This window comes from Marmota flaviventris, chromosome 5 (genome assembly GCF_047511675.1).
Source record: "Marmota flaviventris isolate mMarFla1 chromosome 5, mMarFla1.hap1, whole genome shotgun sequence".
Lineage (NCBI taxonomy): Eukaryota > Metazoa > Chordata > Mammalia > Rodentia > Sciuridae > Marmota > Marmota flaviventris.
This window is the reverse complement of record NC_092502.1, coordinates 31,671,010-31,743,098: the sequence shown is the minus strand read 5'-3', so window position 1 is coordinate 31,743,098 and position 72,089 is coordinate 31,671,010. Positions and strand designations below refer to the sequence as shown.

Genomic DNA, 72,089 nt, shown 5'->3' with positions numbered 1-72,089 from the left:
CAGTAAATCCCACTACTGATTAGTGACCTTGAGTAAGCTCCTACACTTCCTGGCCTTCTAACATGTGCCTTGCCATCCCCCTGGAATTCCAAGGAGTCAGTCCTGTCTATCAGACTCCAGTATGGCAGAGCCTCAGGCCTAAAGGACCAAGCTGTTCCTCCCTGTTTCAAAGATCAGCTGGGGCTGGGGAGGGGACAGTGCAGAGTGAGTTGTACTGTGATCAAAAAGCCCCATCTCACTCCCTATCAGGTGACTTGCAGCAGCTGGCATCGCAAGGATCTGAAACTTGTCTCCTGCTTGTCCTCCTGCCTCCTCTGAGTCCCTCCCCAAGTTGCTGGCTTGACAACTCACTGCCTCAGAGTTAGATTCAACCTTTCCACAGCTCAGGGTGCACCTTACACAAGGGGGCTATAGGCAGATAGCCACTTCCATATTTTATATTATTTAAATATAGAGAGTGTTTTATATATGGCATCTATATCATAGGATCCTTGTGAGAATTAAATTGGCTAATCTGTGCAAAGAACTTAGCTGGCATTCAAGTACTCAAGAAACACCAGGTAGTATTTAGTATTAGTATCAACCAGAGTATATGAATAGCCCCAGCTGACACACTGGGTCAGGAATCCAGGAACATTTCCTCCTCAGGTGCATCTCAGGCAAATCTCTCCAACAGACTGGGGAAGGAAAGGGTACCTCCACCTGTGAGGCCCACCAATGACTCCACGCCCATACATGCATGCCAGCATGCACACACAGACACATGGGAACAGCCACACATGCATGCCCCAAGCTCATGTGCACCCAGACAGAGGCAGCTCCCTTGAGCAGCTTCCCTAAGCTGTAGGACTTGGTACAAGGAAGGCTGGATTCAGGAAGACACCTCCTGGGTGGGAACAGGGCACAAGACCTGGACTACAGGCATTGCCTTGGGACATCCAGAAGGTCACAATTCACAAGTTTTCTGATGGACCCCCTCCCACTGTCGAACAGTAGGTGGATGGTTATCTAAGGGTTGCCAGTCTATGATAGGCCAGCATTTCTTCTCACAGGAGCCTAGTGAATTGTGGAAGGATTGTAGAAGCTACAAAGATGACTTGGGCTGCTACGAGCATCTGAACCAGGAGCCCCTCCCTCTGAAACTAAGAGCTGGGCAGCGATTCATCAGAGCTGGAGCTTCAAACATGGGCCATGCTGAGGGCCATGGATCTGCACTGCTCACAGAGGGTGGTCAGCCATCTCCCAGCCCATCTTTGGTGTGGACCATATACCAAAATCCACTCCAAAAGAGAATGAGAGAGAGCAAGAGAATGGGAGGGAGGTAAGAAGGGAAGGAAGGAAGGAAGGAAGGAAGGAAGGGAGGGAGGGAGGGAGGAAGGAAGGGGCGAGCGAGCCCTCAGAATCCTGAACAGGCCCTGGGATTGTCACAGATTTCTGTGGAGTCACTTCTGGGAAGCTTTTGCCTGATCCCCCAAACCAAGAAACCACACCCAGAGAGCTGGGTCTACAGAAATGGCCCAGAACAGGGAGCCAGCCTGAGTCTCACCTTCTCTCCAAGGTCCCCTGTAGGCCAGAGTGGTCAGAGCTTGACACAAGTGTGTCCTAGCAACATCTCACTCACTTCCCCTCCTGGAATTATACACCAGGCACAGCTGGCCCCAGGCTAGAGGATAGTTGGGGCTTTTCACAGGCTTCTGGCTTATATGCTCTAGCCATCCAGGGCATTAGCCTACCAAACCAACTGTCCCAAATGGCCATCTGGCCTCTCACCAAGCAGGGCCCATCACCTGATGCATATAACACGCCTGGAACAATGGACTTCCAATCACTACTTCCTGCCAAGTGACTCCTGGTGTGTGCCAGGTTTCCTGCCACAGTGTGAGCCTCATGGGCCAAGGCCAAGCCAGTCCTCCAGGTTCACACCTGCCCCTGGAGTCAAGGAAGCCCAGGACTGAACACAGAATGACTAGAGGGTGGGACTGATGGACCCCCAGGGCGACTGTCGTGCTTCCTTCTGCACACACAGGCTGGCAGAGCCTTTAGCCCACTGTCAAAGCCTGAAGCAGCTTCCCAGGATCTGGCAGAAATTCCGAAGCTTCCCTTTTCCTGAGTGGCGAGCAGTTTCCCCTATGGTGTAGTCACACTGCCCCCTGCTGGACAGAATGTGGCATGCCAGGAGGGGCTGCGTCTGTGAACACTGCCAAGCCCCTGCTGTGGGGAAGACATTATGCACAGGGTAAGTACTCAGTAAGTATCAGTTATTGTTATTCAGTTACAGTGTTGCTGATGTTGTTACAAGGTGAGGGCAGACACAGAAGAAGCCAATTGGGCAGAGTAGCATCAGGGGTCTAGAGCCAGCCTTAGGAGATCAGTGGGATTTAGAAATTCATATGGGACCTGGCAGGAGAGGCAGAAGGACACCACTGCTTCCTGGCTCTCTCATGCTGTCTGTCCCAGAGTAGCTGAACACAGTGAGGCAGCTGCTTGTCACCCACTGCATCTCAAAGGCACCTCCCACAAAGTAGAAGGGCTCCACCAGTCTGTCCCCTATTGCCTCCGCAAGCACCTGTGTTTGCCAAGTTGTCTCTGTCCCATCATTCACACACTGCAAACATTTGCTGATCTGATTCAGCTTCATTTCCACTGTAGTGGCTCAAAACCTCCAGTGAGCCACCATGACCTTAGTGTTTTCATTTTCATTGAGATAATGGAATGATAAGATATGTAATTGTCAGAGTTAATCATTTAACAATACAGTAGACCTTGTAATTAAAAATAAGCTGAAGGGAGCCAACAAGTAATTATAATATTTCAAGGGCCAATTATACAAAAACTTCCTCTCCTGTGCCAGGAGAGCAAGAAAGAAAGAATGAGATTCATAGCAGCTCAAAGCATACTATACATCATGAAAATCCATTCCTCAAATTCTGGTCTATCAGAAAGATTTGGATACTGGTTTGCATCTTCATATCTCTCTCTCTCTCTCTCTCTCTCTCTCTCTCTCTCTCTCTCTCTCTCTCTTGATTTCAGTTGCCTAGTCTGTCCTTGAACTGGGGATCCTCCTGCCTCAGCTTCCTAAGTCACTGGGATTACAGGTGCTTGTCACTGCACCCGGCCATCATAATTCTGACCACCATGTCGTACACTCCCTCCATGGGGGGGAAAAACTGCTTCTTCAGAAATCTAAGCCCGCCTGTGGAAAGGCACTATACATTCGAACATTATCATCCAGGCAGTGATAAAGGATCAAAAGAAGAAATGGATTGTGCCACTCAGTGGGAGGGGCAGAGAAAGGATGGGGCCACCAGGACAAGGCATGGTCAAGGGCATGCTCCATTCATAGGGTCCAGAGAAGCACCCAAGCCCCAAAACGGAGGCTTTATCCTACAGCATGGCCCAGAGAACCTCCAAATGACACCCAGCAATAAGACAGCCCTACCTGCTTTTCTTTATTTATGGAAAGAGCATGACCAAGGAATGAAGTCCAAGGTATATTTGCAAAACTAACAAAAGGAAGCCCAGAATGCATCTCTGGAAACCTAGGAAGTCTCAGGAGTCTTAGAACCATCAGGCCTTTCAGAGAACTCCCTTCCACAGAAACAGGATTTTCTGAGAATCCTGAAAATCCTATTTGAGGAGTGTGGATTCACTTTCCCAAAGAACACACAGAACCCCCAAAATATTCACCCTGGCAACAATCTCCCTGTTTCGGTGAAAGACTTGGGATAGTAAAAACAGGGCTACCCTGCCGCAGTCTGGCTGGGCACAATCAGGAGCCACTTGTCAAAAGAAACTAACTTTATTTTTAGAACCACACACGCCAAACAAAACAGCCTCTCAGGAAAAAACCCTCAGAGCCCCAACTGCCACCACCGGCTTTCCACAAGCCTCTCTCTCCAACACAAGCCTCTCTCCACCTCCCCAATCCTCCTGCTCTTGAGGCCGATTGGCTGGGTCATATGGGCGGAGCCAAAAAAGTCCCCCAATGAGCAGCTCCGTGGTCTGAAAGGGCAGGGAAACAGCCCAATGAGCATCACGGCAGAGGAGCCAATCAGCTAGATGTTGCTGGGGCCCCTGTGAGCCAATCATCAGCCGGCAGCTGGAAGTTTGCTGGGGCCCCTTCGGCTGTGGCTCTCAACACTACTCCTTTCTAACTACCAGAAACTTCTCCACAGACTGAGGGCATCCATGATGGAGTCCACAGGGCCACACCTAATCCTACCCTGTGGGTAGACCTCCTCAAGTTCAGTCATCTGCTCTGGGATAACTGATGAGGAGAGAGAGAACCAGAAGGTGTCCCAGCTCCCAAAAAGGCCAGAGATCATTCCCATCTTCATCTATGAAAACAATTAGGTATGAGCTCCTAAGGGGACTCTGCTAAGAGTTAGGGGTGGAATAGGCAAAGCCAGGGGTCCCCCTCAAAGTGGTACTTTCAAGTTCCAAAATAAAACCTCTGGGTCCCTTTCCAAAATAAATAAATAGATAAATTTGGTTCATATGTTCTTTTCTTCAAAGGTGGAAAAGATGAACTTTTTGCAATTTTTTAATTCATTTTCTTTGGAACCAAGATTTGACCCCAGTAGCCAATTCACACACCATGTTCTTGAAGAATCTTTCCCTCATCCTGTATCCCCACCTCAGCACAGGGCCTGGCTCAGTATGAAATGTCTGCTACATGAATAAGTCGCCTGTGGGCTCTGGCGCAGGGTGAGATGCCAAGCTCCACATTCCTTTGAACGTGCAGCATGTCTCAGAGTAACTTCTCGGCTCTGGTGTTTGACTTGGCTGGGCCTCCTTCCTAATAGGCTCAAAGACATCCCTTGTGTGCCCTCTCCTCTGGAACACTGTTTACTACATGGCTTTCTGCCTGCCAGCCCAAAGCCAGGAGTCCAGCCCATGAGTTAATGACTTTTAGCAGCAAAGAATCCCAGGAGACCTTTGAGTGAGGTTCCCATCCTCCTCAGCCAGGCAGCTCAGCAGCCTTTACTTCCTTCCTGCACAAGGGCAGGCTGAAACAGGCAGAACTAGAGTTTTTTAATGAGAGCTGAACACTCTTTTTATTTGTTGGCAACAATAAGGTGAAAGAGTTCCAGGATCCAAAATAATCTTGCCACCAGTGCTGTCACATCCAAGTCCCTTCATTTGGAGCATGTTGAGCACAGGAAGCACAAGACATCATACCTGTGCCCTTGCAGAACCTCACAAGTGACTGACCTATTACTTGTGGAGACCCAAAATAGGTAGGAATCAGAGAGTGGCTAGCTCTGCCTGGCATCTGTCCCAACATGTTTGCCAACAAATGCTTCATTTCATTAAGAAATGAAAAGGGGAACACTTGCCCCCAAGTAAGATGGAGTGGTTGGTAAATAGTCTAGTCCTCCCACTGTAAATAATTATAAAAATAGAAGCTATATAACCATATTCATATTCATATACTTCATGTGTACACACGCACAAATATCTAATGCCATACATATATGGCCATGATTCAGGCAGCCGATGCACGCAGTAGAGGACTATGATCCCTGAAAGACAGGAAACTCATGAGAGAGTTGGACAATCACCCAGCCACCCAACTCTCTGCTTGAGGACAATTTCTCAATCATGTTTCAAAGAGCTAGAGGCCAAAAAGCATGATATTTCCATGGAGATGACGATGCAATCAGAGTTTGAAACAGTTAAAGCATCTGGAATCTGGGAGGTAGGCTGTTGGAGAGAAGAAAGCTGTAAAGGTAGGGCCCAACAGGCCAATGAAGGAGATTCTGGGAAATCTGTGGCTGAGGGCAGGGAGAGAGCACCTCAGGCTTGTCACTTGTAGCTACAGGAGTAGATGAAACTGCCCTCAACAGTATGGGCAGGCAACATCCAATCTGTTGGGCCTAAACAGAACAAAAAGGTGAAGGAAAAGCAAATTTTGTGAGTATGCATTTGAGCAGGGACGTCCATCCTTTCCTCTTCTCAGCCATCAGACATCCATGACCCTGATTATCAGGGGCTGGACACACATCATCATACCCCTCCGTACTTTACCCCACCCTCATTTCTCAGAACTTCAGACTCAGACCAGGACTTACACATCAGCTCCTCTTGCTCTCAGATCTCTCGTACGCCTCAGCTTGCAAACCTCAGATGCATCTAATGCATCATATATCTAATAAATGATCAAGCCAATATATCATGCATCTGTAAGTGATCAAGACCTAAAATAAATAACACCTTAAAATCAACAAAAATCAAAGAATTCAGTGTAAAAATAGGCAGAGGACTCAAATAGAGAAATCTCCCAAGATATAGAAATGATCAATAAACACAAACTCAATATCCTTTTTCATTAGGGAAATGCAAATCAAAACTGCAATGTGATATCATGCCACACCTATTCAGATGCTTACAATGAAAACAAATAAATAAAACCCAGAAAACAAGTTTGGGCCCAGACATAGAGAAATTGGAACCCTTATACATTGCCAGTGGTAATGTAAAATGGTGCAGCTGTGGTGGTAAAGAATATGGCAGTTCCTCCAAACACAATATAGCATTACCAGATGACCCAGCAATTTCACTCTTCTGTATATACCCAAAAGAATTGAAAACAGGGCCTCACATGACACTTGTATGCCAATGTTATTGCAGCAATATTTACGTTAGCCAAAAGGTAGAAATACCCAAGTGTTATGACCAAATGAATGGACAGATAAAACATACTATATACATACAATGGAATGCTGTTCATCCACAAAGAGAGGTGAAGTTCTTATATACACTACACATGAATCAACTTCATACATTATGCTAAGCAAAATAAGTCAGACACAAAAGAAAAATATCAAATGATTCCAATTTATATGAAAAATTTAGAATAGGCCAATTCATGGAGACAGAAAGTACAATACAGATTTTCAGGGGCAGGTGGGGGATGGAGTTATTGCTTAATGATTGCAGAGGTTCTGTTGGGGTGATGAAAAAAATTTGAAAATAGTAATAAGGATGGCACAACAGTGTGAATGTAATTAATATCATTGAATTTTACACTTAAAATGGCTATCATGATAAAATTTATGTTACATATATTTTACAACAATATAAGTTTTCAAAAAACCTCAACGGCAAAAAGCAAATCATTAAGTTGGGCATGGTGATGCACACCTGTAATCCCAGTGGCTCGGGAGGCTGAGGCAGGAGGATTGCAAGTTCAAAGCCAGCTTTATCAAAAGTGAGTCACTAGGCAACTCAGTGAGACCTTGTCTCTAAATAAAATACAAAATAGGCCTGGGGATGTGGCTTAGTGGCCAAGTGCCCTCGAGTTCAATCCCCAGTAACCAGTAAACCACCCCCATTAAAAAAAAAAAAAAAAAAAGCAAATCATTGAATTATAGTCAGAGCAAAAGACATGAACAGACATGTCACTGAAGAGGATACACAAATATATGAAAAGATTTTAAAATAATTAGCTATCAAGGAAATACAAACTAAAACCATAATAAGATAGATATCACTACAACCTATCAGAATGTCTAAAATAAAAAATAGTGACAATTCCAAATGTTAGCAAGCTTGCAGAGAAACTGGATCACTCCTACATTGCTGGCACGAGTGTAAAACTGGACAGCCAGTCTGGAAACCAGTTTAATAGTTTTATACAACTAAAAACGCAACTACCATATGACCCAGTAATTGCACTCCAGGAATTACTATACCAAGAAATGAAGACTTCTGTTCACACAAAAACCTGTACACACACATTTACAGCAGCTTTATGCATTAATAGCCAAAAGCTGGAACTAACCCAGACACCTTTCAGCCCGTAAAGGATTAAAGAAAATGCCATACCATGGTGCACCACTCAGTAAGGGAAGAGAGGGAACCACTGAGACTTGCAACCACCTGGATGAATCTCCAGAGAATAATGCTAAGTGAAAAAGACAAACCCCAAAGGTTATATACTGTATGTTTTCATATGTATGTGTATATATATATATATATATATATATATATATATATATATATATATCATTCAAAATGACAAAATTATAGAAATTTTCAAGAGGGCTAGGGTTGTGGCTCAGTGGTAGAGTGCTTACCTAGCATGCTTGAGGCACTGAGTTCGATCCACAGCATAAATGTAAAATAAAGATATTGTGTTTGCTTAAAAAATAAATATTTTTTAAAAAATAAAAGAAAAGAGATTAGTGATTATTAAGGAGGGGCTGGAAGTGGGGAGCTACAAAAAAGCAACAAGTAGGATCTTTGTGGTGATAGAAGTATTCTGCATCTTGACTTTATCAAAGCCAATATCCTGTTTGTGCTATAGTGCTACAGTTTTGCAAAAGTTATCATGGAGGGAAGTAGGGTAAAAGGTACATGGGACATAGTTATTTTTCACAACTGCATGTGAATCTATAATTATTTTGAAATAAGTACATATAATTATATATTTTTATATTTAATATATGTTAAATACTGTCGTGAGCAGTAAATAAGTCATTGCATTGAACTATGGACACCTGGACAGTGAGCCTCGCTTCTGGGAATCTTCCCTTTGGAAAGCACCAAGTGAAATGCCCATTTGCAAGGTGATTTCTGTTGATAGGGAGAATTTGGTGATTGTCATAGTTTGAAAGCCTTGAATTCAAATCTCAGCTACCTGAGGTAGAAGAGATGGGCATAAACTGATAAGCCCTAGCCAAACTGTTCTACTCAACTGTGTCCTGTTTACCTCAAGAAGCCCTTCTACTGTGAATTTCTTTGATGTTTAAAACCTATAAAATAAACACACAACCTCTCATTGAGATCAGACCCATCAGACCTGATCAGCCCACCAAGTCTTGCTTCCACTCATAATTGAGTCTTTGTCTTTATTTCTATAATTTCTAATTTCCCTAATCCGACCCACCTCCTGCCTTCAGAAGAACTGTTCAATCACCATGCAGGTATTCAGAGAGAAAATATTATCAAATTATTAAGATACGTAATTAATACATCAATATATGTATAATGTAAAATCCAAATATAAATGTATTTGTATACATCTACACATATACAATGAAACAACACATTTTTGTGTATCAGTAGAAGAGTGAATAAACAAATTGTGGTCTATTTGTTCAATGAATACAACTCAGTAATAAAAAGGCACGAGCTACTAACAATGAACAATATTAACAAATCTAAAAATAAAAAAATAAAAACATGACAATTGAAAGAATGTATACTTTTTACGTATATGTATATGAAATTTGATTAGGCAGAACTACTCTCTAGGACAGAAACTAGAAAGTAGTTACCTCTGGAAGGTGGTAGACAAATTTTCTGAAAAGAGGCATTTGGGAGTTTTCAGGGGGCAATAGAAATATGTTAGTTGGAATTGTGGTTACACATATATACATACATATATATACATATATACACACACATATATACACACACATTTTATTTTATACATATGTATATATTTTTCATATATATTTGTCAAAACTGAACTGAACACTTAAAAAAATCTGTAAATTTGGGGCTGGGGTTGTAGCTCAGTAGCAGAGCATTGCCTAGCACACATGAGGCACAGGATTCGATCCTCAGCACCACATAAAAATAAATAAATAATAAAGACATGCTGTCCATCTACAACTACCAAAAAAATTTTTTTTTAATCTGTGAATTTATGTATGTAAGGTATGCTTCAATAAAACAGAGCTATAATTTCCTTTTTAAAAAACAACTTTGTCCCAGTGTCTCGGCAGGCTGAGGCAGGAAGATAGTGAGTTCAAAGCCAGCCTCAGCAACTTAACAAGGCCCTAAGCAACTTAGTGAGACCTTGCCTCTAAACAAAATATAAAAAGGGCTAGGGATGTGGCTCAGTGTTCAAGTGCCCCTGAGTTTAATCCCTGGGGGAAAGTGACATCAACAACATGGCAGAATGGGAAGCTCTGAACTCTGCCTCCTCCCATGAATGCACCAAATAAACAACCTATTGATCTATTCATGCCTCAGTTCCGGAGAGTGAGAGACAGGTTGAGAGATTCCTGTCTACTTGGCAACTAGGAAAGCAAAAGCTGAGACATATTCCCACCCTCGGTATGGGCCACAAAACTAGGAAAGTACTCCCTGACTCCCAGATGCTCCCTGTAGAGAGGAGGGTTCAGCCTTCACACACCACCATAACTCTAAGGGTCCCTCGCTTGGCTCTTAATTCCCAGCTCTGGTTGCACAGGGGAGTAAACACATGCCAGTCTCTAGACCATGGACAAGGTGGGAGGGGCACAGGGTGGGGGAGAAGATCAGTAGTTTAATAAGGGCACCCAATCACCTACAGGGCTGTATCCCCCAAAGAAGTGCCAGAGAAGGAACTTAAAAATTTCAGCCCCATATTTCTTCCAGGAGTGGTTTGTGACACTCCTCCAGTAGCTACTTGGTGACCTGGTTTCAGTTCACTAAGTTGTTAGGGAATTAAAGGGACAAATATTAGCCTGGCAGACAGCCTGTGGAGCAGACTAGCATTTCTCAAGCCTGCTCCTACAGCTGATCCAGCCCTAACTCCAATTCTATCAATCCCTCCTGGAAGGAGTTTGTCTACACATAGAGTGCCCCAATATTCATAGCTCCTACATGAGAACCCACATCTGAAAACCCCTACCTCTGGAAGCTGGGGGAACCAAGTATATACCTAGACTACAGAAAATAGTAGCTGTTTTAGCCATGCCCAGTGGCGCATGCCTATAATCCCCAGCTCAGGAGGCTGTGGCAGGAGTATCACAAGTTCAAAGCCAGCCTTAGCAACTTAGTAAGGCTCTAAGCAATTTAGCAAGACCCATCTCAAAATACAAAATTAAAAAGGGCTGGGGATGTGGCCAAGTGGTTAAGTACCCCTGGGTTCAATCCCTGGTAACAAAAACAAATAAATAAATATATAAATAATCTGTATTATATGAGCATGTAAGTACTTCCAGGGGCTCCATTCTAATGAACCCAGCCTAATTCCATTTTAAGATTGGGAGCCATCTCATCACAAAGTCATGAAAAGTTAATTTCTGTTTTACTATAAATTACTGCGATTTCTAAACTTGCTTGAAATGCCTGCCTGTGCCTTGAACTCACCCATGCCTGGCTTTCCCTGACCAGATAACAACTCTCTCTGAAACCTCAGTGGCGCCTCATAAATTCTGGCGTTGGGATCTAAATTTACTCCCTAACTTGAAATGTTGAGCCATTTAGATCATTAACCTACTATCTACCTTTGTATTATGCTTGTCAAAATCCAGATATCTATAAGTTCTCAAGACACCCCCCTTTGCAACTTTTTGTGCTATAAAACTATGCTCCTAGAGAGCTAGGGTACTGTTCTCTAGCCCAAGGTTTTTGGGAGAGACAGTCCTGGCCAGAATTACAAGCTTGCTTTAATTTGATTTAAAATTGGAGTCAGTGGTCTTTTCTTTGTGTCGTGGTTTAACACATTCCTCAGGAGCTATGCAGAAAAGAGGCTTTAAAAACACAGCACCCTGACGTATGGCATTTATGAAATTCCCCAACTCTTACAGCTATCTCCCAAAGACTCCATCCTAAACCTTTTACCTCTGAGAGCAGAAGGAAGTAGGCATAAGAGCCTCCCTAGATCCCAGAACAAAGTTTTGGTTTTAAATGGATATGCAAGCACTTCAAGGGCTACAGATACTGTCCTCGGAGCAGTACCAAGAAGAAACAGGAAGGTGCGGCTCTCATTTTCTCTCTGAAAGGAGCTTATGGTACACAATCCCAGTGACTACTCAATATCCTGGCTTCTAACAAATTTTCGTCAAAGAGCTAATGGGACAAAGAAACAATATGCCCTCTGGTAGCCAAAGCCCGAGCTCAGGGCTTTATGAAGTCTCCCTCTAGCTCACCCCAATGACAAATCCAGGCCCATCATTCTTCATGCAAGGGGTATGGCCATGCACTAAATGTCACAACTTCTTCAGCTCCCATCCAAAGGATGGGTTCCTTAGCAAACTAGTTTGCACTGCATTCCTGAGTGGCCTTAGACCACAGGAAACAGAGAGATGCATGTAAAATAGGCCCACTTCCATCAGCTATCTCCCCAGAATCAGAAGGCACAGCCTGAACATGAGTACAGGCATTTCCCACAGAGCCTTTACTCAGCTGAGCAGAGAGAGTGAAAGATAAATGCTCACACTCATCTTTACCATGAAGATCAAAGGAACTGGAATGCAGAGCCACCACTCTGACCTTTCCAGATACACAGAGATTCTGCCTCCTACCCTTGAGGTCTTACGATACTGCAAGACATGGCATAGAAAACCACCAAAAAAAAGTCAGAAATCTGGTCAAACACAGAGATTTAAGAGGCACCTTGTCTTTATAGATTGATGAGATCCTCTCTACCAGCATGACAAGACTAGAAGAGTAATTATCTTATCTGATTTATAGATACCAACACAGGGAAACAAGGAAAATGAAGAAACAGGAGACATATTTCCAACAAAAGAAAACTCTCCAAAAATCAACCCAAATGAAGTGGAGATAAATGATTTACCTGACAGGGAATTTAAAATAATGGTCATAAAAAATGATCACCAATACCAAAAGAGCAATGTGAGGAAAAACTGAGAATTTCAGCAAAAAAGATATAAAATGTTCCAAAGAGAAATCATAGATCTGAAGAATAACTGATCTGGAAAATTCAATAGAGGATTTTAATAGCTAATCAGATCAAGCAAACAATAGGTCACTAGATATCATCCAATATGAGGAACAGAAATAAAAAAGAGTAAAGACAGTTAATAGACACGGGATGACCTATCTATTATTGGCAGGCCCAAAAAAGAAAGGAACAAAATACATTTTTAAAGAAATAATGGCAGAAATAGAAAATAAGAATAAACCTAAAGGATATTATTTTGAGTGAAATAAGCCAGACAGAGAGAGACAAATACTGTATAAACTCATTTATATATGAAATCAAAGTCAAACTCATAGATGTAAAGGCAGAAATGTGGTTACCAGAGCCTGGGGGGTCAGGAGTGGTATAGCTGACAAAAGGGAAGATATTGGTCAATGGGTATAAAGCTATAGTTAGTAGGGACAAGTTCAGGTGCTCTATGGCACAGCGAGGTGACTATAGCTAATAATAATGTATTATATATTTCAAAATAACAATAAGAGCATTTTATATGTTCTCACTTCAAAGAATTGATAAAAATATGAGTTGATAGAATATCAATTACCCCAATTTGATCATTTCACAAGGTAAACATATCAAAACATTACATGGTACCATAAATATATAAAATTATTTGCCACTTAAAAATAAAACTCAAGCCAGGCATGGAGGTGCACGTCTGTAATCCCAATGGCTCAGGAGGCTGAGACAAGTTCACAAGTTCAAAGCCAACTTCAGCAAAAGCAAGTCACTAAGCAACTCAGTGAGACCTTGTCTCTAAATAAAATACAAAATAGGGCTGGTGATGTGGTTCAGTGGTCATGTACCCCTAAATTCAATCCTCAGTACACCCAAAATAATAAAGAGTAATAAAAACTCAATAATAATAATATTTACAACCAACTAAGGGTTCATATATAAAAAAAAGGACTCTCCCAAACTAATAAGAAAAAGATAGGGCTGGGGATATGGCTTGGTGGTAGAGTGCTTGCCTAGCATGCACAAGGCCTTGGGTTCAATCCCCAGCACTACCACACACAAAAAGAGGAGGAGGGATATACCTCAATAAAAAATAAATTACAAACAAGCATTTCACAAAAGAGGACAGCCAAATATCTAATAAACATATGAAAAAAAAATAATCACTATGATTATTTATCAAGGAAAAGCAAAGTCAAACCACTATCCCTCAGATAGGTCACGAATAATGTCAAGCCTCAGCAAGGAACTGTTCCCTTTAAAACAATAGGAAACTCATACAGTGCTAGGGGTTGTTACAATCATTTTAGAAAATTGTTTGGCATTAGCTATTCAAGTTGAACACATACATTCAACAACTGAACCTTCTAAGTATATGGCTACAAAGCCACAAAAATGTGAGAATATTCCTAATAGTATTATCCATAATTGTTTGAAACTAGAAACAATTCAAATGTCCATCAACAGTAAACTAGATAAGCATATGGCAGTATATGTTTCACAACACATACAATACAGCAAAGAAAACGGACTGCAGCCACCCACGGAACTAATATGATGAATCTCACAATCCTAATGTTGAATGAGAGAAGCCAGTAGTACAAAAGTACATAACACATACTGCATGATTCAATTTATGAGAATTTACAAACTATACCAGATGATGGGGTTTAGGGATATTTACTTCCATGGTAAATCTAAAAAGAAATACAAGGGCTGGGCATGGTGGCACACACCTGTAAGCCATGCAACTCTGGAAGCTGAGGCAGGAAGACTGCAAGTTGAGGCCAATCTCAGCAACTTAGTGAGACCCTAAGCAACTAAGCAAGAGCCTGTCTCAAATTTTATTTATTTTTTTTTTAAAGGGATGGGATTGGGCTTGGGTTGTGGATCAGCGGTAGAGCACTCTCCTAGCATGGGTGAGGCACTGGGTTCTATCCTCAGCACCACATGAAGATAAATAAATAAAGCTATTGGGTCCATCTAAAACTAAAAAATATTTTTAAAAAGGGGTCATGTACCCTAAATTCAAAAAAGGGGGGAACTGGGATTATGGCTCAAAAGCACCCAAGTTTGGTCCATAACTTCCAAAAAGAAAAAAAAAAAAAGTTGGAGGTGGATAGAAGGGAGTAATTGCCATAAATTAAAAATGATAGCTCCCTGTGGAGGCAGGGTGAAGACAGTGCTTTAGTGCTTGGGCAGAGGGTTTGGGGTACCAGCAAAGTTCCAGTTCTCTACCTGGACAGTAGTTACACAAGTATTTGCTTCATAATAAAATGTTAGGCTGTATACTGATTTTATTGGGGTTTTTTTGTTTGGTTTGGTTTGGTTTTGAGGCAGGGTCTTGGTAAGTTGCTAAGATTAGCTTCGAACGTATAATCCTCCTATCTCAGCCTCCTGAGTCACTAGGATTACAGGCATGTGCCATCAATGCCCAGCTGATTTTATGTATTTCCTTATGATGTGCTATGTCATAATCATAATAAAAGAAATTTTTAAAGAAAGGAAAAGAGAACATACCTAAATTATTGAGGACCTTTAGTAATATTTTCTTCTCACATTTCTTTAGCTGTCTTGTGTTCTAGAGCAATAGGGAATCGGGAGCCTTATCTAAACAAAACAAAACAAAAACTATCTACTCCCCCTAACAGACCTGGAAGGTCATAAATCACCAATTTTAAAAGTAGGAACTGAGTAACAAAAAGCTCAATCAAGGTCATCCAGCCCCTGCCCTACTCCACACCCATCCTTTCCCTGCTTTTCTCCCTAGGTCTGTATTTCTAAAGACCAAGTAGAAGCAACATGGGCCAAGCCAACTTTAGCCCCAATAAGGCCCAAAATGTTTGTTATCCCTTGAGAACACTGACCCTTCCTCACTCCCAAGGAAATGGCAGGAAATATGTTTGGCCTCTTTCTAGAGGCCACAGAATGGCCTGGGGAAGACTCTGAGCCTTGGGGTCAGGCCCAGAATGGGAATCCTGACCTCTGAGATTCTAGGGCCCACCACAGCTCTAACCTGCTCCAAGACACTGCTTCCCATGGAAGGGTCTCAGGTGTCAGTACACCCAACCCTCATGCCTGCAAGAGAGGACATCCAGGAAGTAAAGGAGTTCCCAGCAGAGAAATTAGGCAGTTGAAGGTTTCAGTGCAGAGATATTAGAGTGACAGATAAAGACTTCCTAAGTAGGAAGGAAGGGCTTTTAAATCTCAAGCTTCATTACTGATAGAAAACAAATCAAGGATTATTTTCAGAAGGAGCTGAAAGAGATATAAACTTAAGAGCTCATTCAGTAGAAGCTGTTGCTTATCCAAAATCAAATCCCTTGAGTTACTTAAGCTGCCTAGACAGAACGTCATGAGAGATCAGGCTCCTGACATATGAGTCAGAAATGGTCCTCATTCCATTCTAGAATCTGTCCAAGCAACTTCCCTTCCTCATGTCAAAGTGAAAACACAGGTGAACAAAATCCTACTGTAAAAATTATAGCCAAGGCTGTGCTGGATCAGGCCAAATAGACCTCAAACCTCAGGGTAGCTTTCTTCTGTTGACTTGGAAAACATCTTGCCCTCAGAAGACAAGATGGAACAGCTTCAGGTAGAGCCCATGAGAGAGACAACTGTTAGAGCAGCAAACCAGCTAAGGCAGAAGTGCAATCATCATACACACACAGCAGGGGCGGAGAGAGGTAGAAGGCCTGGCAGCTGTGTCAGCAGCAACCTTGACCTCGACAGGCAGCAACTGCTCTAACCAAGACCTGGTATTTGGGGGAAAGGGTGACAACTCATAGCCAGTGTTGGTTTCAGCTTCAAGTAGAAATGTGGATGTGCAAATAATGACTGATCAGGCTACATCCTGGCTCTCAAGCCCTAAGAGCCGTTGTGTCCAGTTTGTTAGCATAAACTATATACTATGTGATCCTCTGCAGAGTTGGGCTATCTTACTTTTTCTTCCTTTCTCAAACATTGCATTGAATATCTTAGAAAGTGCCAGGCACAGTGTTGAATTGGGGGTAGGAAGACAGCAACAGCTACTTCCTATTCTCAAGAGACTCTGGGGCAAACAACATGCTCCCCAAAGAGCTTACACTCATCCTGAGTTTACACCTAAAATAAAGAAACCCTCATCGAGACATGCCTGCATGCCAGCCTATACAAATGCTAAATGTCTATTTCTGTCTTTCAAGTTTCAATACATTCCTTTTCAGTTAAGACACAGATGGGAGCTAAAGGGTGACTTATGCCATCAGTATCAACACTGAGTACAGTTTCTGGTCAATCCAGAAGAAGGGAGCGGATCATACACACATGAATAACATACATAAATGCTGTAAGGTTCAAATGTGGGTCTTCAGTCCTTTGTCCAGCAGATGCCTCTGTGACTCCAATAACATTTTTAATTAATGTATAATCTGAAGCTCCAAAAGTCAAATGCTGCTTGATGGCAGCACTGGAACTTGAGTGACAAAGACTGGGAAGTACCTAGGAGATCTAGATCCACTAAAGGGGGATGAGCCTCCAAGTTGAAAAGGCTCCCATCCCAGACAATAGGGAGTCCAGGATGCTAGGAAGAGCACATTGAGCAGGTCCTTTCCTTTGCCATCCTACTTTGTTTCAGTTTCAATTTTATTGGAAATTGGAGCTAAATAAGGATTTAAAATATAGGTGGCGTTCTTATAGACAAAGTTCTATAGCTAAGAGGGAATGATAGCAAGCGGATCAAGTTTGTTTCCTCTCCCAGACAGCACTGACCTCTGTCACCACATTACTACTAAAATGAAACACAATTATAAAATCATGGAATTATATCTTGGATTTATTTTTTAAAATCTTATTCAAAATATTAAATAATACAATTTCAAATATGAAAAAAACTACTGCAATAAAACAGTTTGGGTGTATTTCTATTGTGCTTCCTTTCCTCATTGGGGCAGTCAAGTGTCCAGCCAAGAGGAAGGATGGACGGTGCTGCTTCTTCTCTCTCTACACAAAGCACATGACTGTGGCTCGCCCGGGCCTTGTTTAACACATAGTAGAGGTGATGCTTTCTGAAAAGTTGTAGTGACACTTGTAAGTCAAACATGGTTCAAATCACTTATTTACATACTGATCAATTCTTTGTGATAGAAAGACAGACTCAAAGGAAATACAGTAAATAACTTCCAGTTGCTATAAAAAATAAACAAACAAGAAATAATTTCAAATAATTACAAATAATTTCATTCAGGCATAATTTTAATTTGAAAGACTGAGATACAGTCTTATTTAAGTGACAATGGGCCCTAAAATTTACTCAAACTTACTATACAATAAAAACCAAAATGAACAAATGATATAATTTTAAACTCTGCCCACTGCTTGAAATTTTTGAGGAACCTGTGGTTCAATCAACTGCTAACTAAAAGTAATTCTTCGTCTATTTAACATTTTACCAATTTCTACCTGTAATTTAATTCAATAATTCAAACCAAAAAATGATATCTATATAATATTTTATCTACAATCACTGAAAATTCAGTCTCTTCTGCCAGAATTTTTAGACACATTTAATATGCTACCTAAAACTGTAGTGGGATTGAGCAGTCTCATTATCTTAAACTGTATTTTAATTGCCTAAAATACACAAAGCAATTTTCTGTAGAGAAAAAAGTGTGTTACTTGAATGCAAAGTACTATTACAAATACCCTTGCATATTTTGGCTTGGGACCGCAAAGTAATGTGTCTTTAAAAAATAAGTCAATAGTACTAACTATGTTAGAATTTAGTTACAAGTCTGGGATCTTTAAAAGTAGCATTACTTCCAGAACAAGTACAATGAATGGAAAATAACAAAAACTACCAGTGTAAATGTAAGGTAATGCTTAACTCACATTTCAGACAACACCTGATTTAATTCAGCTCTAAAAATGTAGATTTAAAAATCACATACTCCCTGTTTGTGACATTCAATTTCCAAAGCACCAAGGCAAAAGAGAGACATGCGCCTCTCATTTAAGTACCAACTGCCTATGGCAAACAACTGCACAATATCATATAAAAAGTCAAGCAAATAAAATTATATAATGAGCAAACTCAAATCACAGTGCTTTAAAAAATATAATCATTGGTAATCTTCAGAGAAGGCATGGCCTCATTAACGTTCTGGTCTAGACGATGATATTCTACTGTTTTGGAACAAAGGCCATCACGCCATTTCCTGCTTTGAACTAGGAGGAAAATCTGGAATAAAAAAGAAAATTAATTAGATGTACAAAAGAAAAAAAAAAAGATATAGTAAAAGTTTTTATAACAAGTGAAATCTCTCTCTCTTCAGTTCCCAAAACTAAAATATCAACAATAAAAAAGGCTATTTTGTTTTTTCATCTTATAAACAAGGTCAGACAGTGCTTCTCAGATGTCAATGGACACAGGAGTGACTCTGATTCTGGGGCTCTATTTTTAGCCTGAATTAGGAGCTGAGATGGAGCCCAGTAGCCCACTTTTTCACAAGTCTATTAGGAGTTATAACGAAGATAGTCCAACACCAAACATTAGGGTACAATATCACTAGCATTCAAAAATCTGTCTATCTACAAATTCAAAGCCAGTGATAGGTCAGTAATGACAAATAACCTGAGGGTTAGTTTGTTTGCTATTTTCTTTCTTTTTTGGGGGCCGGGGGGTAGGGTAGGGATGGTAACCAGAGATTAAACTCTGGGGCACTTGGCCACTGAGCCACATCCCCAGCCCTATTTTGTATTTTATTTAGAGAAGGATCTCACTGAGTTGCTTAGCGCCTCACTTTTTTGCTGAGGCTGGCTTTAATCCTCCTGCCTCAGCCTCCTAATCCACTGGAATTACAGGCATTTACCACCACGATCGGCTTTCTTTGCTACTTTCTATTATTAGATTAACTGATTCTCAAAGTTATAAGCATTTTGAAATTGGCCCAATTTTGCCATTTCTTGGATAAGAAAATGAAGCTCAGAATAGGAAGACAACTTTCCAGGAATTAAAAGCAATAGTCAAGAACTGAGATTTCCTGACCATTAGTATTAAAAAGGAAATTCTGTGTTTGATCTCTCTTTGAGTATTCTGAAAAGCTCAACTCTTCAGCCTTTATGTATGGTACAGAGATGCACTCTTATATTAAATCACCCAGCCAGTGTTTTAGCATAGAAATGTTTGTTACAATATTATTTATGAACCAAAAATTGGAAATCATCTAAATGTCCAATAGGAAAATGGCTGAATCAATTATACAGCTATCAAACAATGTTTTTAAAGAATATTAATATTATAGAAAATGGTCAGGATTTGTTAGGCAAAAAGCAAGATAAAAAAACATATAAAATTCATTTAAAATTTATACACATGTATGTATGAATTATATATACACTTATAGATCAGAAATATTCCAAAATGTTAATACCCTTGGATAATAGCTTGAATTTTATTTTCTAAACTCATGTTTTCTGAATTTCCTAAAATAAACATTAAATACTTTTAGAGCCAGTGTGAGTACTATTTAAAAAAAAAAAAAAGATTATAAAATCATAGTACTCACAACTGAGATATCAATGCTAAATGACGACATAAAAATTTTTAAAAAAAAATTTTTTGTAACATGTTACAACAGCAACTCAGGAAGCTGAGGCAGGAAAATCACAAATTTGAGACCAGCTGTAGTAACTTATTAAGATCCATTTCAGGGGCTGGGGATTTGGCTCAAGCGGTAGTGCGCTCGCCTGGCATGTGTGCGGCCCTGGGTTCGAGCCTCAGCACCACATACAAACAAAGATGTTGTGTCCACCGAAAACTAAAGATTAAATATTAAAAAAATTCTCTCTCTCTCTCTCTCTCTCTCCTAAAAAAAAAAAAAAAAAAAAGATCCATTTCAGCCAGGCATTTAGCACACACCTATAATCCCAGCAGCTTCAGAGGCTGAGGCAGGAGATTCACAAATTCAAAGACAGCCTCAGCAACTTAGGCCCTAAGCAACTTAGCAAGACCCTGTCTCTAAATAAAATATTTTTAAAGGGGCCAGGGTTAAGCACCCCTGGGTTCAATCCCCAGTACCAAAAAAAAAAAAAAAAAACACCCTGTCTCAAAATGAAAAATAAAAAGGACTGGGGATAAGGCTCAGTGATATGGCACCCATGGGTTCAATACCTAGTACTGAAGAGGAAAAAAACAAACAAAAAAATATTGACCTTGCGTTTTATTCATTAAGAAATAATTTGACACCTTTTTTTTAAGAAACACATACAAGTATTCTGTCTGTAGTTTGTTAAAATACACCACAGATTTACAAATCAATTAGACAGCTTGATATTTTACCAATTTAAACTAAAATATAATTGATAAGAAATATAACTGAGCTAATAATACACAACGAGGCTGAAAAATCCCCCAAACTTACCTTCCTTTTATTGTGATATGTAACATAAACAATTGCAATACAGAAAGCAAAAAAAATAAGATGAAAAAAGAAATGGCTGTCTTCCTCTTCAACATTTGAGGATGGGGCCTTAAAAGATTTCACTGACTGTTCAATTTCCATGTAACCCCTGTTTTCTTCTAAAGTCTCATCGGACTCATCCCTGGGGCTGGTGGTCCAGTCATAGTCTGGTTCTCCATAATCTCCATTGTCCATAGTGTCTTTGGCTGTAGATGGAGAACTATTCAATGAGAGAAGATCCTCCTCCTCCATGCTCGGATCTTCATTGTTATCAGCTTCCTCTTGGGACAGAGAAGTGGTAGGGGAGGGATGGGGGGCTGTAGATGCTCTTCCACTTTTCTCTGTACTGGTTGCAGGAGGGAGAGTGGTACTGATATGGGAAATAGAAGATTTGATCAGGTTTTCTTGTGTTACAGCTTTCATATTTGAAGTAGAAATATGTGAGCTTTGTACAGTTTGGTCCGGTGATTCTGTTAGTGAAAGAGCTGAAATAAAGGAAGAAAGCCATTACCTTGAAATCTCCAACTCATCTCTACCAAGCTAAAAGCAATATTTAGTTCAATTTTTAATTAAGCATTACCCTCTGCTAAATTCTTATAACTTTCTCTCAAGAACTAGTTATTAAGTCTCAATAGCCAGCAATCAGTTATATTTCTTTTAAGTTAATTATTCATCAGGTAAAACAATTGCTTTGCTGGGTAGTAACAATTTAAGTAGCATAATGAACCCACTGTGGCATAGCCCACCACTGAAAGAAAACAGTGGGATCTGACTTTAGGTCAGATGAAAAAGTCCACATACAGCCCTTACCCATTCCTGCTAGCTTCCGTTCATGGAGAGGCTAGACTTCAGTAATCTTTGTCCAGGCTCCACCCTATCCCCAGAACAGAGAGCTGGCTAATCATGGGTCAAGAAGTCACAAAAAAGATATGTAATTTGGAAACTTAATACTTGTAATATAACTAATTTAAGAGAAGATACGAGCAAGCTGTCCAGCATTCCTAAGTGACACTTGAACTGGAAGACTCCCTCATTCAGAGTTTTTAAAGTACCCACAGAAGAAAGAAAGGGAAAAGTCATAAAGGACAAAAATTAGAAACTGGAACTTGAAAGCTCAGTGACAGCTTTGTTAGACTATGATAATGACTGGGGAAGGGGCAGGATCTGTAACTCAGTGATAACAGCACTTTCCTAGTATGTGTGAGGCCCAGAGTTCAATGTTCAGCACCTCACAAACACACCAAAAAAAAAAATATTTACACCCTGGCGCAGTGGCACACACCCGCAATCCCAGTGACTCAGGGGGCTGAGGCAAAAGGATCCCAAGTTTGAGGTCAGCCTCAGCAATTTAGTGAGGCCCTAAGCAAATCAGCAAAACCCTACCTAAAAATAAAAAAAGGCCTGAAAGTGTAGCTCAGTAGAGTACCCCTGGATTCAATCCCCATATGAAAAGAAGAAGAAAACAAAAAGTATTTACAAAGACTGGAGGAGGCAATCTAGGTATAGGAAATGATATCTAGTAGACACCAATTCTCAGTTCCCTATGGTGCTACCTACTCAGCATGGTTTAGAAAATTATTTATGTAAGTAACTATATAACAAGAAGTATTAATAGAGGCAGATTCAACTGAGGAATTCCTGTTGAAATTAACCAGTGTTTCTAATACATAACTGAATGTAGAATTTGTTGAAGACCTTCGAGGACATCTATTATGCTTTTTTTTTTTTTAAAGAGAGAGAGAGAGAGAATTTTAATATTTATTTTTTTTAGTTTTTGGCGGACACAACAACTTTGTTTGTAAGTGGTGCTGAGGATCTAACCAGGGCCGCACGCATGCCAGGTGAGCGCACTACCGCTTGAGCCACATCCCCAGCCCTATTATGCTTTTTTTTTTTTTTAAAAAGGCTTGTGGGATATAAATATATTTAGATAATATTTTAAAGCCTATCAAATTAAAATAAAATATTTTATGGGGATAAGATTAAACCAAGCCACACTAGGCCTTTCACAAACGTGTGCATGTACAGACAATCCTTTATGTGAATATATTTGTTTACTTAACACAGTTGATATCTATTTCATGTAGCTGGTTTCAGCTAGGATGAATAGTATCTCCCAAGAAAATAATTTAATAAATTATTTTAAAAAGATTAGGGCTGATGGATGTAACTCAGTTATAGAGCATTTGCCTAGTATGTATGTGCAAGGTCCTGGATTGGATCAACAGCACTGAAAAAAGTAAAAAAAATAAAATGATAGTAGCCAGACATGGTGACACAGACCTATAATCCCAGCTACTCAGGAGGCTGAAGCAGGAAGATCGAAAAGTTTAAGGTTAGCCTGGGCAACATAACAAGACCCTATCTAAAAATAAAATTTTTATTTTTTTTATTGATTTTAATTTTTAAATACATGACAGCGGAATGCATTACAATTCTTTTTTTAAATTTTTTTTAATATTTATTTTTTTAGTTTTCAGCAGACACAACATCTTTGTTTGTATGTGGTGCTGAGAATCGAACCTGGGCCGCACGCATGCCAGGCGAGCGCGCTACCGCTTGAGCCACATCCCCAGCCCTACAATTCTTATTACACATATAGAGCACAATTTTTCATATCTCTGTTTGTATATAAAGTATGTTCACACCAATTCATGTCTTCATACATGTACTTTGGATAATGATGTCCATCACATTCCACCATCATTGCTAACCCCCTGCCCCTTCACTTCCCCTCCCACCCCTCAACCTATCTACAGTTCATCTTTTCCTCCCATGCTCCCCCTCCCTACTCCACTATGAGTCAGACTCCTTATATCAGAGAAAACATTTGGCATTTGTTTTTTGGGGATTGGCTAATCACTTAGCATTATCTTATCCAACTCCATCCGTTTACCTGCAAATGCCATGATTTTATCCTCTTTTATTGCTGAGTAATATTCCATTATGTATATATGCCACATTTTTTTAATCCATTCATCTATTGAAGGGCATCTAGGTTGGTTCCACAGTTTAGCTATTGTGAATTGTGCTGCTATAAACATTGATGTGGCTGTGTCCCTGTAGTATGCTGTTTTTAAGACCTTTGGGTATAGACCGAGGAGAATAGCTGGGTCAAATGATGGTTCCATTCCCAGTTTTCCAACAAATCTCCATACTGCTTTCCATACTGGCTGCACCAATTTGCAGTCCCACCAGCAAGTGTGCCTTTTCCCCCCACATCCTTGCCAACACTTATTGTTGTTTGTCTTCATAATAGCTGCCATTCTGACTGGAGTGAGATGATATCTTAGAGGAATTTTGATTTGCATTTCTCTAATTGCTAGAGATGATGAACATTTTTTTCATATATTTGTTGATTGATTATATGTCATCTTCTGAGAAATGTCTGTTCATGTACTTGGCCCATTTATTGATTGGGTTATTTGTAGGTTTTTGTTTTTTTTGGGGGGGGGAGGGGGGTGCCTAGCTTTAAAAGGGGGATGGGAATATAGTTCAGTGGTCATGTACTTGCCTAGCATGTGTGATGCCCTACATTCAACCCCCCGTGCTACAAAAATAAAAATAAAGAAAGAAAATAAAAAATTAAACTCTTAAAACATTCTCAGTTATTGGGTTCCTTGAAATTGTTTACTAGAAGAAAAGAAAAATAGGGGCTGAGGCTGTAGCTCAGTGGTAGAGCGCTTGTCTTGCATGTGTGAGACCCTGGGTTCAATTCCCAGCACCACATAAAAATAAACAAATAAAGATATTGTGCCATCTACAACTAAAAAATATATTTAAAAAAAGAAAGAAAAGAAAAATAGGACCTCTTGCAGAGTACACAATTCAAAAACTATTAAACAGGGACTTCTAAAAAGAATTTTTACATTCATCACTTCAACTTAGTTAAGTTCAGGTTATACATTACTATTTCTATAATGCATTTAACTTTTGTCCCAAAGTATAGCCAGTCATGTTTTTAAATAAAATTAAAAATTCAAATAACTGAGAGCCAAGTAATTAACCATGACTTTCAAAACAATTGTTATTCTACATCTGACTTTTTGGATACTCATTTATGTCTAAAGAACACAAGCTGATACCTGGGGGAATGATTATAAAGAAAGTCTCCATGGAGCACTCTAGAATTCACAATCCTCAGCAGATCTCTCCTTCCATCCTCCATTCTCTTGGTATAACTAAAACCTAACAGTCCCTTAAAGACACACTAGCCCTACAACCCTTTTAATTAATAATTTATTCTCCCACCATCCTTGTACCACAGATTCTGCCTCATACAGATTAGACCATTCCCTCCATAAGCTCCACAAGCTGTGAGTCTCATATCTTCAGCTATCACTCACTTTTGTCAGGTTGTGTCCTCTAATTTTTAATGATTTCAGCTCCTGGCTCTTAAAGTTTAATACAAGACAAGTACTCCTGTCTTGATTTCAACATCTCTAACCTCCCCTCTTCTGATAAGCTAGCCCTCCCTCCTTACATTAGTCTCTCTTGCCCATGGTCATTATCTGTTATCACAACTCTTCCATCAACTATTTCATGCATTCTACTTGCTGACACAGCCTCCTATCCTTTCAGCTCATCCCCTGGTATTCTCAATCCATCAAGACTACTACTCTCTGATCCTCACACTTTTCACCCATCCTTGGCCTCCACCAAACCCCACCAATACATACTCTTCGCTTTTTTAACCAAGATTCAATTCTGTGATCAGCCATTACAATCCCTGCCCTACATCCACAGCCCCTTCCCTTCCCTCTTACTCATTTTGACTCATTCATTTGGTGAGGCAAAATCTACCCCTCATTAAATCAAGCTTTCCGACAATTCACCAAGGGCATCAAGCAGCTGAACATGGCTGGAAATAAATATACATCCTTGCTACTGTTTTCATTTGAAATTCAAAACCAAAAATTCAGATTATGTTTAAAGATATATAAAGATATTATATACTGTATTTCTGGTCCATTTGCCCTCCTCCCCTCTTAGGATGCAATTCACATTTTCCTCTATCAAATTTCCAACACCTTCTCTGTTACTCTCATTTTCAACTGACATCACTTCCTAACTTCTCAGTGAAAAATGAAGCCATCAGAAGGGAACTTTTGTGAACTGCCAGAACTCTGGACCCATATGCCTGCTTGACATCTCCTCTCAGATGTCTGACATTCAAATTAACAGGTTCAAAATGGATTATCACTGGTTTACAGGAAGACAGATGTACTCTTCCCTATTTCTCCCACTAAGAACCACTAAAACCTTTGAACATTATATACATATAATGTAAGAAGACTCTGAAAGGTGGAAAGAACAAGGCAGGACAGTTACAAGACTCAGAACCTAAGAAATGACATGGTAGTGACTTCCCCGGTACTATAGCTTGGATCTGTAATGTTCCCCAAAGGTCCATATGTTAAAGGCTTGGTGCCCAGCTTGGCAGTATTGAGAGGTGGTAGAAACTTTAAGATGTAGGACCTACTGGGAGGTCAGATCACTGGGAGCTCCCTTGAAGGGGATCATGTATGCCAAGCTCTTCCCTTCTCCCCAGTCTTTGCTCCTCCTCAGCTTTGCTTCCCAGCCATGAGGTATACAGTTTTGCTTTACTATGAGCTCCTGCCATGATGTGCCACAACAGAGCCAAAACAATGGGGCCAACCAATCATGAAGTGAAACTTCTAGAACTGTGACTCAAAGTAAATCTTTTCTTTTTATAAGCTCAACATCTCGTATTTGTTAGAGTGATGAAAAAGTGGACTCACAGTCCTGAATTTTCTTTTTATCTCATGTATCCCAAACTGGCAGATAAAGAAGCAAGCAACCTGAAAACAAGAAGGGGTATTGTTATGGTTTAGATATGGTGTCCCCCAAAAGCTCATCTGTGAGACAACGCAAGAAGGTTGGGAGGAGAAATGATTGGGTTATAGCTTTAGCCTAATCAATGAGTTAATCCCTAATGGGATTAATTGAAGGGTAGGTTGTGGCTACAGGGGGGTGGGAACTGGAGAATGGCTTTGGTGTATATATTTTGTATCTAGAGAATGGACTCTCTCTCTGCTTCTTGATCACCATAATGTGAACCTCTTCCCTCTGCCACACACTCCACCATGATGTTCAGCCTCATATTGAGCCCCAAGAAATGGAGCCAGCCTTCTATGGACCAAGACCTCTGAAACTGTGAGCCCTCAAATAATCTCTTCCTCCTCTATTAATTGTGCTGGTCAGGTCCTTTAGTCACAGCAGCAAAAAAGCTGACTAAAACAGGTACTGACAGAATTGTCCCCTAAGAGGCTACTTTCTCTAGCCAAAAGATCCGGAAAGAATAACAGGTACCCTCTTCCCCTCCCCAATGGAACAGTGCCAGAAGAAAACGAATATACAGTCAAGATTTCAACCATCATCAAACAATAACAAGGCCACCCCCACAATTATGTCAGTGCAGACGCTGAGGGAAGCCAGAATCCTACCCCCACCCAAGAAAAACAAGGAGACCACCACTATTTAGGTGTCAACAGCAAGCAAATGTAAATAACAAGATTTGTACCCCTACACAGCAGTAATGTGTGTGCAGCAACCCCTGCCACAGCAGTGTTACAAAAAAAAAAACTGAAAGAGAAAGATTAAATAAGTCCCATAGGATAGTACAAAAAAGTCCAGGTTTCAATCCAAAATCATCTGTCATGCCAAGAACCAGGAAGATGTCAAGCTATATGAAAAACACAATCAACAGATGCTACCAGAGCTAGCCACAGTGGTACACTCTGTAATCCCTGTTACTCAGAAGGCTGAGGCAGGAGGATCCCAAATCAGAGGCCAGCCTAGACAACAAGAACCTATCTCAATCAATCAATCAATCAATCAATAAAGCCTGGGATGTAGCTCAGTGGCAGATTGTTCCTAGATTCACTCCCCAGAATCAAATGAATAAATAAGATGCTCAGGAGGTGAATTTAAGAGCAGAATGAAGGCAGTCAGGAGGAAAAAAAAAAAAAATAGTGAACTGAAAGAATAACAGAAATTATCCAGGCTGTAGAAACAGACTATAGAAAAACAAACAGAACCTCAAAGACCTGAGGGGCAAAAACAAAAAAACCTAGCATGTATTAGATCAGAAAGAGAGGAGAAAAAGGGTTAAACCAGATACTGAGGCTAGGGATGTAACTCAGTTGGTAGAGCATGGGCTTAGCATGTGTATGGCCCTGAGTTCAATCCCCAGTATTACAAAAAAAAAAAAAAAAGAAAGACAAAACATTTTAATAAAAGAAGAAGCTGGATAGGTGGCTAGGTGGCAGACACCTGTAATCCCAATGACTCAGGAGCTTGAGGCAGGAGATTGCAAATTTGAGGCGAGTCTCATTAATTGACTGAGACTCTGTCTCAAAATTTAAAAGGGCTGAGGATGTCGACCAGTAGAAGAGCAGTCCCCAGTTCAACTAGGAAGAGATGGAGAGAGGAAGGGAGGAAAAGAAAAAGAAAAATTTTTCAAACATTTGGAAACTAAACAATACACTTTTTTTTTTTCTGCCAGAACTGGAGATTGAACTCATGAGGGCAAGGGCTCTGCCATTCAGCCACAGCCACAACTGTGTTAGCATCTACTGATTTGTGTTTTTCATATACCTTGACATCTTCCTGGTTCTTGGTATGAGAGATGATTTTGCTCCCCACACTTTTTTTTTGAGATAAGGTCTTGCTAAGGCTGGCCTGAAATTTGTGATCCACCTGCATCAGCCTTCCCAGTAGTTGAGATTACAGGCATAAACCACAATGCTTATCTTAAACAACATACTTCTATGCAATTTATAAATCAAAGAGAAAGTCTCAAGGGGAAAAAAAGCATTGAGCTGAATGCAAATGAAAATATAACATGTCAAGGTATGTGAGATACAGCTAAAGCAATGACAAGGAAATTTATACCACTAAAAGCATATAAAAAATAAAAGCATATAAAAGAGGGACTGTCTTAAAACAATCATGTAAGCTCCTATCTCAATAACCAAGAAGAGACAAACTCAAAATCCAGAAAGCAAATAATAAAGATAATATAAAATTGAAAACAGGAAAATACTAAAAATCAATGAAACAAAGAGTTGGTTCTTTGAAAAGATAAAGATTAGAAAAACTGACAAATCCCTACCAAGAAAGACAAAATAAAATGAGAAAAAAGACATAAATTATCAACATCAGAAATTAACAAGGGATATAAGTCAGATACAACAGACATCAAATAAAAAATAATCATGAATTACACCACACACATAAATATGACAACTTGTATGACACAAAGTTCTTGGAAAGCACAAACTACCACAATTCACCTACTATGAAATATATCATTTGATTAGCCCTATAAATATTAAGGAAATAGAATTCTTAACTTAAAGCTCCTAAGAAATAAATCTCCAGGCCCAGATGGTTTCATCAATTTCTACCACACATTTAAACAAGAATCAATACCAATTCTACACAATCTCTTCCAGAGAATTAAAAAAATATATATATATACTTATCAATTCATTTTATAAAGCTAACCAAAAAAAGAAAAACAAAACATATTAATAAAAGAAGAAGCTGGCTAGGTGGCAGACACCTGTAATCCCAATGATTCAGAAGCTTGAGGCAGGAGATTGCAAAAAAATACTTATCAATTCATTTTTTTTTAATTTTTTACTTATTTTTTAGTTTTTGGCGGACACAACATCTTTGTTTGTATGTGGTGCTGAGGATCGAACCCAGGCCACATGCATGCCAGGCAAGCGCGCCACCGCTTGAGCCACATCCCCAGCCCCTCAATTCATTTTTTAAAGCTAACCAAAAAAAGAAAGACAAAACATATTAATAAAAGAAGAATTTGGCTAGGTACCAAAACCAAACACCTTACGGAAAAAGGAAACTACAGATTGATATCTCTTGTGAATATACATGAAAAAATCCTTAACAAATATTAGCAAATAAAAATCTGCAATATAAATGCTATATTTTGGAGGTTGAATGGTGCCCAAAGGCCCATGTGTTAAAGATTTGGTTTGGGTCCCAGTGTTGTACTATTAAGAAGCTGTGGAACCTCTACAGGTAAAGACTTGTGGAAGATCCTTAGGTTATTGGGGGCATGCTCTCAAAGGAGAATTTTGGACCCTTGACTCTTCCTCTTCCTCTTCCTGCTTCCTGTTTGATGTTTGCCCCTCCATATATTTCCACTATGATGACAGTCCTCACCAGTGACCCAAAGCCATAAGACCACACAATCTTCCAATGGAACCTCCAGAATCATAAGTCAAATAAACCATACTCTATATAAGTTAATAGTCTCAGGTATTTCATTATAGTAACATGAAGCTGACTAGTACAATAAAAATCAATTAAAAGATCTGGGGCTGTAGCTCAATGGTAGAGATCATACTTAGCATACATAGGCCCTAGGTTTCATCCCATCACCACCAGAATACAAAAATTAAAAGTATAGACCAGGAATAATGAAGTTTATTCTTGAGATGCAAGACTGGTTCAATATTATTAAAGCAATCAATGTAATCTACCATTTTAGATACAAAAATTAACTAAAAATAGCTGGGCACAGTGTTGTATCCTGAGGTAGAGGCAGGAGGATTGCAAGTTCAAGGCTAGCCTGGACAACTTAGTAAGACCCTGTCTTAAAACAAAAAAAAAAAAAAAAAAAATTTAAAAAGGACTAAGGCTATAGCTCCATGGTAGGGCACCTGCCTGATATGTGTGACAAGTTCAATCTTCAGCACCAAAAATTAAAACTAAAAATAAGTCACATATTGAAATATAAAACTATGAATCCTTTAGAAAAAATACGAGACAATCTTTGAAATTTAGGGTTAGAAAAAACAATCCAGTCCCAAAATAGCCAAAAGACATTAAGAGACATTTCACAAAAGAGAATACACAGGGGCTGGGGATGTGGCTCAAGCGGTAGCGTGCTTGCCTGGCATGCGTGCGGCCCGGGTTCGATCCTCAGCACCACATACAAAACAAAGATGTTGTATCCGCCGATAACTAAAAAATAAATATTAAAAAATTCTCTCTCTCTCTCTCTCCGCTCTCTCTTGAAAAAAAAAAAGAGAATACACAGATGGCAAATAAGCATATAAAAATATAATAAGCCATTAGGAAAATGCAAATCAAAACTACAATGAGATATCACTACACCTCTATCAGAATGGCTAAAATGAAACATAAGAACACCACCAAAAGTGGTGAGGATGCAGAGAAACCAGATCACTCATATGTTGCTGGTGTGAATATAAAATAGAACAGAGGCTCTGGGAAACAATCTGGCAGTTTCTTAAAAAAAAAAAAAAACTAAATATATAACTATCATATGACTCAAAATTATACGCGAAGGCATTTATTCCAGAAAAATGAAAACTTATGTTCAGACAGAAATCAGTACACAAATGTTTACAGCAGCTTTATTCATAATAGCCAGAAACTGGAAACAACCAGACATCCTTCAACAGATGGATCATTAAAGTATAATATATTCATACTATGGAATACTAATCAGCAATAAAAAGGAACAAACTATTGACACATACTACAACCTAGATGAATCTCCAGAGAATTGTGTAAGTGAAAAAAGCCAATCCAGTAGTTATATACTACATGATTACATTTATATAAGACTCCCAAAATGATACCATTATGGAAATGGAAAACAAATTTATGGTTGCCAGAAGTTCTGGAGAGGGTGGAGCAGAAAGGAAGAGGGGTGACCTCAGAGGGGCAACAAGTGGCAATGGAAATACCCTTGATTGGAAATGCCAATGGAAATCTTGACTATATCAATGTCAATATCCTGCACGTGATATTATACTACAGTTTTGCAAGATGCTACAACTTCAGAAAACCGAGTAAAGGGTATGGAAAATCTCTATAATTATTTCTTACAACCGCTAATTATCTCAAAAAAAAAATAAAGAAATGAATATCTAAACCCCACTCCAAAAAATTAAAAAAAAAAAAAAAACCACCTTGCTGTACCCACAGTCTCCATCTCAAATAATGGAACTCCATCATTCTATTTATTCAATCCAAAAACCCTGGAGTTGTCATTTTCTTAACACCTCACATCCAATCTGTTACTATACCTTTAAAATTTGAAGACTTTTCACCTGTCCACTGCTACTGTCTACTCCAAGCCTCACCTGTATTATTACAATAGCTTCCTAACTGATCTGGCTCCTTCCACCCTAACCCATGCTGTCCACACTCAACAAGATAGCCTGTAAAAATTTAAATTGGATGAGGTCACTCTTCTACTTAAAAAACCCTCCAGGGGCTCTCCCTTTCTCTCAAAAACCAAAGTCTATATAATAGTGCAAAAGATCTGGCCTGGTTAACTCACTCTCAGTGTCACTTGCTAATCTCCCTACCTGTTCCACCCCCACCACTTATTTAGCAAGTAGTAGGCATTTAATGTTTGTTGAATGTGCTCTTCATTCAATTCTCACCACCAACTACACATGGCATCCCAAGTAGTGTCTCTACACCTACCCCTGCTCCTGAAAAGCCCAGGAAACACTACCTGCTCTAAAAATACCTTTAATATTACCCTTACTAATGATGTAACTTCAATACCTAGCACCAAGTAGGAGCAGAATGTGTATTGTTCAAGAAATAAAAACTTAAAAGTAATACACAAATACCACACAGGAAAATAACTAAGAATTCATCTGATACATTTGATCCAAAGTAAATCAACTTCCTTGACCTCTTCTCCTTCAAATCAGAGAAGTTGATCCAGTTAGCTATTAAGAATTTTCAGAACAGAGACAACTCCTGCTTTATGGATTTAATTGCTTAGCTTCTACAAACATACACGTTACTCTAGGTGTCTAAATCTTCCATTTCTATCCTTTCCTAATTGGTATTACCTCTTTAGCTAAAACTTAACATTTTAAAAATAGGACTTTTTAAATTTTTCTTCTTTAATTTTTTCTTTTAAAAAAAAATGACTTAAAATAAAATCATATTGGCATTTTTCAAACTTGAGAATGAAGAAGACCCTGAGAACTCACTCACATGCTGGTTTAAGAAAACTTGCATTAAAAATTAAATGTATTGGGGCTGGGGTTGTGGCTCAGCGGTAGAGCACTCACCTAGCATGTGCAAGGCCATGGGTTCAAACCTCAGCACCACATAAAGATAAATAAACAAAATAAAGGTATTGTTTCCAACTACAATTTAAAAAAATAAATATTTAAAAAAATAAATAAATGTATTACAGATTAAATTAAGGTGATCATTAGGGAACAAAGATAGCAAATGTAGAAAAGCAGGCACTTTTGAAACAGCTCAGCAAGGCTTGAACATAAGCTGGTCATCCAGTGATACAAAATGAGTATTTTTTTTTTTTTTTAGATTTTATCAAAACAAAAACATAAAACTTATGAATTCCTACACACTTCCAAGAATACACCAAGCACTGAAATTTTAAGAAATCTACTATGAAACAAATTTAAATAAACCTAATATGGTAACTTTCTGTAGGCTTATTTGAAATTTGAAACCCAACACATTCTAGATTTAAATTTTTTTATTATAAGAGTGATTACATTGACATTATTCCACATAAGGCATGCTTGCAAAAAAATACTTACATTACCCCAAACTTTATAAATGCTACACTACTGCAATGGAGCTTCTATAAAAAAACATATATGTTCATTTTCATTAAAGTTATTTTCAGTAGGAAATAATCTGAATTTATAACATTCAAAATAGGTATAAATAAAGACAATTTTAAAAGATAAAGATTCCCTAAAATCTTCAATATGGTTACAGCAATATTTAAGTACTCTAAGAAATAAAAACAGAGACAAAAGGACACCTTAATACTTCACAGTCCCCCTCATTTGCCCCTCTCCCCCAACACAAGATTTTCAACCAAAAAATCTATTTCTGTAACTACTTCCTAGCTATACAGACTTCTTAATCATTCCAGCTGGAAATACAGATATTTAAATGTCATTTTGTTCTAAGATAATCAAATGATCCAAACAATTATGCTACTCAAATACTTTAGAAACAGAAATACCAACATTAACCAGGGAAATCCTCCTTACATTTTACTAATGATGAAAGGGCCCTGGGAAAATGGATCACAATGACCACAGTCCTTCCCCTCAGACTTGCAAACAACTCTGGGAAGGCAATGTATTGTACTACCTTCAGTGTTTTTGAGGAAATATGTACCCAAAGCACTGTAGTAAAATGTATGGCTGGATGTTCACGATTGGCAAAGGAATAAATCTATACAGCATCATGGAGGGGGTGTGGTGGAGGAGGCCCATTTACCTCATGTCAGGGAAGGGAAAGAGAGAGAGGAAAAAAAGATAGGAGTTCCACAGTTCTCTTTAAGGGCGCCCCCCACTGGCATAACTTCCTCTAACAAGGTGCTCAAGAGGGCCAGGGCAAGCCCCTTGCTGCCTCCCACATGGCGGGGTACCATGCTTCCAATAAGAGGGTTTAAAACATTTTTTCACACTATTTTTCATCTGAAAACTCAAAAAAAAAAAAAAAAAAAAAAAAAAGACTTTGGAAGAAAAGGACTGTGTCTTGGACTGAAAGAAAATCGAGACTACTGAACAAGATACTGCTAAATCATTCTAAATTCTTACTAGTGGATTTTTCCCCACTAAGTCTCAATCTTATCTACAAGGTAACGTCTGCAAAGAAGAAATCCTTTCTCTCTCAAATCCATTAAATTGAGGCAGTGTTGTCCTGGATAACCCAAGATACAGAGAAGGGGACCACAGTTTACAAATAATCTTTTTTTTTTTTTTTTGGTACTGGGGATTGAACTCAAGGACTGAGCCACATCCCCAGCCCTATTTTGTATTTTATGAGTTGCTTAGTGCCTCGCTTTTGCTAAGGCTGCCTTTGAACTTGTGATCCTCCTGCATCAGCCTCCTGAGCCTGGTTCCCAACCTTTTTTCTTTTTTCTTTCTTTTCTCTCTCTCTCTCTCTCTCTCTCTCTCTCTCTCTCTCTCTCTCTCTCATTCATTCACTAGTTCAGTTCGTCCAGTCACTGGGTCACTGATCACTCATTGGGGGGGGGGGGGGGGGGGATTTTCCTTCCAGGACCCTGCTAGGTCCCCGCCCCGCCCTCCTACACACACACACTTTGGGACCCTCCATAGACACCACACCCCGCAACCCCGAGCCCCTTTCGAGACCCAACTCCCTATTCCAAAGAACTGTGGAAACCCGACAGTCGCCACTCCTTGTGACAGTCCGTTCTTCAAGATTGTGAACCACACCACCACTCCCCCGCTCCCCGCCCATCTACACTCTTATCCCAGCTCCCGGGCGTCTGCATTTCTCAGCCGCACTTCTGAGGCCCTGGAAGACTCCACCGTCTTGGACCCCACCATGTGCCCCCTTCTACGCTGGGCAGACTCTGCCTCAACTAGACACCGTCTGCTCTGGACACTTGGAAGTCCTTTCCCCTGGCCCAGTCTGTCTCCAGACCCGCGCCCAGGCCCTCACCTCCTTCCCTCACCCGCCCTGCCGTCACGCCCCGTTTACCAGTGGACATGGCGGACGCCAGCAGGAGCACGAGGACCAGTGTCCACGCCAGCCCTCCGGGGGTCTGAATGCCGGGCCCGGGAAGCAGGTTCGCTTGCGAGGCCCTCCTCATCCTCCGCAAGGCGGCTGCGGCCATAACGGTCTTGGCCGGGAGCCTGCGCTGTTGCTAGGCTTACGTCATGACGTCAGACCTTGCGTAAGGCAGCGCGGTCCTAGGCATCTACGTCCCAGCGCGATGACGTAGCATCTGGAAACAGGAATAAGGAGGAAAGGTGGTGGGAATTGCCTCTTGGGCATAGCTCTGCGCTCCGGCGCGTGTTACGAATGTGGTGAGGAAGGTGCTAAAGAGGGCCAGGCAAGCCCCTCGCTGCCTTCCGTTTGTCGGGGTACCATGCTTCCAATAAGAGAGTTTAAAACATTTTTTCAAGAAAAATGTAGCTGTTTCAAGTAGACTGATCATGAAAGTGAACTCCCCCACCTCCCAAAGGCAATGGAAACCAGAATAGTAATAGTGGTCATATCTGGGTGGTAAATATTATTATTATCGTTCCCACAATCAATTATTATTTCGACAAATATTTAGCACTTCTCCATATTATTATCAATCCCACAATCATTTATTATTTCAACAAATATTTAGCACTTCTCCATATTTCAGGGTACAGCAGAAAACAAAATGAACCACAAAGCCTTTGTAAAGTTTATTGGGAGGGAGACAACAGCGGGAAGCATAAGAAGGTAAAGAAGAAACAGGGAAGGTAGCTAGAAGTAGGGCTGCGGGGGTCACCATTGTGAAGAGCTTCCAGATTTCCTAAAATACACTTTTGTTACTTTTTAAATTTTGTAAGTTAAAATACAAAACCCCCAGTATATGAAAATGCAAATTTAGAAACTTCCAGGAAGTTCACTTGGGCCTTGGCATAATGCATTGGTCTGTGTGTTCCTTCTGTGAATATTTCCTTAATAAACAGCTATAGGCTTCAATTTATAAAGGTCCCATTTGATTAATTGTCACGAAAGTTAGCATGGCATAAAGACATTTATTGTGTCCACAGTTTCACCACTGTCTGTGACTCCCTCAGAAGATTGCTGCTGTCCCCAGAGACAGCTGAACTGCCTCTACAGAGTAGAGAAGGGCCTGTGTTCTGAATCTGTTTTTCCCATAGCATTTATCTGGCTCGAGACAGCTCAGAAACACTTAAGTCTGTGTTAAGAAAACTAAGAAGCCATTCATCTGCTTATTTTCCAAAGTCCACCACAAGCCCATATAGACGGAATGGTGCCCTCATTACAAAACTTCCAAGTTAGCCAAAGCACACAGTCCCCCCACCCCCACAGCGCCCAGGAGCTCCTGTGAGTACAGAAAACACCCCTCAGGCTAGGGATGAGCTCTATATACTGCATTTACCTAGCCTGTACAAGGCCCTGGGTTCCACGCCCTAGTACTACTGACACAAAAGATAAAAAGGGCCAAGGGTGCTGGGTATGGTGACCTACCCCTGTAATCCCAGCGGCTAAGGAGGCTGAGACAGGAGGATTGAAGTTCAAAGCCAGCCTCAGCAACTTAGTGAGACACTGTCTCTAAATAAAATGCACAATAGGACTAGGGATGTGGCTCCTAGTTGAGTGCCCCTGAGTTCAGTCCCCAGTACCAAAAAAAACAGGGGCGGGGGGGAGCTGGGGTGTAACTCAATAGTAGATCTCTTGTCTAGCATGCTCAAGCCCCTGAATGGAAACCCCAGTACTGCAAAAATAAATAAATGAAGTTTTTGTTGTTTTGTGTTTTTTTTTTTTTTAAGAAAACACTCAGTTTAACAATTAAACCTCTCAATCCTAGCTCTTGCTTGTTTGGAAATTGCTTTAGACTTAAATAGGATTTTTTCCTGTAATAAACACACCTCAATCCTCTTCTCTGAACCTTTGTCCACTTTGTTCATTTGTCTTCATAACAGATTGTTTCCAGTTCTCTTAACTAATATTATATACTCAAGACATTTTCATTTTTGCATAGGATATTCCAATGCACAGCATACAAAATAGGCAGACACTTATTAAGTAATTGGTGAGCAAAATGTTCCCTCATATTGAGGGCAGTTATACACTTCAAAATATTTAATACTATACTTGGCACCTGTCCGGATACACTCAGCAACCTGTTTACCAGAATCTCTGGAAAAATTCTAAACATTTACTTAGAAACAAGTTGCAAGTCCTTGTAAACCTGATGAAGATAGTATGACAAACACTAAGGCCCACAGTTCTGGGTAATCAGTTACACAAAATGCTAAAAATAAATCTGATACCTGTTTTGAATGTCACTATTAAACAACAAAAAAAAAGTCTGCCTAAAAAAACAATCAGTGGGGAAAATGTTTGTATTTGCTGAAGTTGGATAGTTCATTACACTTTTTTGTGTGAGTTACCCATCATAATAAAGTTATACACACACACACACACACAAATATATGGAAAAATTCCAAAATGAGTGCCTCCATGACCAACAGGGAAAAATCTGTGGATATGATGGTATTTTTATCTATGCTTAGGTTACTTTACCCCACAGTTAAATTTATGAAAACATTACTCTCAGTGGGTCTAAACTAATCCACTAAGACCTTGAAAGGGATGGGGATCTCTTGGAAGAGTGTAAGATGAATATGACATGAAAGTTTTTGTTTTGTTTTCCTGGCATTGGAGATGAAGGGGACCATGTGGTAAGATATGCTGGTAACCTCTAAGTACTGAGGGTGAACCCAAGCTGACAGCCATCAAGGAAATTCAGACCTCTATCCTACAAGCAAAAATAACTGAATCTACCACATCTATGTAGGTCTAGAAGGACCACAAGCCTCTTGCTGGGATGAGAACATAGCCTGGTTAACACTGTGAGAACCTGAGCAGAGAGCCCAGGTAGGTGTGCCACGGTTCTTCTGATCTGCAGACTGTGACAGAAATGAGTGTTCTTTTAAGCTGTTAAGTCCATAGTTATATAGCAAGAGAAAACTAATAAAACACACACACACACAGTACAGAGCAAGGGGACAAAGAACAAATCTAAACAAGTGCCCTTTTCATATATATATATATATATATATATATATATATATATATATATATATATATTTTTTTTTTTTTTTAGATAGAGAGAGAAAGAGAGAGAATTTTTTTTAATATTTATTTTTTAGTTTTTCGGCAGACACAACATCTTTATTTGTATGTGGTGCTGAGGATTGAACCCGGGCCGCACGCATGCCAGGCGAGCGCGCTACCGCTTGAGCCACATCCCCAGCCCCTCATATACATTTTTGTTAATAAGGACAATAGGAGGAGGAGGAGGAGGTTTCAATATTTTATTCAAGTTTTATTTTAAGTGTTGTTAATTACAGCATTTGAAGGGGAGGATCTAATTCCACACAAAATGGAAGACTCTAAAATGTACCCATTAAACTGCTAAAAAATAAATTGAGTGGTGAGAATACAACAGAAGTCCAATTTAGATTCCTAGTGTTGTCACTGTGTGATTACAATCACGCAGACTCTTCCCAGCCTATAGCTGGAGCTCCTGGAAGCTATTTCAGACACTGGTGCAAGGGCAAGAAAACCACAACACAAAAAGGAATTAAATCCTGAATTATTGGCTTCATCACGTCCACCCTCTCCATTCCAAAATGGCACGAAAAAGAAACAGTGACCACACCCTGCAGACTACTTTTGGTGTAAAAGAGGTGACGATGGGCTAGAGTGGAAAAAGGTTATGAAGGTCTGTCTAAAAAAGTCCCTTTCAGATGAGTTTGTACACACCACCAAGCAATGAGCTCCTCATCAATTAGGGTTAGGAAACCAAGGTTTGATTTTCAGGAAGTCACAATTCCATTCATTTACTCAATACAGATTTACAAAGTGCCTATACATTATCAGCTTCCATTTGCAGCCATTTCTAGATTAAAAAAAAAAAGTAAACCTGGCATCTCTAGAGGGGTCACCAAGTCCCTCACACACACACACAAGTCTACAGCTGAAAGGACCTTTTTTTGGACTCGATTTCTTCTGTACCTCTGAAATGGTAACACTTTAAAGCTGAATCCTCTTTCACCTGGAGGTCTAACATGATTTTTAGCAATTCTTGCATCCCAGACATACAACATTAAAAGGTACACTAAATTCTGAAGGTAGCTATGCTGCAAAATAGTTTAAAATTAATGATTGTACAGTATTCATTTATGCTTGAAATTCCAGTCCTAGACCAAGCTTGTGGCCACCAGCATTGACATTCTTGCCATCCAGCAGAGCTGACAGTGTCAGTTTGATACCTGCAGCAGGAAAAGGAAAGGAGGAAGGACGGAAGAAAGAAAAGGGAAAAAAGGTTAACACCAAATTCAGAATCTGTATCCTACAGTGAGCTTATACAACAAAATTACCATTATTCCACAGACCAGAAGGCCTGTCTAAATCTACCCTGGAACTCTACTTCCTTCTCCTCTCATCATCCCCCAGCTACAAGTAGTCTATCTACTGCAGGTACCGCACAGTAGGCTTCTTCAGCAATGGTGCCTTGAAAGGGAATCCCAACCCAAATCAGTCCCGAAGTCTTACACTCACCTCCACAGCATGCACACATGTATAGCATGCATACATACATGCTCGCGCACACCCCCCCAAGTGATTTTCCCAAGAGTAGCTTGTAATCTTAGATCTAAAGGGCTGATTTCCCCAGGAGTAACTTGCTTCTAACATCATATAAACCTAGCCTTCCCTAGATTGAAAGATGGAATTATCTCCTAGAGCTCTCACACATCTAGCAGACTATACAGAAGATAACCTGCAAACAACTTTTCCTATTTCTCTTTCTACAACAGGAATGATTTATAGGATAGTTTTTCAGAATCTGCTGGAAATAAGTATCATTATTTATATACACTGGAAAAAAAGATGGAAGAAAGTAACCAAAATTGTAACATACGTTAATCTCGGCCTTTTTTCCTCCTGATTACTATTTTTCAAATTCTTCAAATGTTTTCAATTTGCAGTTCCTTTATAAACATTTAATCATAAAACTTTACACACACACTTTTATAATGTCCTATATAGGCATTTTATAAGCCACACATAAATCAACAAGCTAGCATCACAATTTTCTTAAGACTGAGAACTGACATCACCCACAAGCAACACATACCTGGCTTTAGGGTCTGAGTGTATCCTAAACCAATCAGGCTGGAGTTGTTCACTTTGGCCTAGATAGAAAAAAGATAAGAGCACGTGAAAAGCTAAGTGTTTCATACTTCCACCTTCAAAATGGGTAATTAGAGATTTTTATTCAACCAACTTAGGGCATCAGAATCAAATCATCTTTTTTCATAACTGCCTCATTTACAGGATTCATTAAATTAAATATGAAATATCTCAAATGTAGGTAATGTGTTTTCCTGCTTGAATTGTTAAGAACTCTAGCATTTCTCATAAGAACAAAGCAGAAAGAATGAAGGCTGTTGGCAGGCTTTGTCCCTTATAACTCTTTCTTTTTGTTCATAACTTCCAAACAATGAGGCCCTTTCTCCCTTGTTCTTAATGTGCCTAATGTTAAGAGAGCCAAATTCAATTCCCTGTTCAGGAGATTTTAAATGGACTGTCTGTAAATTACACAAACCAGCGGAAACCATTCTGCAACATGAAACTTCCTCATTCCACCCCAAAAAGAGTAGAGCCCAATGCCCTGTGACCACAGAAATGAGCCCAACAGAATTTACTGCAAACACTGTGCACCAATTCAAGGACTCAAGAGCAAAGCCAAAAAGACACCAACTGACCACTGATTTCTTAATGTGCACTGCCAGTTTTTAAAGATGACTTTAAAAAAGCAAGTCAGTATCTATCTTAACTGGAATTAAATGCAATAATTCACAGGTAAAAGGTTCCATACAATGCCTCGCATCCACAGTAAGCACTATTGCTATTATATAATTATACTCATGTGGAACTCTTTTCACAGTGAGAAAATCTCTAAGTGGAAGTACAAAACTCCAACAATCCTGGGAGTTGTGGTATTCCACAGGTACCCACCGAGAAGCAGGCATCAGGGTCAATCTGATACTTTGCTGCTATTCCAAAGCGAGTGTTACTGTTTCCTGCTGTCCAGGCCAGATTGACAGCCGTCTCCAATTTCTTGTTCACCTTCTGATAAATGGAGCCACCAAACTCTGTCCCGTCATTCCTGCAAATAAGTACAACACAGATGCCAAGCTGCCCAGAGAATGGGCAAGAGTCCATGCAGAGCTGCCCCTTATCAACCAGAAAGCAGGGATACTGGAAATGCACAGAATCCATCACTGGTATGGAGAAGATCACCAAATTTCAAAAAACAGGTATTAAATTATAATAAGCCTAATAAGAACAGGAAACATACCAGAGTCAGGAAGGCTCAGAAAGTAGGAGCTACTTCAACCGTCACTGGGAACACCCAAAGGCAGTCCAGTCAACTACTAGAGTTGTCAAGAACCTGAAGTTTGCTTCCAAATGTTCTTTAAAATAGAAGCAACGACAAGGACACTGGGATTGAGTGATTTATTTTTTCTGTTGTTCTTGTCATTACTTTTATAAATGATTCTATCATAAAAATGGGACGGGAAGAAACATTTCCTCACTGCAGAGGGAGTGGGGCTATATGGCCAAGTCGGTGTCTGGTATCTGTTCAGACCTGTTCCACCATGTCAAAGGTTTCCTTTAAGATCATGCTGACATCAGAACTGCCTCTGTTGTACAAAGTTCTCAGTGCTTCTGAGAATGATCCTTTCACAGCAGTCTTAAAAGTTGCAGCAGCAGAAGCAGGGTGCGATGTTGCATGCCTGTAATCCCAGAGGTTCGGGAGGCTAAGGCAGGAGGATTGCAAGTTCAAAGCCAGCCTCAGCAATGGCCTGAGACCCTGTTTCTAAATAAAATACAAAATAGGGCTGGAAATATGGCTCAGTGGTCGAGAGTACCTGAATTCAATCCCTGGTATACACACACACACACACACCAAAAAAAAAAAAAAAAATTGCAGCAGCAGAATTTAAAGTTCCTGCAGCAACAGCACAAATATCACCAATGATGAAATGGGACTAAATTCTGCACAGACTGCTAAAAATGTTTTTCTAAACATGGTTCAGGACTTTGAATTATTCCTAGAGATTGTGTTAGAAGTTGCCAATATCTGCTATGGGGAACATATAATTACTTTTCAGACTAAATATTGGTTATTTTGTTGTTATTAAACTGAAATCATGCATTTAACATGCTACACAAACACCAGAAGTCAATGAATCAATGAAAGGTGGACTCTTTGACCCCTCTTTGTTTATGCTCTTTACGTGAAGAGGGAATGTTTGTGAGTAGGACACCACAGATGTCCATTCAGTCATTGATTGCTACCTCACAATATAAGCAGGGGTTCATTTGTGGAAAATAGATTACCCAACTGTGGTTTTTTTCCATGTAGGATGATTCTGATCATTCTGAGAACTTTTAGAAAATAAAAAAGTTAATAAATCTTACATATTTGTCTTTGAGTTAAAAACTGTAAAGGATTAAGCAGGAGTTGTGGCTCAGTGGTACAATGCTTGCCTAGCTCGTGTAAGGCATTAAGTTTGATCCTTACCACCACATAAAAATAAATAAATAAAATAAAGTTATTGTGTCCATCTACAACTTAAAAAAATATTTTTTTAAAAAAGTAAAAGGATATGGATTATAGAAGGCAGTTTAATGGATAGCATCTGACTGACAGACTCTTAAACAGCTTGGTTCTTAAATGTAAAGTTTCTGATGATGGTTACAGACCTATCAATGATAGTTAACTATCTTGACTTTTTATCATTTAGGTTTTTTAAGTTTCAAACTTCATGTGTTATATAAATTTTAGTATCAACAAAACAAAAATCAAAAAAAATTTTAAACAAGAGGTTTTTTTCCCAGTATGTTGTTTGTCTTGTAATTTTATGGATTTGTTTGTTTGTTTGGGGTGTTCTAGGGAATTGAACTTAGAACCTTTTACAAGGCTAGGCAAGCTCTCTACCTGTGAGCTACATCCCAGCCCCAAAAAATCAAATTTTACCTAACTTTTAGATGTATAATAAATTCACATCACACAACAAATAGTTTTAATAGTGAACTTGCAGAATTCAATATTATAAGAAAATTCAAATGAATCAGCATCTTAAGGCTGATATATATTAGTAGTTTAGAAAATTACCAGATATTATTCACAAATTTGATGAATGACCAACAGAATTCCAAATTATCAAAGAAAACAAAATTTGCTAGGGCAGTAGTGTACACTCTATAATCCCAGAGGCTCAGGAGGCTGAGGCAGGAGGATCAAGAGTTCAAAGCTAGCCTCAGCAGATTAGCGAGGCACTTAGCAACTCAGTGAGACTCTGTCTCTAAAGAAAATATTTAAAAAAAAAAAAAAAAAAAGGCTGGGGATGTGCCTCAGTGATTAAACACTCTGGGTTCAATCCCGGGTACCCCCTCCCAGTGCTGCAATATCCAAAGCCCTATAGGATTTGAAAGGGAATTTCTTGCTATGTTACAAAATGTTTCTATCTCACAAAAATATTCTAAATGAAATCCCACCTGGCCAAACTCTCCTCTTTTCCAAACATACTGTACTGACTCCAGTCACTGGAAATCCCTCCCTATCCCCATCCCAAGTCATTCAGATCCTCCTCCTCCTTTTGGGGGGCGCTGCTCAAGTTCTTTGACTGGGAAGTCTGCCCCACCCAGAGAACTTGCAGAACAGCATGCAAATGGTTGTGTGGTCACTGCCAGCCATAAAATGTACATGAAGAGCTGAAGGTCCACTTTTCCTTCTCAGTCAACCTGGGGTCTGCACACTATCTACCATTACTGCTTTTGGATTATTGTTTATATGCACAGTACATACCAGGGCCCAGTCAGAAGCATCCTTCCTACAGCAGAAACCATAGAAAACATAGACTGTTCAAGCAGCCACTACAAGCAGGTGGAGACAGGCTGGAACCACTGCTTTTCCTAAGCACCTCTGTACTGTTTGATTTCATAAATATGGGCTCAGACTCTTTTGATTAAAATTTAAGAAAATATTTAATGGTGTAATTCTTTTTTTTTTTTTTTTGTGTGTGTGTGTGTGTGTGTGTATGTGTGTAGGAGATTAAACCCAGGGATGCTTAACCACTGAGCCACATCCCCAGCCCTTCTTATATTTTATTTAGAGACAAGTTCTAAGTTGCTTAAGGCCTCACCAAGTTGCTGAGGCTGGCTTTGAACTCACAATCCTCCTTGCCTGAGCCTCCAGAGCCACTAGGATTACAGGCATGCACCACTATGCCTGCTAATGCTGTAATTTTAAACAGGGGGTGGGGATAAGCATCCTCCAAGCATCAACTGGTCTTCAAGTTTGCCTGAACTCTCTCAAACATTTTTTTTTTTTAAAAGAGAGAGAGAGAGGAGAGAGAGAGAGAGAATTTTAATATTTATTTTTTAGTTATCGGCGGATACAACATCTTTGTTTTGTATGTGGTGCTGAGGATCGAACCCGGGCCGCACGCATGCCAGGCAAGCACGCTACCGCTTGAGCCACATCCCCAGCCCTCTCAAACATTTTTAACATAAAATCAATGTCAAAGTTCTGCCTCATCACTTTGGGTACTTCTGGTGGAAAGGGCATGGGTGAGATGGACCAGCAAAGGGCTTAAGTACTACAAATTCTTGCTGTTTCATTCCACTTTGCTCTTCACCATACCCTTTCCCTGAAGCAGATGTGCACTAAATGCTCCTAAAGTCTTTACGTTTCCCCCGGAAACTCAGCCAGACCCTATGCTTCCAGCAAGTACAGAGAGAGCCCAGGCACAAATTCTCTGGGAACTCTGTCTTCCTCAAAAGCCCAAGCATGCTACAGAATGGCAGCCTGTTGAAAGTAATAGATTTTCTAATGGCTTTAGTATGATATTCAAATAGGGAAATTTCTTGGGCATAAATGTGTTTTTTAAAAAAAGTCATAGTTTCCAGAATATTCTAAAACTGGGTCTACAATATTGCTTTCCTACACTTAGCTTTTAAAACAATAAGCAGAGGGAACTCCCTGTTCACATTTACTTACAGGAAGCACAAAGAAAGTCTGTTCCACATCTGACCTCCAGCAACACCAGGGCAGCCCCGAGAAGCTGGGCCAGCTACCTCCATGCCAGTGACAAAACTAAACTCTGTCGACTTGTTCCTTATTGAAAATACCAAAGTTCAGGTATGAGGGAAATGTCAAATAGCCATTGTTCCTCCTAGAACTGGTACCAACTCCCAGTTCCAAACTGAGGAAGCACTTACCATTCTAGCCAGAATTCTGAATTTAAAAACACTTCTAATGCCTTAATATTTTTCCTATGACTTTTTTGTATATTACTTTTTTTAATAAAAAAATAAACCAGCCTGGCATGTTGGTACACACCTCCCACCCCAGCTACTCTCTGGGAGGCTGAAGAAGGAGGATCACAAGTTCAAGACCACCCTTGGCAACTTAGTGAGACTCTGTCCCAAAATTTTAAAAAGGGATGGGGATGGAGCTCAGTGGTAGAATAGTCGAGGGTTCAATCCCCAGTGGTACAATTTTTTTAAAAAAGGAATCAACCTGTGTTGTTGCACATTTCTATGACTTTCAACACATACAAATTTGTGTAGCTATCACAGCAATCGGGACACAAAGTAATTCCATCGCCAAATTCTCTGGTGCTGCCCCTCTGTATCACACCTCCTCACCTCCCTGGCCATCCCTGAACTGCCTCTATTAGTTTTTCCTCTGACTTTTTAGTTTTAAAAGACTCAAATTTTTAGTTGGGCATAGTGGAGCACAACTGTAATCCCAGCGACTCAGGATGCTGAGGCAGGAGGATCCCAAGTTCAAAGCCAGCTTCAGCCACTTAACAAGGCTTTAAGCAACTTAGCAAGACCCTGTCTCCAAATAAAACATTAAAAGGGCTGGGGATGTGACTCGGTGATTAAGCACACTTGGGTTCAATTCCTGGTACCAAAAAAAAAAAAAAAAAGACTCAAATTTTCAAATTTTAAACTAATGATAAAAAGTTCTCAAGAAACAAATAATATTATTTTACACATTAAATGCCACTTAATTGGTCTTAAGAAGTGACTTCTTAAACTTCTGTAGTGACCTCTAGTGGAAAGAAAGAAACTTGATAGAGCTTACTCATCTAGTACCACAGGTTCATTCCTCACTGGAACTAATAAAAGAATATTTTTATGATTAAAATCTTTGTTTGGGGCTAGGGATGTGGCTCAAACGGTAACGTGCTCACCTGGCATGCGCGGGGCGCTGGGTTCGATCCTCAGCACCACATAAAAATTAAAAAAAAATAAAGATGTTGTGTCCACCAAAAACTGAAAAATAAATATTAAAAAATTCTCTCTCTCTCTCTCTCTCTCTCTCTCTCTCTCTCTCTCTCTCTCTCCCTCTCCCTCTTCTATCTTTAAAAAAAAAAAAAATCTTTGTTTGCTTTAACCTAAATCATGACTCTATTTCAACTCAAGTCTAATTATAAGGAGCTCTCTCAACACTAAGCTTAATCCTTTCTTCCCTTCCTCACACTGTCCTTAATTAGTAAACTTAAATGCCCCACCATCCTTGGCACAGTGGTTTGCATGCTTCCTACTCAACTACTGGGGAGGCTGAGGCAGGAGAGTCACAAGTTCAACACCAGCCTTAGCAAGACCCAACTCAAAATCAAATAAAAAGAGTAAATATGTAGCTCAGTGGTAAAACACCCTCTGAGGCAGGTTCAATCTCTAGTACCCCTCAAAAAAAAAAAAAAAAAAAAAAAAATGCAGAGAAGACCTTTGCACTTCACTGAGATAATCACCTCCTAATCTATCTACCATGTCTATATTCCACTAAGCATGAAAGCTGATCCTCAGGCTTATGCAAGCAAGAGAGCTTCATCTTCCCTATCCTGTCCCCCCATTTTGTTAACTAAAACTGAAAGGACCTCCAGGGTCCAGAATGCTGCAGGAAAGGGACACCCCCTGGACTGACACCATGTCTTGTTATAACCAATCAGTCATCCTGGGTACCAGTGGCAGTATTTGCTGTTCACAGAACAGAAACTAAGACACTTTAGGAAATGGATGGGTAGGAAACAGAAAAAATGCCAAGAGGCCATTTGATTCATCTGATGCCAACAAACACTTATTATATAGTGATTAAAAATTGCACTTAGGGGACTGGGGTTGTGACTCAGTGGAAGAGTGACTGGGTTTGATCCTCAGCACAACATAAATAGACAAAATAAAGATACTCTGTCCGTCTATAACTAAAAAATATTTTTTTAAAAAAATTTCACTTAGGCCAAGCACAGTGGCACACACCTGTAATCCCAGTAGCTTGGAGGCTAAGGCAGGAGTTCAAAGCCAGCCTCAGCAACTTAGTGAGGCCCTAAGCAATTTAGCAAGGTTCTATCTCTAAATAAAATATAAAAAGGGCTGGGGACATGGCTCTGTGGTTAAGCACTCTTAGGTTCAACCCCCAGTACAAAAAAGGAAAAGAAATTGCATTTAGGGGAAAAAAAAATGAAAATCACCCCCCTGTGAGACATACTCAAACTCTGCACGTGCACACTTACACATTAGTGTGAAGCTGGAATTCGTCAGTCTTGTAGCCAACTGCAAAGTTGCTCTGGGTCACTCGGGACTTTGCGGTCTCAAAATTCATCTGGTAGCCAGCCAGCCAGCCCTCATAACCCAGCACCAGAGCGCCCCGGATTGAAGGCCCAGCAATGTCAAAGTCCACGTCGCAGCCCAGGTTGATGTGCTCCCGCTTGTACCCTGTCTTGATTTTAGCATTTTTTTTCCTGAAGGAAAAAAAATTAAATTACAATCAGAAGCTAACTCACCTTGGTATCATCATGCCAAGGAATGCAAATTTCTTTTTTTAATCCCAGTTTAAATGGGGTAGAGGGGGTGGAGATGAAGTCAGGGCCTCAGGTCTTTGGTAAGCAGCTACTGGTCACATTGGACAGGATGTGGCCTCTCTTCAACTGGACTCCAGTCTGCAGAGGCACAGTAACAAAGTGAGAGCACAGCAGAGGGACCTGAAAAGTAAGCACTTGGTCATCTTTCTTTTCTCTCCTCTCCTTAGGCTTAAGGAACAGCCTACACAAGCATTTATTAGGCAGAGCACTACTATGTAATTATGAAACAGATGCATCTTTGCTATCTTCCAAACCTGTGGGAAAGATATATCTGTCATGAAGGCAGCTACCTAAACAGCAGTTTTAAGGAAATGGTCATCTTCTTTGTGGATCAGCCAGTAAGTATAAAAGCAAATACTACAGCCCTTCTAAGTGAATACAGAGGTAAGATAGCTTTCAAGGCCATGTTTGTGAGACCCTGTTGTGTATATAATTCAGAGAACTGGGTGCTGATGTGGAAGCTGGGGCCCAGCAGTCATGGGGGCCAGAAGTCCTGGTTAGCTGCACCTGACCCCAGGTCCAGGCTAATGGTGCCACATTTGAGTTTATGACCAGTTCAGTGCCTTTGATGCCTGTTCCTCCAGAACCAGAAACCCCAAAGAAGGGTCATATCACCAGCAAATATATTGTCTTTTACCAAAAGCAAACGTTGGAAAAAAAGATTGAATTTATCAAAAGAATAGGAACTATGTTCATCTGGTTGTTTCTGTTGTTCAGCTATAAAATGGCCCCATTCTGCGGCCATCTGCATTTTCAGCAGAGACCACAGGAGAAATCAGATCTGCTTAGAACGCCCAAGGACTGCACAGCCTAAATAAATAAAGATATTAAAATATATATATTATTTTTTTTTAAATTCCCTCCTCTGAGGAACCACTGCTCCTTGAGAAATGTCCAATTACAAGTCTGGGCAGAAAATATACAAGGTGATCCTGCACCAGCTACCACAGCTATTAAACATTCCTGGGGTTGAGCAAAAAGACTGAAGAGCTCACATGAAGGGGCTTTGAAGGAAGGGCTTTGGTAAAAATAATATCATGCACTAATGAAAACATTTTTTTAAAAATAATAATATTGGCAGTAGATTAAAATATATTGAATATGTTTTAATCTATGAATTCATAATGACAAAAAAATTATCATCTCTGAACACCAGAGAATCAACTTATTACTCTGAAAATAAAAAAGGAATCAATTCCTCTCCTGTACTAACTATGCCTCAAGGTCACCAAATAGTTGATGAGAATTTTCTCTTTATTATAATATTCTACCAATAAATGAAGGAGGAATTATAAAAGTAGGCTTATGAATAACGCTGACATCATACAAATAGAGGGCCTATGTGTGCATCCCACAGGCAACAGAAGCACACAGCACTACCTCTATTTTTAGTCCCTGCACCCCATAACAGAATCCAAATGTGACAAAGCCTCTAGACTTAACAATTCACCAAAAAAACAAAAAAAAAAATGGGGATAGGGGAATGAATGTGTTAAATGATACTACAGAGATACAAACAGTAAAATCCAGTCTATATGTAACTATGAACTATAGAACAAATTGATCTCCTTATAATAAGTGGTGCTGCCCCCGACCAGCACAGGCATCTGAACTTAAGATCACTGGTGTGAATTTGCAGGGACACCAGATAAAACACAGACACAGTTTACCTTTACACAAGCTTCAGGACAGCTTCCCTGCTCTCAGCCTCAGGCTCAGGCTCCCCAAAAGGGAAAGCAAGAGAAAGTCACGAGAGGCTGGTGAGAGAGAGGAAACACGTCCAGAAGTGAGCTTTTATTGGGGGGACTCTTGTTCTTAGAAAGTTCTATCCAAAAAAGGGCAGAAGAGGCAAGACTACAAGGGACAGGTGAGTGTAACTCAACCCTAGGGCACACCCCACAAAGAAGACCCCTTACTATCCGAGCTAGACCCCTCCCAAGCCACAGTGAATGCAGTGGTTGGTCAGAATCTAAGGCATCAGGACTGGAAGGGTGTGGTCAATCATTGTGGCTCCCCACAGTAAAATCCAGTCTATACGTAACTATGAACTATAGAACAAATGATCGCCTTATAATAAGTGGCAAGAGGAAAAAAAGAAAATTGGAAAATTAAGAGACTGAGAAGGCATCTAAACAATTTTCCCAATTTTACATAGAAAATTTTTTTTTAATATTTATTTTTTAGTTGTAATTGGACACAACAACTTTATTTCACTTGTTTATTTTTGTATGTGGTGCTAAGGATTGAACCCAGGGTCTCGCACATGCAAGGTGAGCACTCTACCGCTGAGCCACAACCCCAGCCCTAGACAATTTTTGATTCTATTAAAAAAAGTCATGGGACTGGGGCTGGGACTCAGTGGTAGAGTGCTCACCTAGCATGCGTGAGGCACTGGGTTTGATCCTCAGCACCACATAAAAATAAAATAAAGATATTGTGCCCACCTATAACTAAAAAATAAATATTTAAAAAAGTCACAAAAATCATGAATATTTGAACAGACTAAAGACTTGACAGTATAGCCAGGTGTGGCTGCACACACCTGTAATACCAGCAACTCAGGAGGCTGAGGCAGAAGAATGACAAGTTGTTGAGGCCAACCTTGACAACTTAGTAAGACCCTGTCTCAAAATATAAAGGACAGCGCTGGGGATGTAGCTCAGTGGTAGAGCGCTTGCCTAGCATGTGAGAGGCCCTCGGTTTGATTCCTGGAGCCACAAAAAATAAAAAAGGACTGGAGATAATAGCTCAGTATTAAAGCATCCATGGGTTCAATCCCCAGTATTGACAATATAAAGGAATTCTGGTTAACTTTTTTCAATTAATATTAAGACAATGGTTATACTTCTTTAGAAAGAACACTTATCATTTAATGATACCTACTATAATATTTACATATGACATTACGTGCTGTTACTTACTTAAATAATATGCGAGTGGAGAAGTTATTTATGGCTGTCTAAATAAAAAATGACATGGGTTGGCAATTATTAAAGGCAAATAATGAGAAAACGATTAGAGCTTAGTATACTTTTCTGTGTAATTTTGTGTATTTGAGATTTTTCCATAATTAAAAAAAAAAAAAATTTAAGTTGAAGCAATCCAAGTTCTCAATGAGAACAGAAAGCCAACACCCTTCCCAAGTGACACTTGGGGGACTAGGGATGTAGCTCAACGGCAGAGTGCCTGCCTAGGATGCACAAGGCTCTGGGTTCAATCCCCAGCACTTGAAAGAAATAAAAAATGACAATGAAACTCTGGGACCTCAATTCTGTTCAAGTTGTTTCTGTACATTTTGTTTATTTATTTATTTATTGTATATTTGTTCTAGTTAGTGATACATGAAAGAAGGATGCACTTGGATTCATTGTACACAATTAGAGCACAATTTTTCACTTATCTGGTTGTACACGAAGTAGAGTCACACCATTCCTGCAATGTACCTAGGGTAATGATGTCCATCTCATCCCACCCTCTTTCCTACCCTCAGTTTCTGTACATTTTAAAGAGGAGTAACAAACAAATTACCTTTCAATGAGAAAAATTCCAAATCCACCTACCCTGGTCTACCTATTCTTTGCAGGAAGAAGACTATCAAGAGGCTGACATGTAAAAGAACAGGAGGCCACGAAATGTAGAAATAGGGCATTTTATGAGCATCAGATAAAAAGCTGCTGTCAATCACAGAGTTTTAATGCCCATGGCAAAGCTTCTGACCAATGTATGCACCACCTACACCAGTTTCCATGGCACCCAGCATCTCATGGGAACCTGACCAGTGACCCAAGCTCCCCAAGAGAAGGAGCAAGGCTGGGACAGTGGCTCAGGCTTCTACCAAGGTTTCTGTTCTTTCTAGCACAATGCACTACAGCTGTGGAGCCTTTCCTTTCTCGAATATCATTGGGGTTTTTTTTAAAGCTATTTAAGCAGTGGCGCTAATCTGACAAGCACCAAGAGAGGCTTGACTCTGATTTGTGGTTAGCAAGCAGTCTTTATCTGTAACAGATACTCTAGGATGAGTGCTGGTCCCTAATGCCATCTGCATTAGGGACCAGATGCGGTCACAGCATCTTCAGGAGCCAGGTGCTTTCCAGGCAGCACCCCTCAGTGGCTTTGGAAGCCAATGTTCATCTCCAACCTTCATCAAGAGTCATCAAAACTTTCCTCAAATACCCAGCAGGAAAATGTACACATATTTCCCACAACCTTATCTTCTAAACACCATTCTCCAATATAAGTAACCAGGTCTCCTTGGAGAAATGGTTAATAGCAGGTAAGAGCAAATACAAGATGAACCCTGTACATCTTCTAAAACCAGAAATAAAGATGAGCTCAAAAAAATGAGAGGAGTTGGACAAAAGCACAAGGTGTCAACCTGAGGGAGCTCCCAATGGCCACATCTCAGATAATGTGAGCAACAAAATAAAAGAGACAATGGGTTATAACCCATAAAATAAATACTCATGAATCACACTAATATAAATTACTAACATAAATAACCAATTAAATAAATGAGGGACAAGGGACAGCTCTTTCTTATAATAGATCTCAAATTATAAGTGAAGGAATGATAGGAATAGAAAAATCACCATTTTCCAAACAGAAGTGTCACAGGCAAGAATCACCCAAGGCTGCTTTTATCTGTGCCAAAGCAATGATGAGAAACAGAATGTTTGCGGTCTTAAAATATCTTCCCATCAGATACCTACTAATTACAAAGAGGAAAGAACAATAGCTTTACAGTAAAGAGACCTAGCAAACACTACTTTAACCATGATCAGAGTCATTTTCATCAGTAATGAGGCACACTGACATATTCTTCCTGAGAGCATCTTCCTGAGAGCATCTAAGACACAACACAACATCACTTCTATGGTTGCTAAAAACGTGTAATGTGAATTTTGTTGTTGTTGTTGTTGGTTTTTGGGTACCAGCAATTGAACCCAGGGCCCTTTTTATTTTGAGACAAGTTCTTACTAAATTGCTGAGGATTTTGCTAAGTTACTAAGACTGTCCTTGAACTTGCAAGCCTCCTACCTCAACATCCTGAGTCACTGGGATTATAGGCCTATGCCATCACACCTGTTTATAACCTGAATTTAATCAGGAGGAAACATCAGGCCAATCCAAATTAAAGGACATTCTATGAGATAATCGGCTGCTCTTCAAAATGTCAAGAGAGACAAAGAAAGATAAGAATATTGCCCATATTAGAGAAGACAAAGGACTAAATGCAACATAGGATCCTGATTCATGGACCAGAAAGAAAACCTCAGTGGGACAACCATTAATAATACAACAGCAACATTAATTTGCTGCTTCTGATCATTACAGTCATGCTTGCTTAATGACAAAGACACATTCTGAGAAATGCATCATTGAGCAATTTCATTATTTAGCAAACATCATAGAGTGTACTTACTCAAACCTAGATGGTCCAAGTCAGTCACTCAATACAGTGGGTAAATATATACATACGTGTGTGGGTGTGTGTAAAAACCTCCCTTTGGGGAGATCTGCAGAGAAGTCTCTAAGACTTGCTACAAACCTCTTCTCTGCAGACCTCCCCAAAGTTCATGGAAAAACCCAAAGTGTGCTATCTCAGAGCATCAAGCAAAGTCCAGGCAGCAAATTCAGGCATGTGGTCTTGTCCTCCAGCCCCTCACCCTGTCAGAGGATCTCTGTGGATAACTGCTCCCTGGTATGATGGCATGATGCCTGGGGGAAGTGGACCAGCAAAAAGGCAATGCTCCTGGCAGGAGGAATCAAGGCAGAGAAGGGGACAAGAGTTAAACAGCTCCTGACCAATCATCCAAAACCATCTTACAAAAAGCCTTTTCAGTGGTGCATGGTGGCACACACCTATAATCCTAGCAACTCAGGAAGCTGAAGCAAGACAACAACAAATTTTGAGGCCAGCCCAGGCAATTTAGTGAAACTCTGATTCAAAATAAAATTTTAACCAGGCAAAGAGGCACACATCTATAATTCAAGCAATTTGGGAGACTGAGGCAGAAGGATCACAAGTTTAAAGCTAGCCTCAGCAACTTAGCAAGACTCTGTCTCAAAATAAAAAAATAAAAAGGATGGGGGTGTAGCTCAGAAGTTAAGTGCCCCTGGGTTCAATCCCTGGTACCAAAGAGAGAGAGAGAGAGAGAGAGAGAAGAAGAAGAAGAAGAAGAAGAAGAGGAGGAGGAGGAGGAGGAGGAGAAGATAATTAATTAATTAATTAATTAATTAAAAATAAAACAAAATTTTAAAAGCTGGAAATGTAGCTCAGTGGTAGAACACCCCTAGGTAGGATTAATCCCTAATACCATTTAAAAAAAAAAAAAAAAAAAAAAGAGGAAGAAGAAGAAAAAAAAGAAGAAAGAAGGTCTTATTTCCAGAGAACAGGAATCATGTCAGCCAGTCTAGTTGGTTGTGGTCACCCCATACCTTGCACAGCATCTGGCGTTAGTGGATGCTTTTTCGAATAAACATTTGTTAGAAAAGAAAAAAAGAAGATAACATGGAATGGCAAAAAATGAAATTCATAATGTCAATGAACTATAGACAATGGATATGATGAATTTTATGTATCTTGTTACCAAAAAAATTGTTCAACTTAAAAATTAAAAACTTAAATTCAGTATATGCCTTTGATCCCATCATCAGTGTGAAAAACAACGTTCCTCCAATTGAGGGGACCCACCATACTAAGTGGGAAGAACAGGTGTGTATTCCAGAAGAGAACAGTTCCTATTAGCCACTCAGGCACTCTGGAGCTGAGGCAAGTTAACTTGATGCATTAAGAACCAACAAACCTACCAGAGGGTCCCACCACGGAAAGTGGAGCCTCAGGAGCTCCCTTGTAGTGAAGCCCAAAAGGTCTCAGTGGGAGAAGGACCCCTACCACCCAACAAATGGGCTGGCAACACTGATCAGTTAGCCATTCCTTCCAAATGTCACCTGCTGCCCTGTGGCCCTAGCCATTTACAATTACCAGCAGGCTTGCCCATATGAAACAGCATTACTGAAGCAGACATTCAGCAGCCTGCAGCCAGAAGTACAGGATAGTACAGAATCTTATTCAAAAACACTACTAAATACGAGTCTGCATCCTCCATTAAAAAGGAATGTGTGAGGAGGAGGGTAGCAGCCTGGCCTGGGCACCCTCAGATCCCCAGATGAGTACAAGGTCAAGGACAGGTACACCAAGACCTGCGTTTGGGTAAAAACCATTTCTAAATTAAAAAGTGCTGGATGGATGTGGATGTGTCCTGAAACCAAATGAAAACCAGAGAATTTGTATCTCTATGTCTTGGAGGCTGCCTTATAGGTAACGTCAGCCCCGTTCTCAAAAACCTTTGTCTCAAAAGGCTTTCAGGGCCCCTAACACCACAGAAAGCCCTCACAGGGAAGAAATGAGAGTCTTACCCAGTGTTAGGTGAGAAGGATGAATCGAAGGTCAGCTTCAGTCCACGTGCAAGCTGAACAAAAAAGAAATGTGCCACCAGGTTTAGTCACAGGGCAGGCCGGCAGGTGTGAATGAATGAAACCCACGTCCCTTCACAGTGGCTGTTACCTGATCTTCCACAGTGATCTCAGTGCCTAGTGTGTTGTCAGTGTTCCACTTCTCTGTAAACGTCAGGCCATATTCAGTCCACCTGTACTTGGTTTCCAGGCTGCCCGTCACTTTGGTGGTCTCTGTGTTGGCTGAGCCTGAGCTCGTAAATTCCTTCAAAAGAAAGGGAGATTCACAACCTGCAGCCCACCATGTCCTTGGTACCACTCAGGCCATCATGCAACAGTTGAGACCTGGAGTGTGGGCAGGCGACAGCTAATCTCACAATTCAATTAGATCTTTAAAATGTACAGAGGTGTAGAAGAGTCTGTGCTACCTTGAGGAGTTGTGGGGAATGCTTTGTCAGGAGACAGATTCCTTCCTCCCCTCTTACTCTTAAGTCTGGCCAAGAAGGCCTCCCTTCCCTCCTATCTCCTGCCTCATTCAGAGAAGAAGCAATGGGCTGAAGTTGACAGATTAAGTAATGAAGCCAAGGGCAGCAACTCAACCCAAATCTTCTTTCCAATCATGACTACACACACAATCTAAAAGGGACTATTAAGATTGTTTCTAAAAGAATTATATGGCATTAAACACAGGTTGATATTAAAATAAGAAATACAAGGAAGGGTCTGGGAGTGTGGTTCAATGCTTGCCTAGCACACTGGAGGCCTTAGGTCTGATCCCTAACATAAGAAGGAAAGAAGGGAGGGAGGGAGACAGAAAGGGAAGCATCAAGTGAAACCATTGCCATTTCCTGTATTAACAGCTGCTAAACAGGGGGCCTTTGGGCATAGTTCCCTGGACCACCCATTACACACAGATGCAATGAGTGACAACCTCAAAACCGACACAATCCAAAAAGGAGCTTTTGGTTCTGCCACTCAGCATAGGGTAGCTATCTGCCAATCAACAATAAATACCCATGTTCCATGTGAGTTGGATAACTTACCAATCCATTCTCAGATTTTGTTTTCAAATCGAGTTTGATTAATCCAAAGCCTAAAGAAAAAAGAAAACAGTAAACAGATTAAGTAATGAAGCCAAGAGCAGCGCCTCACTCATAGCTGTTTGGAAATGCTTTCTACAAGGAAGAACACGGAGGCCCTGAAGGCTGAGGGCCCAGCCCCTGCTGGTGGTGGCCTCCATGGAGCTCAGCAGCCATTGAACAGAGCAGAGAGGCAGGCACAGCCCACCTGGGCTCCACATGCACTCCTAGTGAGGCCTGAGAAAGGTGCCTGCAGCTGGCAGAGACAGTCACCAGGGCCTCATGGGCACGACAGGCTATATTTAGAAGCTGTGCTCCACTGCAGCAGCATCTAGGGCTGCTCCTTGCTTGCAAGAAAAAATGAGAACATCCGCTTGTTAGCAGCAATCCACAAGCTGCCCCTACTGGGTACACAACCAAAACTGCTTCACAACCACAGAAAGCTGATCTCTTTTCCCAGACACAGAAGTTCTAAATAGTGGACCAACCCAGGTCTTCCACACTATTAAGGTAAAACTGCAAATATGCCAACTGGGTTTGTAGCTAAGGTGCCCCCTCCCTCCCAGCAGCACTTACCATAGCCCTTGGTGAAGACATCCCTGGCAGATTTGCCAAGATCGGCATACGTGGGAGGCACAGCCATCTTCTGCTGCAATAAAAGAACCACCAGAATAAATACATTGGTAATTATGGAAATTAGTTTACCATCAATAAAAATTATTAGACACGATTAACAACCAATAAAAATTATCCACCACTAAGAGTTTCAGGCACTGTATCCTTCCAGGTGTGGGCAGAGGAAGCATGTAAGGTCCTGTCCTTCACTTTGGGGCCAGAGTTGAGACACTCAGTAAATCTTTGTTGACAGGCCATCAGCCTCCTCTGCATATCCCCAGGACAGAGTACAGGCCCAGAACATAGTGGGAGTCAGTAAATTTTTGCTGAATGAATTATCTATCAAAGACACATTCCCATGAGCCAGCTATTTTACTGGATTGCAGGACTCTTGCCAATAAAACATATCTTCTTACAAAATGTCGGTTGCTAGGACATTAAATGCACTGAATAAAAATCAGTTTTTTATGATGACGTATTTCTATATGGTTCTGATTTTATTCAACCAACAAATATTACTGAGTACCTATTATGTACCAGAATGAGCCCAACTTTATACAAAACTGGGGATTGAACCTAGGACCTTGAGCATTCTAGGGAAATACCTACCACTGAGCTACATTCCCAGACCTTAGGGGATCCCGCTTTTAGAGTCATGTTCCTCACAGAGAATAAAATAAGATCTAACTAGTTAGGCAATCCCAACATGGAAAGAAATTCAGCCATATAATACAAAAAGAAAAAAAAAATTAATTTAAACAAAACTTAATTGCACTGCAGCATCACTTCATTTTAAAACCAACTATCCAAGTACTACTTGGGGGACTGGGGATGGAGCTCAATAATAGAACACCTGCTTAGCGTGTGTGAGGCCCTGGATTTGATCCCCAGCACAAATTAAAAAAAAAAAAAAAAGCACCGTTTGGCTTGTTACATATCATAAAGTCAGTCAACAAATATTCATCAAGCATCTTGATGTTCAAGGAAAGAGAGTAACTCAATCTTTGCCTGAAAGACAGACAACACTACATCCCTGGAAGGCTATTTTTTTTTTTTTTTGGGGGGGGGGGGCGTACCAGGGATTGAACTAAAAGGCACTAGACCACTGAGCCACATCCCCAGCCCTATTTTGTATTTTATTTAGAGACAGGGTCTTACTGAGTTGCCTAGCACCTCAATTTTGCTGAGGCTGGCTTTGAACTCTCAATCTCCTGCCTTAGCCTCCCAAACTGCTGGGATTACAGGCATGCACCACAGCGCCTGACAGCCCTGGAAGGTTTTGCTTTGACAAGCTATGTACATAGAATTAAAATCCTAATCCAGGAAAGCCCACTCTATGTACCCCATCCAGGAAAAGAAGAGGTCATAAGAAAGCACCATTTCCCACATCTTCTCCATCCCCAGAATTATTACAGAATAGTAGTCTCATTAACCTGAAGGTGGGTTCCATTCACTTTTAAAAACATTATACCTAATTTATCAAACTGAATCTGCATATAACCCATCTGAAATCACACATAATATGTATGCAGTTACACAAATAAACACATTCATGGCATGTTCCTGGGGAGCAGGAGCCCACTGAGGAGGGGTTCAAGTGATCCCAGGGGAACAAGATCACAACTAGAAGCTGCATTCCTGACCAAGGCCTTCACTCCAGAGACACTGCCGAGAGCCCACTGAAATGCTGGGTACACTGCCAAAAAAAAAAAAAAAAGACTATACACCTCCACAATTTTAAATCATGAAATTGTGGTCCAGGCCCTATTTTATTTTTTTCAGAAGCTTTGCTAATTTTGTCCCAGCTCACTTATGTGTCACAGCAGAGAAGTGCAGTGAGCTGTTTACTCTGTCCTATTTTTGCTGCTGCTGTTATTTCTTGCACATGAACAGGCTGGAACCCTGGGTCAGAGCACAGAGAAGAGGGGAGGAGATCCAGTTCAGGCTACCCCTACTGGCATTTTCAGGTCTGAGGAATCCCCTCCTCCCACTTGTTCTTTCCTCCCAACTAATCCTCTAGGGACATCAACCCCAGGGTCACACCAGGAACCACCTACCAAGGCCTCAAGACATACTACCTGCCTAACAACAAGAGGGCCTTAAGCACAGATAAGCCTGGCCCCTCCTAGGAGAAGCCAATGCAAAACAGTCCTAGATTGAAAGCTGAGGTAATAGGGCCCCAAGCAGACTTGCAGACATCTTGGCAAAGGACCCAGAACATTCTCCATCCCTGCCAGGGTTAATAAGCCAGTGGACAGAGCACCTCCATTTGGTGTTATTGCTCTGTGGATGGGCCTGGGGAAGAGGAGGAATGTCCAGTGGTGGTACCTTGAGTCATCTAAATCCCTCCAGCACCTCAGCACCCAAGGCCTTCCCTCTACCTTCCCTGGCCCCACAGGAGAGACCCTCCAGGACCTGCCTGACAGACACGGAGGCCTTTGCATCTGGACTGGTATCTCCTTCAGGGAAAAAGGCAGAACACTCATCATTTAATGCTCCCCAAATGCCCTCTCTTATCACTTAATCCCCAAAACCCAACAGGCAAAGCCACCCATCAAAAAAAAAAAAAAATTCCACCCACAGCAAACATCAGCCTAAAAGCCTGAGGTTGTTAAGGAGATTACCAGGCAAGGACAAGGGGGTCAGGAAGGCAGAGCTCAGAAGAAGGGCCCTTAGGAGCTCAAATAAAGCCAGCCCTCCCAGGGCTATGGGCTCCCTTCCTTGAAGTCCTGCAACACTTCCTTTATTTGGTACCAGATGCATGTAAGTGAAGTTGCCAGTTAACTAAAACACAACCCCAAGTGCCAACACTCCATGTTAACCATTCTGGATGCACATCACTTCCTGGTCTGCTTAAACACAAAATAATGGAGCATAACACCCCCATTCTATGCCCTCAGGCAGGCATGCTCCCCACTCAGGTAGGTGTGCCCCATGCTTAGGCATACTCCCCTTCACAGCACCTTGCAGGGAGGACTGCTACCTGGGCAATCAAACCCACTCCTGAACCTGAGAACTAAAGGATGGCTCGCCCCTTCACTACCCCCACCTGCCCCATTGCTAGGTAGCTTCCTCTCTGCCTTTTGTGCACCCACACCCCCTCCTGTGCTTCATTATTTGACAGGATTAAGGAAGGCCCTGAGACAGATAGCCCTGCCTCTCCCAGAGCTCAGCCTTCTTACAATTATGAAGAAAACACCCATTTTTATATGAGTCTCAGAACCCACTTCAGAGACAATTTAATGGCAGATATAATGATCTGCATTGTTTCTTTAGGCTAAGACTAGATAGAGAAGGGAGCATACAGCTTTCTCACTTAACCCTGTGAGGGTGCTGGCTTTGAGGTTGAACCCTGGCCCTGACCCATCCCTGCCTTTCCCACGCAGACCTGTTCCCAGTTACTATCTGTGCAGTTTACCAATGCACACTGTCTTGCATGCACAGCTGTCTTTACAGCATCTGCCCCACGTGCCTCCAGAAGCCCAGCCTCTAGAGGCCAAGCAGGAATCAGAGCAGTCTGATGCAGGCCAGGCAGCCGGCCCTGCACAAATTAAAAGAGAAGGCAGCCTGGGGAAGACAGGACCACACTTCTCTGCCTGGACAAGGGCTTCTGGGCAGAACCGGGAGCTTCAAACCCATGACGGAACAGGAAACAGAAGGCTGGGCAAGGCAGGGTATGCAGACCTGCCTGCAGTCACTGATGACTTTGAGAATGACCAGCAAAGCACACCAGAGACAGTAGTCCCTAGTTCCCCTCCACAGCCTGCCAGCCTGCCTACCCAACCCTTCCCTGGCTGACCTTGAACAAATTATGCAAGCTCCACTCCAGCTAAGGAATGTAAATCCAGCCATACTGGAAGCACAAGAGGGGAGAGATAGTATATCACCCAGCATAACACACTTACATAACCTCCATCTTGGGGGGACACATCCTCCCTGACTCATCAGCTGCATGTCAGTGATAGCTGCTCTGCTCACCGTGCCCCTGCCTCCCCACACTTATCCCCAAATCACACCTTTGAACTCGAAGTACCTCAAAGTCCACTATGCATAAACATACAAATTATGGAAAAAGCTAGATGTAAATGATTCCAAGGCCTGGCACAAGAGAGGTATTCATTATAAATTATGTTTAATGAGTGAATGAGCAATGAACATCTAAGTATTACTGTATGCCAGGCCTGAAGGCACACACCTGTAGGATCAGCTACTTGGGAGGCTGAGGCAGGAGGACTGGATGAGTGCAGGAGTTAGAGGCCAGCAGGGCAACAAAGCAAGACCTTGACTCAAAAACAACAACAAAAAAGCAATATTGTAAGGGTGGTAGGGATAGAAACTTAGTATCTAACAATTGAGACTAAAGACATTACAATATAACCAGAAAATAGGAGCTCCCTGTTCAGGGCAGCTGCAGCACCCTGAGTGGAGAGAGGAAGAGACTGGACTGGCACCCTGCACACACCTGCCTTAATCCAGGCCTAAGGACAGTTAAACCCAAGGTGAGCAAGTGCCTTCAGAAGTGAGAATCAGACACTTATGGTCTCAAAACCAAGCACGGTCCAATTGCCAAGCGGCAATTGGCAAAACTGTAAATGATACCCAGTGTTGGTGTGGAAGTCACTCCTGTTCACTCCGAGTGTAAATACTAGAGGTACACTTTTTTGGAGGGCAATTGCTGAGCAATAAACCCAGCATTAACCCTAGTGCCAATTCCACTCCTAGGAACCCACCAAAGTAGTATCCAATGCAGTCAAAGGTGTGCACAAGAGGATGCACACACATTATTGGTAATGCAAAACCAGAAGCAACCTAAATGTCCATCAACAGGGAAACAAAAGAACAAAATTCGTTTTCACAAGTTCATACTTGCTAAAATAAGGAGAACCGTGAACTGCCGTCATCATTGAAAATAATGAGGTGGATTTATATGTGGTGACACGTCATCTAAAACATAATTAAAAAAAAAACAGTCACAAAATTTCTAATTCCTCATAAGGAAGGGAAAACCTTTTTATGTACAAGTCTCTACATTCATGAATTTTGAATGGCAGGAATGTGTGGAAAGGTACAAGCCATTGTAAGGATGGTAGGGATAGGAACTTAGTATCTAAATTTGGGGAAAGTATGGAGTTCAAAGAGGATTTTCATTATTCTACTTCATTATTTAAATTGTTTGCATACATTGATAATTTTAAAAGCCAAAATGTTCCAACAGGTTGTTGCAAGTAGAGATGCCAGAAGGAAAAATTATGTAGACAATGTCCATACTGAGAATATATTCAAACTATACTGAGATGGTAGGGTTATCAGACAAAGTCTACAGGAGATTCCACTCCCAGATGACCACCAATGGCTTGGCCACACTGCCCAAAAGCAGGAGTGGGACAAAGCTCCTCGTGTGCATGAGAATCCCCCAGGGCAAGCAGACCCCAATCCTCCTGTCTTCCCACCCCCAGCCTCTGGCTGCCCGCATGCAGGATGGCCCCAAATGCCAACAAGAACAGGCTGACTTCCTGCACCAAGCACCTCTTAGAACCCCTACCTTGACATATGCTCATTTCTCAGCAGATCCTCCCCCAGAAGGATCCAGGCAGGTGACCCTCGGTGCCCTCAGAGAGTCAAGAATGACTGCAGTGGTTAAAGTAGGGAGTGGGGTGGCTGTGGGTCCCCAGAGCTCAGCCAGGAATAGCTGGGAGAAGTCCCTTGAACACAGGTTAACACCCCAGGGGGTTAAGACTCCACCTCCAAAGACATAAGGGCATCAGGGGGAGGAACCACAAACCAGGAGCTACCCTGCCATGGCATTCACAGCCCATTCAGTTGTCCACAGGGCACAGTGACTACAGAATGGCTGAGCCTGGCAGAAGATAGCCAGGATATTAATAAACCCAAGTCCACACCCCAGTCAGGTACCCTGTGCCCTGCCCACATCTTTGTTAATGAATCCCTACACTAAACTCTTACTGGCTGAGTGACCTTGGACAAGCCACTTCCGCTCACAGGTTCTCATATTGCTCATCTATAAAATGGGGGCTAATGATGGAGCCTCCTGAAGGGAAGTGTTCCAAGGAATAAGTGAAATAGATGGAACACTGAGTGTCTGACACAGGGAGAAAACTCAATGATGGTGGTGACATACTCATAAATATTATACTAGATCCTCTTTGCTCATCCCATCCTGCTCTGTGCCCAGAGCTGATCATTATGGACTGTTATCAATGGGTTTATGGTTGGGTTCACCAAAAGTGAAACACATGCAGAAGACGGGAGTTTAGAGGAGAGTGGGATCAGATCCTTGACCCCCAGGTTCCCTCCCTTCCTGGCCTCAAGTGGATAGCAACTGCTTTCTTCTACCCAAAAGCAGAGCCCCTGACAGGGAGCCCCTCCCGCTGAAGGCCTCAAGTTGTTAACAGACCCAGGGGTACCCCCTTGTGGGTATCCTATACCCTGCCCACCTATCTGCAAGTGATCCCCTCATTAAACTCTCTCGGATCACCATGTGGAAATGCACGTCTGATGCCTGCTAAGACAGTGACCAATACAACAGTCAAAATCAACATCATCATCCCAGGAATCCCCTCAGGAAGGGGGGGGGGGACTTTGGCCATTCCAGGGCAATAAGCCTACAGAAGGGGCGTCAGACCCACTGGGATTAGATTAGACCAACAAGACTTTGCCCCCACCCTGGGGACCAGGAAAAACAACTTCCCAGCACAAGGTAAGCCTAGAGGCTAGCTCTGAAAGCCAGAATGTTGGGGGGATAGATCATACTCAGGAGCCTCCCCTCAACCCCGACACACATCACTCTCTCTCCAGGAAGTGGCAGCCCAGGGAACATTCCCCACTTCCAGATGCTGGCAAAGCCAAGGCTCTGTGCTCTGGTGGCGGGTTTATGTTCTCAAAGCAGCTGCCCTCCCCCTCCCCCTCCCCCTTCCACAACAGTCGCAGAGGGCAGCCCAGCTTTCCAGGCGTTGCTTCTATTTTAAAACACGCTGGAAGCTAGGCCACTAGTTTGGCCTTCCAGGAGACACAGGAGAATGTAGCTGACTAGGAGACAGCTGCCTACTCACCCACCCACCAAGGGAAGAAGGCCTGGGCTGGCGGCAAACACAGCAGGGTCCAGGGTCCAGGGTCCAGGCACACCAGGCACTCCTGCCTGACTTCAGGCACCTCATTCCTCTGGAGCCTTGCTCCCGGTTTGGCCCACTGGGATTACAGACTGCATTTGGGACAGGTAGTAGCCTCGGGAGTCAAAAAGACCCAAGTCTCAATCCTATTCGGCTAGTTTCTAGGTGTGTGACCTTGAGCAAGTCAACACCTCTGTGATCTCACTCTTCTTCAGCTTTAACATGGGGAAAGAGCACCTGGCTCAGCATCATTCAGAAACACATTAGTTTGTTAATATAAAGCCCTCACTTTCATAGCTCATTCACATCAAGCTTGCAATAAACACAGCTAATGTTTTATTACAAGTTACATTTTGTAAATTTCTTATTATAATAATGGCTGCTGAGCATGTTGCCAAAAAATCACCCTGAACCGCAGGGTCCAGAGTTCTCCCTGTCCATAAAGAGGCATTGTTTAGCTGAACACTGTCGGGCCAGGTCCTAGAAGAAAGCCTCCCGCCTCAACCCATGGAACACTGACCCTTCTAAAAGACACAAGCACCACTGTCCTTGCCACAAACAGGGTGACCTGACCATCGTCCACTGCTGCCTGGCTTGCACTCAGTCATGCACAAGCTCACTCCAATTGCTGTGAAAGAATAACATCTCCCATCCGAACAGCAATTTCTAATTTTCAACAGGCGTTCATGTCTATTAGCTCCTTGAAATGGCCCCTGGAGCAGGGACGGCAGTGTGAGAACACCAGCATGGAACACCACCCTGCCCACCTGTGTGACACTTACCTGTGCCCAAGCTTCTTGACCAGTGAAATGTCAACAACAGAACCTCTCTCCCAGGGTTGTAAGGAGGTGAACTCAATGTCATAGAACATACATACATCCCCCAGAAAGGCACTGAGCAGACTCTCAACCAACAAAGTGACAATGATAATCATACTTTTGCAGCAGAGAAATTGAGGCACAAGAAAGTGATTTAGCCTGTACTAGACCCTATGGCTCATTTTGAACCTGTTTTGCAAACTCAGGTTGCTCTCTCTGTTTCTTTCCAAACCAGTTGTGAGTAAAGAGCATAGATTCCCTCTACCCCCTACCCACTTTAAAATTAAAAAATATGCCCAGGCCCAGCTGAAGGTCCTCCTGCTGACTCTTAGTGGATCCACAGGAGCCCGGGGGATCCCAAGACCAAAGACTGCAGATCCTTGGGGCATCCTGAGAGGCTGCCTCCTGGCTTGGGCCACTTCTCAGCCACACATGCGCCTCTCAGTCACTACCACCAAAGACATCAGACTACAGGAAATTCTATCAAAGTGAACTTCAGTGCCTCAGGAGCATCTTGCTGGCAAAGGTGGGGGATGATGCCCTGATCGCCACCAGCCTAGAGTTCAGAGTCCACATGCGCTTATTATCCAGCAGGGCCAGAGGCCCAATGTACCTCCTCACTGTATGGTCCCCCTGAGTCCAAGCTTTCTGTGCTACCAAGAGCACCTGCCTATAGCCCAACTCTAGAATAGCAAAACAAAGTAATCAATTGTGAGCAGTAACTCCCCTGGGCCAGGCATGTTACTCTGGACAAGTTGGGCAGAAGACATCAACCCACCCACCATCAGAGAAGGAAAGGGCACCAGGCCCGTAGCCTTGGATAGAAACCCACTCATCCATGTCACCCTGCCTTCAAGCCTAGAAACATCAGTTCAACAAGTTTCCCATGGGACTTAGGACATCAAGGAATGAAAATCAAGTGTTTAAAGAAGTTTTTTCAAATCAGAAAAGTTTTGCCTCCCACAAAATGCTCTAGGCTGTACATACCACAATAGTTCTTCAAATATTTATGACTAGGCAAGACTATTTTCTGTGAGTGAGAGAGCTATGTTCATCAAAAGGATGTCCAGGATCAACGGACTATGGCTTGGGTCTTCAGCCCCTTCATAGGCCCATTCAATAATTCCAAGAATACTTAATGTCACCTACTATATGCTATGTGCTAGAATAATAAAAAACAACTCTATCGATAAAGGTGGATACAAAGAGTGCATTGACTCCCACAGACCCTCTGAAGAGCCTACTGTATGCCAGGTAGCCTAAGTCTGACCCTCTAGGAACTGTCAGTCCAGAGCTGGGATGGAGAAAAAGAAGGCTGGCCCTGGGTAGTTTGCCCTGATCTTTGCAACAGCAGAATATTAGGCAAAAGAGGAGCACTTTCTCCTATCTCCCCTGGTGAAGGGAGGCTGGTGGAGGGAACTTCAGGTGAGAGAGACCTAGGTGAAACTTGTCTGTTCCTGCATTCAAGTCCTGCACATGCAAACTTACTGCTCCAGTCTGACCTTGTCATTTGTAAACTGAACAGGATTTTTCATGAATTATCCTGAAAGTTACCTGTATACAAATTCTTGATGCTAATACAGCAATAATGTTTACAATAACGGAGCTACATTTATTGAATCCCTTTCAGAATACCACATGGAGCAAAATGGTCTGTGGGGGATGGGCTAGATCCTCTTCAAAAGTCTCAAGGGTAAATGTCAGGGTTTCTATGGAGGCCTTGTACACACTGGGCACTGTTCTGAAGGCATCAACTCATTTTATTTTTCCTCAGAACCTAGGGAAGGAGAGTAGAATTGCTCCCATTCTACAGATAACAAAACTGAGGTTTGGTATCTTCCCAGCTCTATGACCTTGGACAAATCACTAGGGCTGTGGGCCTCAAATCTGAAGTCGGCTCAGAACCAGTTTTCCTAAACACAGAGTTGCAGTTGCCGAATGAATGAGCCACCGAATCAGAAATTCCTTCTAAGGACAAGGAGGCCACATTGCTTCCTGGAGGATCTCATTTCCGAGGCCAAACCTACTGCCCAGGCCCGAGTCCTGGCGTCTGAGGCCTAAGTCGACTCTCCGTTCCGCCCGGGAAGGCGCTGGCACGCGCTGGAGTTGCTGGGCGCCAGCTTCTTCGGGCGTGGGCCGACCGGAGCGTGTAGGACCGGGGGCTCCGGGGCACGTCACAGGAGTTCATTCCTGCGGCGGCATCTTGGCCCACACAGATCCGGGGTCCTGGATCAAGAAGCGTGGGAGTCGGGAGGGTCCCCACCGGACTGACGCTGACAGGATCGAGGGCCAGAGGGCGCAGGCCGAGGAAGGTCACCTAGACCCGAGGCCGGCAGGGCCTCCACGCGGTGGCCCATGCCCTTCCTCCCGCAAGTCCGGCTGGGCTCTCGCCCCCAGCCGCTGGCGCCTTTGGACCCTAGTTCTCGCGCTCCTCAGCCAGGACCCTCTCGGTGTCCACCCGCCAGGACTTCTCTGCCTGCTGCTGACCAGGCAGGCCCGCGCTGGCCGTCCCTGCTCTCTTCCCCGGACCGTGCTCTTAGGCCCTTCGCCCTCGCCCGCTCCTCCCGCCATCGCCTCCCTCTCAGCTCCCCAGGAGCCCGGCCCGCGACCCGGGGCGCAAGCAGAGCCCAGGCCCTTTTCTGCTGCGCCTACCTCGGAGGCGGTGGCGGCGGGAGCTACGGAAGCGGTGGCGGATACAGCCCGGGATGCGGCGCAGAGGAACCGAGGGGAGCGAGCAGCGGGGCCGAGGGCGGGGCTCTGTGGACAGCGGCGGCGCGGACCCGCCCCCGCCCTGCGCGCCCAGCCGGGCGAGCTCCGCCCTAGGCCACGCCCCGGGCAGCGCCCCCGGTGGGGCCTGAGTCCCTTCCCTCCCGCAAGCCGCGCTCTTACCCTTCTGGTTCGCTCTGAGCCCGCAGCGAACGCGCGACCCTGCAGAAGTGTGCGGGCGCGCGTAAGGGCCTGCGTGCGCCCGGGCACGGAGCGACCGAGAAGCGTGAGACTGACGTGCGCGTGGTGTGTGCGTGCGCGGGGACACGCGGGTCATTGCCGGAACCTCGGGCCGGGTGGAAGCATTTGGGTAGGGGAGGGGGATCTTCCGGTTAGCTGAGCGGTGCCCTGGGTTTCCCAGCGCTGGAAAGGCGCGGGGTTCCTGTGCCTACGGTTCGGTCTTGGAAACGGAGACCTCCTCTCCGGAGTTGACTGGAACTGGTCCGCGCCTGGGTGGATTAGGTGGCCCCGGTGCTCCGGTAGCAAAGTCCGCGCGAGTGTTAAATCGGGCTCCGAGTGTCTGAGGTCAGTCCACGTCTAGCCGGAACACTGGGCCCCCGAGGCGGTGCAGTATTGAGCTGGTGGCCACTGTTGCTCTGCACTCCAGGATCTGGACACAAAGTTTCCGGTGCCTCAAACCCGCCCGCGTGCATCAGCTTTTAAATGCAAAGAAAACTCCCCAGTGCGCCGAGTTTGCCCTGCAAATACCTCACTAAGATAAGGTCACGCCGGGTCCGCAGGCCAGCAGAGAGCCTCTCAGGGACCCCTGTCCCGCCAGGACCTGTGTAGAGTGAACTATCACCTTCTCCCTGCTAGGCCTAAACTGGTGGCCTGGTTCATCACAGTCCCCATTGTCCCGCGCCAGACCACCTGAAGCCGGCTTAGAGGATTAATGAATTCTAGGATGAATGAAGATTCTGCACACCCTTGGCCTTGGACCAACGACGTACTTAAGGCCCCGTGGAAGAGATGCCAGGTTGCAGAATCAGGACATTTGCTCACAGCCAGCTGTGACTAAAGAAGTAGGCAGCAGGGACATTGGCAGAGACAGTCAGGGTAGGCTTCTGGATGGAGGTGGCAGATGAAATGAGAAAGTGACCACCGGAGTTAGAAATGGTGTTAAGGGCCGAGGATGTGGCTCCGTGGTAGAGCGCCCCCAGGCTCAATCCCCAGTTCAGGAAGGAGGAATGACACTCCAATGGCAGAATGCTGAGAAAAGGGAACTGAGCAGGGGAGGGCGGATGTATGCTCAGAATCGGGATGTGGTGTGTAATTCCAAATTGGCTAGGAGTATGTGTAGCAAGTGGAGCCCTGGGTTTGATCTTCAGCACCCCGCAAAAAAAAAAAAAAAAAAAAAAAAAAATTAAGCAAAAACAGATCCTAGGGAGCAAAAAATAAATAGATGATTTGCCTCCCAAGCCCATGAGTCGCCCCATCTCTGAGGACTTCCTGCTTCCCAACCTGGGGTCTTCTGCCGCACACATAGGCCCAACCACTCCCGGAGACTGGCAGGCAGGGAAAGCTGCTGAGTCACTCAAGAGTGCAGTAAAGCTAGAGTTTAGGAGGATAGGGCCTGAGGGAGGGAGCTCAGGACAAGGAAGTGGAGGCCTCAGCCCTGCGGCACCACCACCACCAGTGCTGCCCAGTTGTGAGGCTGGGAGAACCGTCTTCCTGCCCTTCCAGCATCACCTCAAACCTGCTTTAAGATCCCTCACCTGGAGGACTCCCCAGGCCTCTCCTAATCTCAGCTGCTGTGGGTGCTATTTTGGGATTAACCACCGGATGCCCTCTGAGACACTCTGTGTAACCCTGGGAAAAACTCTGACCTGGCAGAGTCTCAACTTCAGAATGTTGGTATAATTTAAAAATGGGACAGATGAAGAGCAAGCACTCATAAACTGTGAAGGAAATCAACTGGGGGCCCCAAGGAGACTTGGAAGCTCTGGGGTTGGAATCTAATCAATCACACTACAACTTGACTCAGACCCCTCCCTGGCAGCCCTGAAGGAATGGGGAGCAGGCAGCAATTTATACCAGATTTGCCACCACCACCACACCCTCAGCGTCCCCTCCACTTGGTTTGCCACAGCTAATTGGGCTGTGGGTGGGCACTCGACCCATGCTGAGCCAGTCAAGTCCTCCCTCGAGAAAGTCTGAAAGAAGAAACCCAAAGTGAGATAGTAAGGAAAAGTCCTGGAGCCTCACTACCCTCAGGCAGTCCTGAGTCTGGTATCCAGGTTTCCTGGTTGGTTGACCTTGAAATAGCTAAGCAAACCAACAGAACAGAAAAAGCAGCAACTCCAGGAGAGGGGAGGTGGCTCTGGAGCCCTGTGTCCTGAATGGCCCTGTTCTTCCAGCGCTTGGGTTTGCCTGTGTCATTTTAATAACCCAGCTTCAGCTTGACCCAGCTACAATGAATCCCTGAGGAGGACTCTTGGGTGGCACTGAGTGGACGAAGGACATTTGTGGGGACAGGTTAGTCCCGCCTGCAGTTTTTTGTTTTCTTGTTTTGTTGGTTGGGTGCGGGGGTATTGATCCTAACTCACCTTCCCAGTCCACAAGCTATGTTGGGGCCTAACCAACCAGAGCTCCACATTGCCCTAGCTACAGGGAGGAACCAGTGAGACTGGATGAGAGTTCCTGGGACTGATGAAATAAAGATTTTTCTTAAAAATAGAACCAGCCCTTAAAAAAGAGGCAGAGATCAGATCACGTATGTAGCATGCTCCTGGATCTAGCCATATATGAGTCTTGTACTTTCCAGCCCTCTGAAACAAAAGATACCTTTTTTGCCTTGTCTAGTTTGGATTGGGTTTTCTTACAGGTCCTAACTGCCCTTCAAATAGAACAATGTACAACATCCAGAAAAGAAAAAAAAAAAAAAAAAACAGTTTTTATTGTTGTTGTTATTGGGAGTGGGTAGGTTTGGGGAGTTTTGTTTGTTTGTTGCAATACTGGGGATGGAACCTAGGGGAACCTAACAACTAAGCCACATCCCCAGCTCTTTTTATTTTCTATTTTGAGACAGGGTCTTGCTAAGTATCTCTGAGCCTTTCCAAATTGCTGATGCTGGCTTTGAATTTGCAATCCTCCTGCCTCTGCCTCCTCTGTCGCTGGGATTACAGGCTTAGGCCATTACTCCCAGCCATAATCTATTTTTCAAAGAGGAAAATATTTTACTTATAAATGGCATCAATTATTTGTTTTAGAAAGCTCAATTGTCATAAAATTTAAGCTCTTTAACTATTTTTCAGTGAACTCTTCAGACTTCAGATTAAGTAGGGGAGTTAGGATTTATGGGCCCCACCTTAGACACTGACATTCATCACCCAGGGAAAGAAGGATCCACCAGCCTTCCAGATTCTGAGTGACATAGAAGGTGGTCATCCACAGGTTAAACAGGATGGAAACCATCCCAAGATAAGCACAATGAAATATTCGTAAGCACTGTGGGCCACTCCTGTAATTCCAGCAACTCAGGAGGCTGAGAGAGGAGGATCTCTACTTCAAGTCCTGCCTCAGCAACCTGGCAAGACCCTATCACTCACACACACACACACACACACAAAGGCTTGGGGTATAGCTCAGTTGGTAGAGTGCTTGCCTAGCATGTGCAAGGTC

The 72,089-nt window shown here is 42.0% G+C and overlaps 2 protein-coding genes across 3 annotated transcripts; both read right to left on the bottom strand.

Moving 5' to 3' along the window:
* Window positions 1-17,420: 17,420 nt before the first annotated feature.
* C5H5orf15 (chromosome 5 C5orf15 homolog) lies at window positions 17,421-35,783 on the bottom strand. Its single transcript, XM_027949610.2, has 3 exons — window positions 35,623-35,783; window positions 21,028-21,551; window positions 17,421-18,845 (listed from the first exon to the last, which is right to left on the bottom strand). Exons 1-3 carry the CDS (start codon window positions 35,756-35,758, stop codon window positions 18,714-18,716), a joined length of 792 nt encoding a protein of 263 aa, XP_027805411.2. The 5' UTR covers window positions 35,759-35,783; the 3' UTR covers window positions 17,421-18,713.
* Window positions 35,784-38,958: 3,175 nt separating this feature from the next.
* On the bottom strand, window positions 38,959-68,675 carry Vdac1 (voltage dependent anion channel 1). Of its 2 annotated transcripts, none has more exons than XM_027949640.2 (9): window positions 68,592-68,675; window positions 57,719-57,791; window positions 57,107-57,156; window positions 56,176-56,328; window positions 56,028-56,080; window positions 48,261-48,488; window positions 41,683-41,833; window positions 40,799-40,856; window positions 38,959-39,932 (listed from the first exon to the last, which is right to left on the bottom strand). In XM_027949640.2, the coding sequence occupies exons 2-9, from the start codon at window positions 57,783-57,785 to the stop codon at window positions 39,841-39,843; spliced, it is 852 nt and encodes a 283-aa protein (XP_027805441.1). In that variant the 5' UTR covers window positions 57,786-57,791; window positions 68,592-68,675; the 3' UTR covers window positions 38,959-39,840. The 2 variants fall into 2 exon arrangements, with proteins under 2 accessions (XP_027805441.1, XP_027805442.1); XM_027949641.2 differs by lacking the exon at window positions 68,592-68,675 and adding an exon at window positions 68,355-68,464.
* Between the last annotated feature and the right edge of the window lie 3,414 nt (window positions 68,676-72,089).

What these genes read in the sequence shown, in the direction of transcription:
- C5H5orf15 (XM_027949610.2), bottom strand. Translation starts at nt 35,758, where the DNA reads ATGGCCGCAGCCGCCTTGCGGAGGATGAGGAGGGCCTCGCAAGCGAAC. An exon ending in GGCGTCCGCCATGTCCACTG is followed by an intron (nt 21,552 to 35,622) that starts GTAAACGGGGCG and finishes CCTTTATTTCAG; the next exon opens with CTCTTTCACTAACAGAATCA. An exon ending in CATATCACAATAAAAGGAAG is followed by an intron (nt 18,846 to 21,027) that starts GTAAGTTTGGGG and finishes TTTTTATTCCAG; the next exon opens with ATTTTCCTCCTAGTTCAAAG.
- Vdac1 (XM_027949640.2), bottom strand. Translation starts at nt 57,785, where the DNA reads ATGGCTGTGCCTCCCACGTATGCCGATCTTGGCAAATCTGCCAGGGAT. An exon ending in CAAAATCTGAGAATGGATTG is followed by an intron (nt 56,329 to 57,106) that starts GTAAGTTATCCA and finishes TTTCTTTTGAAG; the next exon opens with GAATTTACGAGCTCAGGCTC. An exon ending in AGATCACTGTGGAAGATCAG is followed by an intron (nt 56,081 to 56,175) that starts GTAACAGCCACT and finishes TTTTTTGTTCAG; the next exon opens with CTTGCACGTGGACTGAAGCT.